At 34.9% G+C, this 72,089-nt stretch overlaps 3 protein-coding genes across 3 annotated transcripts; 2 read left to right on the plus strand and 1 right to left on the minus strand.

Moving 5' to 3' along the window:
• Nucleotides 1–2,305: 2,305 nt before the first annotated feature.
• Nucleotides 2,306–4,318, plus strand: LOC139890855 (pentatricopeptide repeat-containing protein At5g48910). The gene has a single exon (XM_071873784.1). The coding sequence runs from the start codon at nucleotides 2,321–2,323 to the stop codon at nucleotides 4,205–4,207; it is 1,887 nt and encodes a 628-aa protein (XP_071729885.1). The 5' UTR covers nucleotides 2,306–2,320; the 3' UTR covers nucleotides 4,208–4,318.
• Nucleotides 4,319–8,627: 4,309 nt separating this feature from the next.
• LOC139890856 (phosphatidylserine decarboxylase proenzyme 2-like) lies at nucleotides 8,628–14,357 on the plus strand. The gene is made up of 21 exons (XM_071873785.1): nucleotides 8,628–8,945; nucleotides 9,028–9,107; nucleotides 10,107–10,131; nucleotides 10,227–10,286; nucleotides 10,393–10,461; nucleotides 10,545–10,637; nucleotides 10,725–10,775; nucleotides 10,881–10,964; nucleotides 11,050–11,141; nucleotides 11,266–11,421; nucleotides 11,535–11,619; nucleotides 11,748–11,859; nucleotides 12,177–12,277; nucleotides 12,367–12,414; nucleotides 12,499–12,645; nucleotides 12,729–12,824; nucleotides 13,333–13,407; nucleotides 13,491–13,583; nucleotides 13,686–13,772; nucleotides 13,865–13,915; nucleotides 13,999–14,357. The coding sequence occupies exons 1-21, from the start codon at nucleotides 8,736–8,738 to the stop codon at nucleotides 14,143–14,145; spliced, it is 1,962 nt and encodes a 653-aa protein (XP_071729886.1). The 5' UTR covers nucleotides 8,628–8,735; the 3' UTR covers nucleotides 14,146–14,357.
• A 735-nt stretch (nucleotides 14,358–15,092) lies between these two features.
• Nucleotides 15,093–18,714, minus strand: LOC139890857 (uncharacterized). The gene is made up of 6 exons (XM_071873786.1): nucleotides 18,398–18,714; nucleotides 17,897–18,108; nucleotides 16,782–17,099; nucleotides 16,035–16,109; nucleotides 15,877–15,951; nucleotides 15,093–15,798 (listed from the first exon to the last, which is right to left on the minus strand). Exons 1-6 carry the CDS (start codon nucleotides 18,621–18,623, stop codon nucleotides 15,250–15,252), a joined length of 1,455 nt encoding a protein of 484 aa, XP_071729887.1. The 5' UTR covers nucleotides 18,624–18,714; the 3' UTR covers nucleotides 15,093–15,249.
• Nucleotides 18,715–72,089: the final 53,375 nt, after the last annotated feature.

Here is a 72,089-nt window from a genome sequence, read left to right on the forward strand (position 1 = left end):
AACCGGATTAAATCAATATTAGTAACTTACATATAATATATATTTATTGTTTATTCAATATCAATTAAATGATAAATAAAGAATTAAATAATAGTAAAATAAATAATAAATATATGGTAAACCAAAAATGAACAATAAATATACGAACCTTTCATCTTCTTACTAAATTAACTTATTTTTTACTAGCCTATAAATATATATGTCATCTTCACTTTTTAATAGGAATCATACAATGGGAAGATCACATCATATTATTACTAAAAGATAGATATTCAAGATATGTATAATGAGGTAAATATATGTAATATATATTCAAATATGTATATGTATATATATACGTAGATAAATGTACATATATAACATTGATTTAATCATGAAGTATATATTTTCAGAATATATATATATATATATATATATATATATATATATATATATATATATATATATATGCTGTAATTTGTTTTGTATCCTACATCTCCACTTTTCAGTAGCAATCATACAATGAGAAGATCACGCCATATTACTAAAAAATGAATATTCAAGTTATGTATCATGAGGTAAATATGTGTAATCTATATTTTCTTTTATGATTTAAAATATTATTTAATATTTATATATATATATATATATATATATATATATATGTGTGTGTGTGTGTGTGTGTATTCGAATATGTATATGTGTGTGTGTGTGTGTGTATATATATATATATATATATATATATATATATATATATATATTCAATTCAATAATATATTATATCATAAATAATATATATATATATATATATATATATATATATATATATATATATATATATATATATATATTAATTATAACTTTTGAGTTTCTCATTAAATTGTTATCATTCATCACTTATATCATTTTATATGTTTATATGAATAAAACATCACTTTATATTTAAATATACGGATCATCAAAAGTCTCTCATTGATTATTTTAATAATATATGTAGTATGTAAATTATTTACGATTTAAAATATTATTTTAATATATATATATATATGTGTGTGTGTGTGTGTGTGTGTGTGTATAATATTGATATATAATTATATATACATATATATATAATTAAATATAATGCGTATTTGTTTGTTTTTGTAGCTACTGAAGAAACACTGAATTAAAAAAAATGTCAAATGTAGACTTGCCAAGAAGACACGTGGTTGGCTCTATGTTGGATGAATTCGTTCGAAGATTCTTTTTTTTAATGTTTATAATGTGATTATTATATTGTATAATTGTATTTATATATTTAAGTTAATTTAAATTTCTTATATAAATTTTCTTACAATTCTATCCTTTTAATTATTAAATAGTATAGTATAAAAATATATATGTTAAAAAAGTTCAAATCAATTACCAGGATCCTTAACCCAATACCCTAAACAAATCTATGTATTCATTCGCTTTTTGGAGATTCGTAGAAGATTAGCATACATTTTGTCTACGTCGGCACTTAGTTACCTATTTTGATGTTCGTGGAAGTTTTTGCTTATTTATTACGATTATTATGGACTTTTTTTTTAAAGCATTATTATGGACTGTTAAGAACTCTTTGTTTCATATGGTCGTTATTATATATGTCCTCCCAATAAGAACTATTACGTACGAGACAACCACATACTTTACTTTAAAATAAAAAATGCAAAGCATAAAAATATCCGTGCAACGCACGGGCAATGCTTCTAGTATACATAAATATGCTACAGTAATAGATAACATAAATATGGATTTATTGTTCAAGCCCGATTTTTTTTTTTTTTTTTTGAAAGGGAAGTAAGTTTTATTAAAATAAAAAGAACACGAAACAAACTAGCAAGGAGCTAGACAAGACACGAGGCTACAAGCGACCGCACCAAAAAAAACGCACAAACAACCAACAAACACAAAGCTATAGGAAACACAATCACGAGGATATTAAAAGAACACGACACAACAGCTAATTAGACTATGATTCCGAATCTAAAGACGCGCAGGAAGAGCAGCCTGAGCAGCAATCGATATCCTCTTCCGAGTCTTTCATCACGTTCTCGATAAGATATCTATCTTGCCATCGAAATTTATCCCGAAGCCGATTGCGTTTCATATTTCTCCTACCCCACACATATTTAATGAAATGACTTTTAATCAAAGGATGAGCTTTTTTCCCCTTAACACGAAAACGAGCTACCGTGGTATATGTTAAACAAGGAGACACGTCATGTAAATCATCAAAATCTCTTCCGATTGGGCTAGGATCACCCGCATGGTATATGTCAAGCCCGATTTTTAATGTTTCCAACCTAATTCGTTAGCCATGAATTCAACTGTTCTGCAATCAACCAGTCAGTCAACACACCCATCAACTTTCTTTCCAGAATTCAAACAATGCAAGACCAAACGGGATGTCATTCAAATACACGCCAAACTCATAAAGACGGGACGTATCCGGGACCCACTTGCTTCTGCCGAGCTTATCCGCTTCTACGCCCTTTCTGACCCACAAAACAGAGATATCCGATATGCACGTCAAGTGTTCGACGAAATGCCCCAACCAAACTGCTTCTCTTGGAACACACTCATCAGAGCCTTTTGTGATACCGACGATACATTAGAATCTTTACATCTGTTTAAACAAATGGTTGAGTTTGTACAACCCAATAAGTTTACGTTTCCGTCTGTGCTTAAAGCGTGTGCGAAAACGGGTAGGATTGAAGAAGGGAAGCAAATGCATTGTGTATTGTTGAAACTTGGGTTAGATAATGATGAGTTTGTGTTAAGTAATTTGGTTAGAATGTATGCCATGTGTGGTGCTATGGACGATGCTTATATGTTATTTGATATGAACAATGAGATGGAATCGGATACAAGTCAAGTTGTTTTATGGAATGTGATGGTGGATGGGTATTTGAGGCTTGGTGAAGTTGAAAATGCGCGGACACTGTTTGATGAAATGCCTCAACGAAGCGTAGTGTCATGGAATTCCATGATTTCTGGGTACGCACAGAACGGATGTTTTGTCGAAGCATTGGAATTGTTTAGGGAAATGCAAATGGAAGATGATGATGGTGTAACACCAAATTACATTACTTTGGTTAGTGTATTACTGGCGGTTTCAAGCCTTGGTGCACTTGAAATAGGGAGATGGGTGCATTTTTATGCGGTTAAGAACAGCATAAAAATTGATCCGGTGCTCGGTTCTGCGTTAATTGATATGTATTCAAAATGTGGTAGCATCAATGAGGCACTACAGCTCTTTAATTCTCTATCACAAAAGAACGTAATCACTTGGAATTCGATAATCACTGGGCTCGCAATCCATGGTCGAGCTAACGATGCTCTTGAGCTTTTCACAAAAATGCAACAAAGTGGGATCTTACCAAATGATGTAACATATATTAGCGTTTTGACCGCTTGCAGCCATTCCGGTTTAGTTGACAAAGGGGTTTCAATTTTTAACCAAATGGTTTGCACCGAAGGGCTAGTACCGAGGCTCGAACACTACGGATGTATGGTTGATTCACTTGGTCGAGCTGGTCGCCTACAAGATGCGGAAAAACTCATACTCGAAATGGATGAACCAGATGATGTGGCACTAAAGGCCTTACTTGGTGCTTGTAAGAAGCATGGAAACATAGAGATAGGGGAACGAGTGGGGAAGCGTCTTCTGGAAATAAATCCAGAAGACGGGGCCCCATACGTTGCTCTGTCCAACATGTACGCCTCTATGGCGAACTGGGACAGGGTTGCGGAAACAAGGCTAAAAATGAAGCAACACGACGTTCAAAAAGATCCCGGATGTAGTTGGATCGAGGTTGATGGTGTGATTCACGAGTTTGTTGTTGCGGATGAATCACATACGAAAACTAGCAAAATTTATATGATGTTGGAAGAAATGAGTGAGAAGTTGAGTCTGTGCGGTTACAAGCCGGACACAACTCAAGTTCACTTAAGGATGGATGATGAGACGGATAAAGAGTCGGTTTTACGGTATCATAGTGAGAAGATTGCGGTTGCTTTTGGGTTGATTAGCACGAGCCGTAAAACGACTGTTAAGGTGGTAAAGAATCTTCGAATATGTGACGATTGTCACTCGACGATTAAACATGTTTCGAGGATATATGGACGGAGGATTGTTGTAAGAGATCGAAAACGTTTTCATCATTTTGAAAATGGATCATGTTCTTGTATGGATTATTGGTGATAAATGGTGGAGTGTATGAATTACAAATTATACTTGTTGTTGTTGATAAAAATCGTAAATGAAGTAGTCTATTACGATTTACGAGTAGTAATAATTTATCATATACCATATACAGGGATTAACTCCACTTGTTAAAAGATTGATTCAAATCGAGCTTAAGCATATTTTTATATTTAAAACTTTTTTTTATCAAGTTAGAACAAAATGATAAGTGTGAATGAGTGTAAATGAGTCTTTCAATTATATACATTAATTATTAATTATTACATCATTCTTGTTATTGTTATTATTTATACGTATAAATTATTATAAATAATATATAATATAATTATATATTATATAACTATTATAATATAATTATAATAATATAATATAATATAATATAATGTATAATATAGTGAATAATATATACAACCATATACTCCGTAACATATTAAATATTCATATAAAATACAAATACAAAATAATAAAGTGATGATTATAAATTTAAACTCGTCGTCATGTAGGTAGGTAATCGAATCTAATATCTTGAGCTCGAGCTTGACTCCTTCGATATTATACAAGTTCGAGCTTGACTTATTATAAAGCTCTAAATCCGCTTTGTTGGTATTTATTTGAGGATAGCGAGGCACTTGTGTTTGCAAGTTATCATAAGGGTTACCAAACGAGTTTGGTGTAATTGGAAGATTCCGTGTGTTTGGTGTAAACAGGTTTCAATTTTGCTATTGAGTTTGGATCATTTGATTTTTTCGATTAATTGACATTGCAGAGAGAAATATATAAGATGCAGAGAGAAAAGATAGAATTTTTTTGCAAATAATTTGAAGATAGAAGAAAAGAAGTTATAACGTTGGAAACAAATATATTCATTTGGCACGGGATCTCAAGCGTCAAAAACAATCAAATTAAGCGTCGTTTGAGTGGCGTTGGTTATAAAAGGATTGTGATATTTCTGTTAACAAATTTGATACATCCACTACAAATATGTATTAGATATTTATACAGTATATACGATTTGATATATATATATATAGGTTAAACCTATAACTCACCAACATTTTTGTTGACGTTTAAAGCATGTTTATTCTCAGGTGAATATTAAGAGCTTCCGATGTTGCATACTAAAATAAGGACAAGATTTGGAGTCCATGTTTGTATGATATTATGTAAAAATATATGTTTTCTAAATTGTCAGTTCTTAATGACGGAATCGTTAATTTTCCACGTTTTGAGAAATCGATGCGAGAAAAATGTCCTAACCCCGATATCTTATAAATCAATAATCTGTAACTAAGGATGACAATGGGCAAAAAAGACCCGTGAACCGCAGATACCCGTGCCTGTGATGGGCGGGTATGTTATAAAAAATTGTATTGGCGGGCACCGGCCGGGAAATGTTGTACCCGTTGGCGGGTCGCAGGTATTTCATACCCGTCACGGGTATAACCCGACCCGTCAATCCGTGATGCCCATTTGAGCTACCCGCGGGTTTACCTCCATCGAGTAGCGTGTACAGGCAGAAAAATTTACCCGTTAGCAGGTAAACGGGTACTCGCGAGTAAAAAAGTTTTAACGCACGATTTTCGAATATTAAGGATTCATGCGTGTCCCCGACGAGTGATTACCTAATCGTAGCCTCCCAAATATGAATGTTACGGCAATTTGGTAAAAAGAATAACAATAACGATAACAATACGGGTTAAGGCTACTCAAGGGTCATATATATTTTTATTGTCCCAATGTAGGCCATATACCCAAAAAATACTATTATAGGCCATAAACTTTAAAAAAATGTGTTAATGTAAACCAACTTAACTTGTTGACCTGATAAATAAGGTTGTTCGTTTGACTTTTTTTCCCGAAACTTTGACTTCGAAATTCGGATTCATTTCTTCGATTTAACAGCTGTAAATTTACAGATAGTTTCACGAAGAGATTTCGATCACATCTGTATTTTGACATTTCGCTATAGCCTCTCAGATTGATCTGGTGCTCAAATCGGGCACGATTTTTGGTGAAGGATGAACTAGAGATCAAACTCAGTGAATTTGTTGTTGATTATCAGTTATGATGATGTGCGAAACTACGTTTGATGTTATGATTCACTAATCTGAAGTCAATTTGTTAAGAGAATCATCATTGATCGATTTTGTAGATTGAGCTTCAAAAAAAGTATACTTTTTTTTGTTCAAATATAAGCTATATACCCAAACAAATACTAATGTAGGTCATATACTTTCAAAAAGTGTATCGATGTAAACAAAAATTGACCTGTTTAGCTGGTAACATGTCACATTTGTTTACATCGATATACTTTTTGAAAGTATGTGACTTACATTGGTATTTTTTTTTAATATATGGCCTACATCATGACAAAAAAAGTATATGATCTTTGACTAAACTTAATAGCAATAACATAACAATAATAATAATAATCTTAATGCTTATATGAATTTTGGTCTATTTTTCTACAAACATATAGGCCTTTATTTATAGTGAAAATCAAAGCCTTACGTTTGCTCCCACTTCCGATGTGGGACAAATGCCAAACCTTCTAGATTTCGCATCAAACAAGCTACTTTGAGATTAAATATCTCATTCACCTTTAATCCGCTTTGGACACACTTTAGTTTATTGTAAATCTCTTGTCAAGGACTACAAAACCCACTAAATGTTTATTAATACATATCAATTTATCATATATTAATTAGTGTCCAAAGTTGGTGAAGTGACACTTGTTTTTGACCAATTTTTCCAACAATCCCCCACATGAATGGAGATCGATCTCAGAAACAACAATATTCCGATTAAGTTTCATCGATTGAATCTTGCATACGATAAGTAGGTGTTACCCTTTGAACTTTCGCTTGTGAAAACGCACTCAGTCTACTGGCTCTGAGTAGACGGCGATGTCTTTGAACTCGTCTGCCGTTTGTGTAGGCGACAATACATTTCACACAATACTCTCCCTGGCAACTTCAAGTCCTCATAGTTATGTTCGTTATGGTCATGAACATTAGCCTGGTTCTGCGAGAGCTTATCAAGTATTGTGCCCCAACAATACCCTTCGAAGCGACCCCACTTCTCTCTCACATAGGTGATACACCACCGAATGGCTACTGATTAATCACACATGGTTATTTCAGTTGAATCATTAAAAGCCATAGGCTTATCCTCTTACATGTCACTTTTAGGAATGGACTAGGAAGTCTACTCTTAATTAGTAAACTCCCTTTAAAAGTTTAGGGGTTGCTAGTTTAGTAATTAACTCCCCTACAGTGACCGTCGCCAGTTCATACAAGTAGGTTGTCCTATTGAACTCAGATCTTGGGATCTCCAGTCAACTGAGTTAGGTTTTCCTTCATATAAACTTAACCTTTCAAGGGCTTCAGTCTCATTCCCACGCACGACTCATACACTAACTCTCTGCTTAAGCCTTTTGTCAGCGGATCCGCAACATTATCCTTTGACTTCACATAGTCAACAGTAATAATTCCACTAGAGATTAGTTGTCGTATTTTATTATGTCTACGTCTCAGATGTTTATTCATACCATTACACATTGTAATATGAGCTCTACCAATCACCGATTGGCTATTACAATGTATACATATGGCCGACACCGACTTAAGCCATCTTGGTATATTTTCAACGAATTGACGTAGCCATTCTCCCTCTTCACCAGCTTTATCTAAAGCGATGAATTCTGATTCCATCGTGGATCTAGCAATAACCGTTTAGAAAAAGCTAACGAATGACCTAAGGGCACATGATAAACCCAATTAATGAATTAAAATTTTCCAAAATTAATATAAATTATAATTAATATTTCTGTATAAATGGAAATCATGAGTTTAATAAATAAAATTTAAGTTATAAATGGAAATTTTAAATGCATTTATTCTTCATTATCTTATGCTCTTAGGGTACTAGTTAGCCAAAACCTAAGACCATCTTTATCCCTGAAGGGGATGATGAGCGTGTTACTGGGTGAGGTGGGGTGCTTGATGAGCGTGCTGACATACCGGTGTGTAATGGGGTGGAGTGTTAAGTGGCGTGTTGGGTGATGTGTTAAAATCTGATTGAAAATTGGGTGAAAAAGGGCATAAAAACTAATTAAAAAGTGGGGAAAATACCCAACACGCCTAAAACTTTTACGTGCTCACTTGATGCACTTGACCAACACACACCAACACGCCTTGTTATGGGGTGCTAGTTGGCGTGTTGGCCCACACATACACACCAACACGCCCATTAAAGGTGGTCTAATAATAATTGTCTTTCTTGACTTCTTTGGTGGACCCCGTCATATAGTGGTCTAGGTGGTCGTACGAATCAATACCAAGTCAAAATCAATATCATATCAACTGCCACCGATATCCGACAAAAATAACTTAAAGCTTCCATAATCAACCTCTCCTTTAAATATTTTTGCAGATTCTAAATTCCTTCTTTAACAAATTCTTTCAATTTAACTCCAAATTCAATTCAATTCAATTCAATACAATCGCAAACAAATCAACAAAACATGGGACACGGAAGCTCAAAATCAACCTCATCTGACGACTCAAATTCGAAATCAAACACATCACGCCGTGAAAGAATTAAAAACAAATTTCACCTTCATCGTCGACATCATCGTAGTGATCATTGCAGCAAACGCGGTTCACGTTCGCAGCATTCGAAACTGACTAGTTTTGATGATTTTGCTGGCATAGCTTTAGTTACGCTTATTGGTGTATGACTTTCATCCTCTTAATGCATGTGTTTAATTTTGCTGTTTGTATTGAAACTTTGATTTTAATTTGTGTTTTTTGTAGGCTGAGATGAAATTTAGGGATAAATGGCTTGCTTGTATTTCAATTGGAGAACAGACGTTTAGAACCGATATCTCTGATCAGTTGAGCTCTTGTGACACTTATAATTTTCAATATACTTATATATGTATAAGTATATGTATAGTGTTTTAATTAAGTATATCTCTAAATATTTTTTATTTTTTAAAACAAAAAACTTTGATGAATGTTATTATTTTAGTCATAAAACGCTCAAAAAATAACATTCATCACTAAATATCCTTTTTACATGTTCATATTTTCATATGATATTGACCTTCATAACTAAGGTGATTTGTTTTGCACTTAATTGACTTAATACAATGGAACTTAATATGGAAAGTTATTAAGAGGCGTTTGTTTTTGACTTAACAAATACGATGCTTCTTAATTTTAAAAAATCAAAAAATTGTGGTTTTCCATTTAAGTCCTCAGTTTTTAATAACTGCTATTTTAACTGCCTTACATATAAGGTTAATTTAGTAAATGTAATTATTCTGACAGTTATTCAGTTCAAAAAACAAACAATAATTATTTATACGTTGCTTAATTTTTTCAAACATCATATATATACATACATATATATATATATATATACACATATATATATATATATATATACATATATATATATATATATATATATATATATATATATATAAATTCAGACAAAAGGACTTAATAAGAAAAAAAAAAAAACAAACGGGGCTTAACTTTAAAAAAAATAAAATTACTTCCCTCTTCCCTAATAAAATTTACTTCCCTCTTGATTAACTCCTATATGTATTATGTATTATGTATATATGTATATAAGTGACCACTAATCAGTTGGTATGTTGCATTTTCATATTAACATGTGTTACTTGTGGAACACTAATAAAATTGATGATCAAACCATTATTCATAAAGATAAATAATATTTATTTTATTAATGGATAACCAAGAAAATAATCTTCAATTTTACCAACTCCATACCGAGTCATTATGGATGTGCAAAAGTTTGAAATTGATCATCGTTCGTTGGTTCATGTTTTTCATTGAATTTTCTTATTATCACTTTGCAGAACCAGCAAGCCTACATGGAACTCAGTGAGTGAATTTTTATTATAGATGTGCTTGAGTCTGTGTATAAGGTCTTTTAATTACTGTATGACGTTTGTAATTTGTATTTGGTGATATTACAGGAGAAAAAGTTTCTTTTGGAACGGAATGGGCCTCATGTTGCTAAAATAACCGTTTTTGAGGTTTGTTGAAAAACTAATAGTTTACTTACTGTGTAGTTTTTATGCTTATCGTGCAATTACAATCTACATAAACTGCTTAACTTCTTCAATTTTGGTTGTGCTGAAGACTAATAGATTATCAAAGAACAATCTCGTTGGGTATTGCGAGGTGGATCTTTTTAATTATCTTAGTCGAGTAAGTTCTTTCTTCAAGAAACGTATTCTGAAGTTATTTATGTTGACCAACTATAAATCATTAATTTTTTTTTTATTATGCAGGATTCAGATTCTGACATTGAAGTGTTTGACTTGTTGGATCCATCATCTTCCAATGTTGTAGTTGGCAACATATCTCTTTCATGTTCTATCGAGGTATGCCACAGTCACATATGTTTGCTCTGTATAAAGTTGATTTTATGCAGTGTAATTCGTGTAACTTTTAGTTTTTATGTTGTTCAGGACCCAATCGAAACAGAGAAGAGTTTTGCAAGACGTATTTTGTCGATTGTTGTACGTCTAATATATCATTTTCTAATTTTTTGCTAATTTTTTTTTTAATTGATGTATGCGTACATAGTAATGTCTTCTTGTTAACGCACACTTTTGGTTATGCAGGATTATAACGGTGATGGACAATTGTCATTTTCTGAGTTTTCAAAATTAATAGATGCATTTGGCAATCAACAGGCGGCAAAAAAGGTTTGAATCATAAATCTGTGTGTATGTGCATATAATTTGAAAAAAATATAATATATCGAATCTGCATGAATAAATACTTGACCAGAAAGAGGAGCTGTTTAAGGCAGCTGATGAAAATGGAGATGGTGTTGTTAGCATGGATGAACTGGCTACACTTTTAGCCGTACAACAAGAAAAGTACGTCATATGATATTATGAAATCGTATTGTTTATATTAGGCCTCTACTGTTTTCACTGTGTTTTACTCTTACGAACTTGAACGTAGCTTATGGTTTGCTTATTTTTTGTTGCTTGCTTGCAGGGAGCCGCTGATAAATTGCTGTCCTGTTTGTGGGGAATGTTTAGATGTTTCCGATAAGCTGAACTCGATGATTCATATGTCACTATGTTTTGATGAAGGAACGGGAAACCAGGTTATGACTGGAGGCTTCTTAACTGATGAACAGGCTTCCTATGGGTGAGAATATAGTAAAATTTAATTTATTTTTGGAGTAACAAATTATCAAATTTTTAATTCGAAGATTGTTTTGAAGAGTCGGTCTCACGTAAATAATTGTTGTTTCTTTCTAGTTGGATGTTTAAACTTTCTGAATGGGCTCATGTCTCATCCTATGATGCCGGCCTAAATTCTGGTTCCAATGCTTCACATATTCTGGTACTCTTATCTCTTCATATATGTATGTCTAAATGCTGTGTGTGTATATCGCCGTTCATAAAAAAAACAAAATGCTGTGTGTATGTGTTATGAAACTATGATATCTTAGCAACTGAATTGACGCACAGGTTTTTGACCGAAATAAAAAGAGGCTCGTAGAGGAAATAATTGATGGAAAGATTGTGTTATCTTTGAGAGCCATTTATCAGTCTAAAGTTGGGCTTCAGATTATGGACAAAGGTAATATGCACAGAGTCAAATGGGTAAACTTTATAATCATCGATAAATTAAACGCTTTGAACGGGTTAAACCTATTAGGAGCGTTAGTTATTATTATTATTATATATATATATTATATATTATTATAACTTATAATAAGAAGTGACATAAATGCTCCCGGGTCAGCCCGAACCAATATATTGTGACATGTAAACACAACTTGTTCTGACCCGTTACTCAATCTGCGTGGTTTTCCACCTCTAGTGTGGATATTATTATAAATCCAGTTCATAATGTATTTAAACGTACTACTTGTCTGGTGGACCAATGGGGTGCAGGTGCGAAAGAATTGTTGCAGAGTTTATCAGAAAAACAGGGCAAGAAAATGAATACAGTTGAATCTGCAAAGGATATACCAACATTTCTCAAATTCTTTAAGGCATGAATTTAACGTTTTGTCTGTTACATTAAATTCACCATGTTAAAGATATTTTCTTCTCTAATTACATTGCTGTATTTATATACTAGGATCAAATCAATATGGCTGAAGTTAAATACCCTTTGAATCACTTTAAGGCAAGTCAAGTTCATAATTACCTTTGTTACTAGACGTCATAATTATATTACCGGAACTTTCAGTAACAAATTATATTTATGCAGACATTTAATGAATTTTTTATAAGAGAATTGAAACCTGAAGCAAGACCGATCGCCTATCGTGGACGTGATGATATTGCTGTTTGTGCTGCTGATTGTCGTTTAATGGCATTTAATACAGTTGAAGAAAGTCTCAGATTTTGGATTAAGGTATCATTCACCACTTTTAAGTAAAATGTGATTATTGATTTGCAATATCTAATGTGATTTGGTTGTGTTTTATAAACGTGTAGGGTAAAAAGTTTTCTATTCGAGGTCTTTTGGGTAATTTACCATGTTCCAGCTCTTTCATTGGTGGAACCCTGGTGATATTTCGATTGGCACCACAGGTACGTAATATCTGATTTATTTGTGCCCATTCCAAGTAGAGGTGTCTATTTTGGCCCAATTATATATGAACTGTTTAATCTGACTTATTCTTCCTTAAGGGGTCATATGGGTTGATTTAATTGGGCTAATGTAGAACAGCTTAAATGGTTTGAATGTGTCAAATGGGTTGAAAGCAGATAAAAAATATTTGTTTATAATGTTTACAAGTCAATACCTCTTGAATCATTCTATTTAGAAAAAATCTATTATCTATTATATTTGTTACAGAAATAGTTTTAATCAACATATTTTAAGACAAAAAAATATATGAAAAACGCGGGAAAGAAATTCTTTTTGGTCGTCAACTAATCCCAACCTACCCGTTTAGATATATTGACCCGTACTGGAAACAACCCATTTCATCTCGACTCCATTTTGACCCATAATTCAGCCTGTCCAGCACCCCTTTAACAACAGGTTGTTCTCCTTTTTTATGACTCTAAAATTGAAGTTTTTACAAAATTTCAGGATTATCATCGTTTTCATTTCCCAGTTTCTGGGAAGATTGAGCAGATTGTTGACATACCTGGAAGCTTATATACGGTATGTTCAGGGTTACATGATAACAAATGCACTTGAATTTTTTGTTATCATTTCTAATTTTTTTAATATAAATTATTCTTTAGGTTAACCCCATTGCTGTAAATAGCAAGTATTGCAATGTGTTTACCGAGAACAAACGTGCTGTGTCTATTATATCAACTGCAGATTTCGGCAAGGTTTGTCACGTTCACTCCTTTGTGGCAAATATAATGTTTTATTGTAGTTTCATAGAAAGATGAAGATATAAATAAAGATTAATTAAGATATAAAAAATTTAGGTAACGTTTGTGGCAATTGGAGCAACGATGGTTGGCAGCATCACATTCACTAAAAAGAAGGGAGACTACGTCCAGAAAGGAGACGAGGTTCTAAATTACGTCATTATGCTAATTACTTTTTAATTATTTTCATCATCCCGTTTTTAATTCTCATTCGCGTATCAAATTTTATTTCACAGTTCGGGTATTTCTCGTTCGGTGGAAGTACAGTTATTTGTGTCTTTGAAAAGGTTAGTTACTTTGCATGTTTACAATCTATATCAACTTTGTAAGCATGCATAAACATAATAATTTTATCACTAAACTTTTGCAGGACTCGATTGCATTAGACGAGGACCTTTTGGCTTACAGTGCAAGATCAATTGAGACCCTAGTTTCGATGGGAATGCAATTGGGCGTCTCTATTAGAAAACGAGCTGAACTCCCGTTGCCAGAGATTAGAAACATTACTATCTTTTAGCTTTTAAAAATATGCTTAATAAACTCACAATTGTTCGGTTTTTATCCGGAAAATATCCGGTTTTTATGGGAATGCAATTGTCCGGTTTTTTATTAACAGAAATTGGCATAATGAGCAGGTCAAACAGGTTGAGTAGCCAATCAAAAAGTTTTGAGTCAAACATATAGTATAGTAACCTTGTAATACGGTTCAGATGAGTTCATGTTGGTGGAAGTCACAAACACGTTTTAGTTTGCTTTTCAAAATTAATAACATTCATATAATTGATTAAAGTATTTGAGAAATTTATAAACACTACATAGTGAATGAACAAATTCGAAGTTAAAACAGAGGTTGCAAAGATTGCTAATCGGGGAGTACTCACTCGGGACTTTTAGGGAGTACTCGGCAAGTCAGAGAGTACTCAGATGTTGACTAAGTTTGACTTTGACCGATTTTAACCCGGTTTGGCCAATTTTGATTGATTTCCAAGTTTGACTGAGTTTGACCGAATACTTGCCGAGTAATTCTGAGTTATGAACACTAGTTAGAACAAAGCAGATTTAAAGGTTTAAGCATTTGGGAAGCTTCGTGTGGTTTTTCACCCTATTGACCCTAGTCTAAATGGGAATGCAATTGTCCGGTTTTTACCCGGAAAATATCCGGTTTTTTTCAGTATCTGTGTCCGTTTGGATCCGGATCGGATCCTAGATCCGGAACCGGATTTTCTTATCCGGTTTTTATATGATCCGGTTTTGGATCGGACAGGTCGGATCGTGTTCAGTTTTTTTGTGCACCTCTAGGTACACCCATAATCATTTTTTTTAAATGATTTAAAAGAACTAATAATGCAGATAAATACATTTGAGATGACTTCAACCGTTTACCACAAACAAATTGAAGTGTAAATAACTTCATTAAATAATACTTACTGTAATACTGTAATAGCATTATATTATAGTAAAACATCTAAAAAGTATACATGTCTGGACCACTTGATTAATCAATTTCAGTTAGCCTAATGGCCTAATCAACACATAATCATACTTCAGTCTCTAACATACAGCAAACGAAAACAGCAAAGTCTCCATTAATGTGTGCTTAATTGAAACAATTGCCCAAAATCTAAACATATTTTCCCCTATATTTTTTCTTAGGATCCTTACTTTTTGTATCCTGATCATCAATCAAAGGAAACTCAGGACTAAAAACTGCAGCATGAAGATTACCTTCCTCCAACCACTTAACATGATTCTCCTTAAATTCCAAATGTTGTAACCTAGCCGCCTCTGCTATTTCATCCGTATACGATGAAATCTTCACCATTGTCAATAATACCCTGCTATAACGATAGCTTAACATCTGTTCACAGCTGGCAATTAGCTTGAAACAGGGGTGTTCTGGGAAATTAACATCGAGTGTGTCATTATCTCTTAGCACCGGATAAAAGTAAACTAAACGACCACCCATAACAAGCATTTTAGCTGCCATATCAAGTAGATCGTGTACACATTCTGCTAAGCTGTACGCAGCTGTCGATGGTATGTGGCCAGTTCTTTTGTCATCGGGAACTGTGTACGGGCCCACAACCCCTTTTAGTAACTTTCGGCCACCGGACTTTCGACCTCCCGCACGAACACCATATGGAGGGTCACATATTATTGCATCAAACACCTAAGGGAAGAAGTCAATGTAACTAATTGCTGACTTTCTAAAACATGGCAAACTGTAACATATAAGATTTAATTTTACCTCTTTTAAGCCAGGCCGCCAAGGAGGAAGGTTATTATCTGCTCGTAACAGAGAAACGGGCATTTGCAATCCATACTGTTATAGAAAAATCAACAAGAAGTTTGATCGTTTTAGTTTTCTCAAATTAGATTTTCAAAAGATGTTAAATTCAAAGTTACCTGTTTAAAGTTACTCCAGACATTGCAATCTGGTCCACGACCATCACGCACCACCCGGATATCAATATCTGCTCCCTGAAAGATTTAAATTAGTGAAAGATAAACATAAATGGATGGTCAGATAAACATAAATGTTCATAATGAGCAGGTCAAACAGGTTGAGTAACCAATCAAAAAGCTTTGAGTCAAACATATAGTAAAGTAACTTTGTAATACGGTTCCGTTGAGTCATGTTGGTAAAAGCCACAAACACATTTTAGTTTTCTTTTCAAAATTAATAACATACATAATTGATTAAAGTATTTGACAAATTTATAAACACTACATAACTAATTCGAAGTTAAAACCAAGGAAGTACTCGGCAATTCGGAGAGTACTCGGATGTTGACTAAGTTTGACTTTGACCGGATTTGACCAATTTTAATTGATTTTTCGAGTATTCCCGAGTTTTGACTGAGTTTGACCGAATACTTGCCGAGTACTCCCCGAGCTGCAAAACCGAGTACTCGCCGAGTAATTCCGAGTTCTGAACACTTGTTAGAACAAAGCACATTTAAAAGTTAAAAGCATTTGGGACACTTCGTGTGGTTTTTCACCCTATTGACCACTCAACCCATTTGACCCGTTTCCTTTCTAACTAAGCAACTACAAAACCCATTATTTTCTTAATGGTCATAATTGCCACCGAAGAGTCTAGTCATCATGAAATTGTTATATATTATGCCAAATAGGAATATAGTTACAAACCATTGTCATAGCTCCAAAATGAGCTGCAGCAACCAAAATGCTCCCTGTGCCAACAAACGGGTCATAGACAAGTTTCCCAGGCATGGTTTGTGCTTGGTTAGCCATCAGGAAAGCCACTTCTGCATCCATTGCAGTTGGTCCCAGATACGTACGACTCTTCAACTCGTATGTAGGAATCAGCTTCCTATCAGCAGCACCAACCTCTCGCCCAAAAAATATTCTCTTGTCAACAACAGGTGGAAGCCCATTGTTACATCCATAATCATCTGTCTCAATTAGCCAAAACTTGTGTTCTGGATTCTTCAAGTCAACTCGTCCCTGAAATCATTTATCATCATCCATCACATCACATCAAATATGAAAATCGTTAAAAAAAAAACTTTTACTTAATAGCATGTGAATCACGGAAATCAATTTATCTTGAGAAATATAGCAGTATAAGTTGTTGAGTAAATTTAGTGGACACAAGTAACCGGTATCAAAACATGTGTAGTTTCATATAGATGGGGTGTAAATGGTAAGTTACCAGTTAAACCAGGTCAGTTTTAGTACGAGTCACAGTAGGGATGTATAAATTTTCTTGAGCTTTATAAACGATAAATGTTTTTAAAAAACTAATGCGCTAGATATGAGTAGAAAACAATAGGTAGTTCTATTAGATGTAAAACACACTTCAGGTGACTTCCAAGCCCATATATTAAACGGGGAAAACTGCCCCTTCTATCTAGACTATGGGCTTTTACTTTTTTTATGAATTTAGCTCGGATTCCATTTGCCTCTTAATGTGAAGGGGTGTCAGATTCTACGTCTCCTATAAACAGACCAATTTTCAGATTAAGTGACAGAGAAACAAAATTTTACTTACTGCATTAAGAGCTGTACGGAAATAGATCATTAAGTGGAAAGTAAACAGACCTTATGTGTCACAATCAAACAAATAATATTAACGCAACAAATATTTTTGGAAGACATGCTATTACACGAATACATGCTAGTATAGATTTGTAGTGTGGTAACATGTCTTCTTTTAAAGCTTTAGAGCAAATTTATAAGATAACCAGTAAAACTCGACAATACAATGTAAGATGGTACGAGTATATATTTAAGCAATATACCTGAAATGGGATGTAAGCCATCCCCTTAATACGAGCTGTTTGGTCCTTGAAACTCATAGCCTTACCGAAAGTATCAATTATAATCCTGAAAGTGCTATCTGAGGTTAAATACGGCAACTTCCGATCATCCGGATACTTATTTATTGCTTCTTTTAATTCCTCATCTGAACTTCCCTCTCCCCATATCTCATAAATCCCCTTCACAAGAATACCTATAGATTCAAAAAGGATATATTTAAAGCAAATTAACGCTGTACACGTACATCAAAATTAGTTACCTATAATGATTATTTGCAATAACCTAAAATGAGATCATAATCACCCATATATAATGATAAATTAATAATTACAATAGTTCAGCTCATACACAACACTTGAGGTTCTTATAATACAGAAACTAACTTTAACAATCTAATCAATTATCATTAATTGACATTCACATACAATCTAATGAAAAAATATTAAAAAAAAAAAAAAAAAAAAAAAAAAAAAAAAACATACTTCGATTGGCAATATTGCGAGCGATATCTTCAGAAGGAAGATTAACGAAATGGAAAGGGGAATCAGGGTGATGATGTTGAGGAAGTTTCCATTCAAGTGAAGTGTTGTTTGAATCATTATCATTAAGAATATGATGATCGAATGCGCCGAAAAGTTGAGCTAATGATTCGAATTCAGGTTTCCTGTAATCTAACAATCTGTGGTAGAATACGCACAAATACCACATTTTTTATATTTTTGTGATTTGGTGCGTGAATTTGACAGAAACCCTAAATTGGAAGAGTGGTGGGAGGCGGAAACAAAGGGTTTATGTTCTGTTAAACCTCTATCAATGGATTTATTTATTTATTTTTTATTTTTTATTTTGTTTGATGATAAACGAGTGACAAACGAGGAGTTAAAAATAGGAAAAATCTATCAGAGCAAAAGTGCACTTTTTAGCCTAAAAAGTGTAAGGTGACCATGTCAAAATTTGACCTCCAATAATTTAAAATATTAAGTGAAGTGTGTCAAATATAAGTAGTGTCCATCAATTTATTTATTTTATTCATTTTATTTATTTTATTCATTTTATCATATTACATTTAAACATAATATTAATAAAACTAATTTATTTTATTCATAAAAAAACGTTTTATTAAAAAAAGAACACACCGAAAAAAAAACATAAAAATAAAAAGACAAGTACTTAAATAAAACTAGTCTTCGTCGGTTTGATCTTCGTCTGAGTCTTGATTTTGTGGTTGCGGTGGGTTGTCGAACAAAGGCTTAAAATTATCTAGGTACATTCGCTTAAGCCTTGTGAGGAAGTCTCGTTGTTCCGGGTCGGTGATATTTTCGGTTTTCACCGATATGTGACAACCCGGAAATTTCCGAACAAATTTAAACTTGATCTTTATATGTTTCCGACATGATAAGCAAAGTCTGTAATGTTGAAATCTCAAAAACTTTGAACTGTGTTCATATATTCATTTACCCTTCGACTGCTCTCGACGATTCACGAACAATTATGTGTAAATAGATATGTATGAATATATACATATGTGTGATTATTAAATTGAGAAATATTAATGAAACATTAAATGTTTGATTAATATGAAAATAAGTTACGAAGGTTATTATATGACTTGAGAACGTTAACAAAGTATTAGATGAATAATACTTTACATGAACGTAATTATTTCAAGATATTTATCAACGGAATTAGAAGATAATATCAAATGATTGAATTATCATATACATTGTGATATGATTACGGGTCTCTGTTGAGAGGTCCAACTTGATTTAGGAAACCTTTACTTTTTAACGGTATTCAGAATAAATGGTAAAGTGATCTTCGAGTAAGGACAAAGTGTCAAGTAGCGAGAGCTAGACAGATTGGTGGAAATTCCTGTTGAATTCCAATACATGCCTAACATTAATTGCCTCGTGACTTTTGATAAGATAAACTATTTTAACCTTCATATTATTTAATGTAAAAGTAAAATTGGAGAATATAGATAACTTAGAAAATAAATATCGATAAGTTAAGTAAACGATTGTAACACTTGTTTATTGATTCGATTGATTTATAGATATGTTAATTAGAACGTTTGAAAAGTTAAATTAAAAATTGGCGCATAAATGAATCATATCAAATTATGTACTAGAGCGTAAAACGTAAGGTGATATAATAATATCTAATCGATTGAAATATAATTAGTTTTTGAAAAACTAAATATTATATTAGTAAGCAACTATTTCTAAAATATATAAGTTTATATTTTTAAATAATAATATCATTATTTTACAAAGTGATAAAATATAATATTAAATTAGTCGTAAAACGTTTTAGATTTAAAATAGTATTATTATAATATATATTGATAAATAACGAGACGTCAATTTATAGAAGCAAATGACCAAAACACTCAAATGAATAAGTTATACTTTGAGTGGGATAATTTTTCATTGATTTGAGTATTGTTATTGATAAAGGTACATTACATGAAACGTAAAGTACCAGTTTTTTAAGCGTACGAAAATGCGTTCGAAAAACCGAAACCAGTACGTAAGTCTAGCGTCAACGTACAATTCATCGGTGTAAAAATTATAAATCAACTATGCACGAGAATATAATATAATATTTAATTAATTCTAAAAATTAAATAATATATATAAGTATTCACATTACATAAATATTAAATATAATATTTAATTAATTCTAAAAATTAAATAATATATGTGATATAAGTATTCACATTACATAAATATTAAATAATATATATAAGTATTCACATTACATAAATATTATATATTAAATAATATATATAAGTATTCACATTACATAAATATGGTGTCGGTAAGAGATTTGCAAATCATGTGCTGTAAAGTAAGGCCATGCGATCGCATGGCCATGAGACTCAGACCCCATGCGATCGCACGGTGTGGTAGGTGGTGTCGAGTGCTTATAAATCGAACGTTTTTGCAGTTTGTGATTCATTCATTTCAATCATCTATCTCTCGAACCTTTCTATTTATATATAAATTATAATAATTATTATTATTAATTATTATTATTATTAGTAGTATTATTATTATTAGTATTATACATAAAATACTACGACGAGGTCCTGCTCGCATGCTTTCAAAATGGATTTTTCGAGAGGGATAGAGCTAAGGAAATTATGGGTTATAGCTATGGAGGTTATGGGTATGGTTCGGGGGTATGCTCATGAGGACAATCTAGTGTTTATCATCTCCGTCGCGTCTACGTACTTTCCTACAATATTGAATCACGATATTGATACGTGAGCATTCACATCTTATCTTTTATATATTAATAGTGTATCCATGTCTAGTGCTCGAGTATATATGTTTATGCATGCTTGTATGCTTTAATTTTGTCATTAGATAGTTTATGATGAATCACTAATTTGATACATATGCTACTGATATAAAGTATATGATATGCATGTTTTTGGAAAGCTGGCGAAAAATTATTAACTTTTCATTTAGAAATCGTGTGATTTCGATGAACGGATTAAAAGATATGATCAACTGAATTATGGTTAACGTTAATTGAAATTGTGGTTGAAACTGTAAATTAATATTTAAACAACTTGTCTATGAGATTGATAAATTGGATTTTTAAATATTACTAATCGAGTAAATGAATTTCTATATAAGGCACGTTTTGTTTTGTTGATCAATTGTCAAAATTGACTGTCTTATCATGTTTTAAAGTTTTATAAACACTATAATCTGATTTTACAAGTATTGAAAAACTATGTGAAATAATAAAATATGTTCGATTGCCATGATAATTCAAATATAATATAGCTCATGAAATAAATAATATTTTGAGTTTGATAAACAATAAATTCGTTCAATTATTAAGACTTATATTATGTTAATAAACATGTATAGATTTAAAGATCATATTGGGTCAGGTTGACTTTTGAGATGACTTTTGTTAACTTTTGCATGTCGGTCTCGAGCATTAGGATTGTGATACACTATGACCTGACCTAGCTTGTTAGACCTGTATTGACCAACATATGTTCTCTAGGTTGAGATCTACGGTTATTTTGCATTCCGAGTTTCGGTCACATTTCGGTGAATGAACTTATGTGCTGCTAAGGTGAGTTTCATTTGCTCCCTTTTTAATTGCTTTTGCAATCTATATTTTTGGGCTGAGAATACATGCACTTTATTTTAAACGCAATGGATACAAGTACATACTAAATTCTACACCGAGTTTGAACTGAAAATCCCTTAGCTTTGGTAACTAGTAACTGCCGGTTATAAGAACTGGTGGGCGCGAGTAGTTATATATGGATCCATAGGGCTTGACATCCCCGGCTGTTCCAGGTATAGAAACCCTAGCCTGAACTAGAAAACAGACGTATGCTATTTGAGTTTAGTACATGTTGGATTGCGTGTATTGTACATGTTGGTTGCATGTATGTTAAAACAGGGGTACTTATAATAACGTTAAAGTTTAGTTACCAGGGTGCTCAATTTCGTAGAATATTTTGATAAACGTTTCTGGATGAAACAACTGAAATCTTGTGATCCACATTTATATACAGAATATGTGCAACATTAAAACTATGAACTCACCAACCTTTGTGTTGACACTTTAAAACATGTTTATTCTCAGGTTTCTAGAAATCTTCCACTGTTTGCTTATACGTTATACAAGCTATATGAATGGAGTCATACATGCTTTATTCAAGAAAACTTTGCATTCACAAAATCATCACCATGTATCTTATTTTGACTGCATTGTCAACGGATGTAGTATTGTAAACTATTATATACGGTGATTGTCTATACGTAGAAATCATCAGACGTCGAAAACCTTGAATTTATATATATTCATTTATGGTGTGCCTTTTCAAAAGAATGCAATATTTACAAAACGTATCACATAGAGGTCAAAACCTCACTATGAAATCAATGAATGATGTATTCGTCCAAGTGGATTTGGACGGGTCATCACAGTTGGCATCAGAGCTTGAGGTCATAGGGAACCAGAATTTGCATTAGTGTGTTTAACTGGTAATTGTTAGGATGCATTAGTGAGTCTGGACTATGACCGTATCTGTTTTTGCCGAGTTTTACTTATCATTTCTTGTCAGAAATTATATGCTTATCATTCTTAAGTCTAGACACGTTTCCTGCATTTATTGCATACATAGTGTACAGACGAATTCATATCTTAGCATATCTATTACTGTAAACTTTGTTTGACATCTTTCGAAAATTCCTCCGTGATTTATGGAATTTTGGTATTATATATACATATGTAAATTATGTATTAAAGAGTACCAATCTAAATTCTCTAATCTATTTCATATCAAAAATCATCTCTCTAATTATACAAGATGGATCCCTTATCTAGTTCAAATTCCTTAAACTTCGACAGTTATTCCGATATGGATATTCACCTGAACTCCGAGGACAGTGTAACCGGAATGGATCAACCAATCAGCCATCACCTATTCTAGATGAATTGGGGATGGGTTCGTAGCCTACTTAGTCATTGGAGAAAAGAAGAAGGTGATCCCTTCCATCCACTACATTCGCCTCTTGGCGAAGAACTTGAAGCACTTACCGGCGAACCTGTTCGTAATACCATTTTCTCTCTCATCTCTAGAGTATCTCGTCATGATTATATACTATCTCAAATTCTGGATCTTATTCATCCGCTCGTCCGAACCGCCAATCATCCCGGTATAGTAGAAGAAGTCAACGAGCTTCGCACTCGGGTAGTGGCTTTGGAGAATATGGTGCAAAGATTACAAGCACCAGCAGCATCACCGGCATCAACAGTACCACCATCATCAATACCAACAGTATCATTACCACCACCAACAACAACATCCGCATCCCACACCTCAACATCACAATCTGTACCTCGAACATCAACGTCATACGCACCATAGATATTAAGGAATACCAACAACAACAAACGATGAAGTATTGATTCATAACTTCAACGAAGAAATATTCTGCAGAGAATATGTAGTTTCTAAAAGTTTTAGAGATTACTTATTCTAGTTCTAATTGTAAACCAGATGAGTGAGCGAATAGAAATGATAAATTAAAACCCTGATCGGAATGGTGCACGATTTACAAGCTAGATCTGTTTTATCAACAGCATCAACAGTACCGTCAGCATCACCAGCACTGTCAGTACCGTCAGCATCGTCAGCATCGTCAGCATCAGCAGCATCTACAACATCACAAGCTCTGCCAGATCCATAATCACCGAAAACATCATCACTAATCAACAACGCGTATATCGTATCAACGAGTTATGAAGTATTAACTCATTCCCTATGAAGAAATTATATGTATATTTTATATATATATAAATTTTGAAATCAAAATAAATCTTTTAGTACTAAGCTATTACGTGTGAATCTTAACTACTCGGTTAGTTCATGTTATTAATGTGCTATGATGTACATCCTTCGTTAATGACTTAACAATCGTTAACTATAATCTCTGCTTCGACTTAATAGATTCCATTCCATAATAAACCAAGTGTATTATTCAAATACATGTTTAATTGTAAACTTTCATTTTCGATGTACTCGAAACTTTCTGGAAAACATCATTCGTACCTTGTAAAATTCACAAGAATTCCACGAGCACCAGCATCCTTCACCAAGGAATATCAATATCAATAAATAATGAAGTATTGATTATATTCGTGAAATACTCCATGAAAATTATGTAATCTCTAATGGTTTAGAGATTACTCATTTCTAATTTCAGCCAAAAATCAAATAAGCTTAATATGATATTAACTCATTAAATCTGTATTACATCTGAAGAAAATATACATACATATACTTTCATAAAGACTGTAATAAAAATTTCTGGTACGAAATATTACTTGTGAAACTTTCAATGGGTAGGTAATACCCGAAAGATATATAAATTCACAATTAATATGTTACATTCTTCGATTATGATTCAACAAATCATCAACTATACTCACTACTTTCACAACGAGATATATTCTTTCATAGAAATCAAAACAACCATACTCATTCAAATTCAATTACATATTCTGATTTTAACATATAAGAATCCAAGTCAAGATATAACCGATATCATCACTCTCAGATCCCTACACCTTTCAAAGCTATACTTTGACTTCTAAATGTGCTAGAACATTACTTCTATTCATAAAACTCAGAAAAATATTCGTATCATTCAAGACTATAAAACATCATATGTATACATATAACATTCATCTCTCAGAATTATGAGTTTTCATTCTGAAATTCTGAAAAGCAACCAGTCTACGAATCAATACTCTGAATGTTAAAAAAGCTGATGAAGCAGCAAAAACTGTAAACGACTTTAAAAGTTGAAAGTTTGATGATAAAGAATAGTGTGTTGGCAAAGCTCAGAAAAGTTGGAACTGAAAAACGGATTGAGCAAACCATGAAGGAGGCTGTTGACAAATCACAAAGACTAAACCTGCCTTCAAAGAATCCAAATGATTCAGTATCTGCTGAAGTCATTAACGAATACCTTGCTCCTGACTCTAAACTTTTACGGACAAAATCTTTTTCATCATCTTTCGATATTAGAAATTCTAAGTTATCATCGTATCTTTCATTATAAATATCCTCGATATTTCTGAAGATATTTTCATAATTATTCTTATCTGAAATTATTATTCCCCACGCGTTATCTGTATCAAATCATAAAGGAAACTGTTTTAGTTTCTAAACATCTTAAACCTCTGAGTCTAAAGTATGAATGTTTTTGAAGTAATGTTGGGAACTGAAGCATGAGTTAGTATAATATAATGACATTTGATCAACGTGATTAGATTACAGTAAGTCATGCTGAGTCTCTAAATGGAACGTGATGATTCACATTTCATAACGTCATCATGTGCTATGTTACACGACTCTTGTATTCTACTTAACCTCTAAAAATATCAAGAAAATATTTCTTGATGATTCGATCTTTTCCAGGATATTCTGGTAATTTGACAAATCAAGATCTTACCATTACAATTTCCTTCTTAGAACACTAACTATGTTCATTCTGAAATTCATATCTACGAATTCTGGACCATTATGTACGATGTTTGATCGCAAGAAGAGGAAATGAAAGAATGAAGCTCTGAAATAGAAATGGAAGTATAAATCGCAGCAAATATAAGGGAGCATTAACTGTGGATGACAATAATTATAGAAGACAGAAGCAGGGACTTCGAAATATAAAAGAAGATATAAAACCTAACAACAACCCAGAAATTACAAACCATATATATCGATGCATATAGCAATATAAAGACATGGGAGAACTAAAAACACTATAAAACCCAGAGTATATTAGAAGTGAATAGTTCCGACGGCAGATGAAAAAGAAGAATGACAGATATAAAAGTTAAGAGTATATCAAGAATCAGAACTGGATGAAGCATATTGAAGAATGTTTTAAAAAGTATGAATTGGGAAAGAAAACATAGAAGGTGGGAATGTGGAAATAAGGAAACCAAGGGAGTGGATTTATAGCGAAAGATCTGACAGAGCAATCAAGACAGATGATCACCTTTAAAGCGGATCCTAATTTCCTTGATTACCGAAGAATCAAATATTATTACAAAGATTTTCTCCAAATCCCTTGAACTCTAGAAATCAATCCTATCTACGTCAAAAGATATGACGAATCCACACTTACTCATTTCACTCTTTTGTGATAACTTCATTCGTACGCTTCACTTAAGCAAATTGTTTTATCCATATTACTCGCTGATGATAAAACTCTATTTTACAGCTCGTATGTGTCATGAAAACATACTTATTGTCAGCCATGACCATCCCAATCAAATTTCTGGACGAAATTTCTTTAACGGGTAGGTACTGTGACAACCCAAAAATTTCCGAACAAATTTAAACTTGATCTTTTTATGTTTCCGACATGATAAGCAAAGTCTGTAATGTTGAAATCTCAAAAACTTTGAACTGTGTTCAAATATTCATTTACCCTTCGACTACTCTCGACGATTCACGAACAATTATGTGTAAATAGATATGTATGAATATATACATATGTGTGATTATTAAATTGAGAAATATTAATGAAACATTAAACGTTTGATTAATATGAAAATAAGTTATGAAGTTTATTATATGACTTGAGAACGTTAACAAAGTATTAGATGAATAATACTTTACATGAACGTAATTATTTCAAGATATTTATCAACGGAATTAGAAGATAATATCAAATGATTGAATTATCAGATACATTGTGATATGATTACGGGTCTCTGTTGAGAGGTCCAACTTGATTTAGGAAACCTTTCCTTTTTAACGGTATTCAGAATAAATGGTAAAGTGATCTTCGAGTAAGCACAAAGTGTCAAGTAGCGAGAGCTAGACAGATTGGTGGAAATTCCTGTTGAATTCCAATACATGCCTTACATTAATTGTCTCGTGACTTTTGATAAGATAAACTATTTAACCTTCATATTATTTAATGTAAAAGTAAAATTGGAGAATATAGATAACTTAGAAAATAAATATCGATAAGTTAAGTAAACGATTGTAACACTTGTTTATTGATTCGATTGATTTATAGATATGTTAATTAGAACGTTTGAGAAGTTAAATTAAAAATTAGGGCATAAATGAATCATATCAAATTATGTACTAGAGCGTAAAACGTAAGGTGATATAATAATATCTAATCGATTGAAATATAATTAGTTTTTGAAAAACTAAATATTATATTAGTAAGTAACTATTTCTAAAATATATAAGTTTATATTTTTAAATAATAATATCATTATTTTACAAAGTGATAAAATATAATATTAAATTAGTCGTAAAACATTTTGGATTTAAAATAGTATTATTATAATATATATTGGTAAATAACGAGACGTCGATTTATAGAAGCAAATGACCAAAACACTCAAATGAATAAGTTATAGTTTGAGTGGGATAATTTTTCATTGATTTGAGTCTTGTTATTGATAAAGGTACATTACATGAAACGTAAAGTACCAGTTTTCTAAGCGTACTAAAATGCGTTCGAAAAACCGGAACCAGTACGTAAGTTGAGCGTCAACGTACAATTCATCGGTGTAAAAATTACAAATCAACTATGCACGAGAATATAATATAATATTTAATTAATTCTAAAGATTAAATATATTATATATTAAATAATATATATAAGTATTCACATTACATAAATATGGTATAGGTAAGAGATTTGCAAATCATGTGCTGTAAAGTAAGGCCATGCGATCGCATGGCCATGAGACTCAGACCACATGCGATCGCATGGTGTGGTAGGTGGTGTCAAGTGCTTATAAATCGAATGTTTTTACAGTTTGTGATTCATTCATTTCAATCATCTATCTCTCGAACCTTTCTATTTATATATAAATTATAATTATTATTAATATTATTATTATTAATTATTATTATTAGTAGTATTATTATTATTATTATTATTAGTATTATACATAAAATACTGCGACGAGGTCCTGCTCGCATGCTTTCAAAATGGATTTTTCGAGAGGGATAGAGCTAAGGAAATTATGGGTTATAGCTATGGAGGTTATGGGTATGGTTCGGGGGTATGCTCGTGAGGACAATCTAGTGTTTATCATCTCCGTCGCATCTACGTACTTTCCTACAATATTGAATCACAATATTGATACGTGAGCATTCACATCTTATCTTTTATATATTAATAGTGTATCCATGTCTAGTGCTCGAGTATATATGTTTATGCATGCTTGTATGCTTTAATTTTGTTGTTAGATAGTTTATGATGAATCACGAATTTGATACATATGCTACTGATATAAAGTATATGATATGCATGTTTTTGGAAAGCTGGCGAAAAATTATTAACTTTTCATTTAGAAATCGTGTGATTTCGATGAACGGATTAAAAGATATGATCAACTGAATTATGGTTAACGTTAATTGAAATTGTGGTTGAAACTGTAAAGTAATATTTAAAAAACTTGTCTATGAGATTGATAAATTTGATTTTTAAATATTACTAATCGAGTAAATGAATTTCTATATAAGGCACGTTTTGTTTTGTTGATCAATTGTCAAAGTTGACTGTCTTATCATGTTTTAAAGCTTTATAAACACTATAATCTGATTTTACAAGTATTGAAAAACTATGTGAAATAATAAAATATGTTCGATTGCCATGATAATTCAAATATAATATAGCTCCTGAAATAAATAATATTTTGAGTTTGATAAACAATACATTCGTTCAATTATCAAGACTTATATTATGTTAATAAACATGTATAGATTTAAAGATCATATTGGGTCAGGTTGACTTTTGAGATGACTTTTGTTAACTTTTGCATGTCGGTCTCGAGCATTAGGATTGTGATACACTATGACCTGACCTAGCATGTTAGACCTGTATTGACCAACATATGTTCTCTAGGTTGAGATCTACGGTTATTTTGCATTCCGAGTTTCGGTCACATTTCGGTGAATGAACTTATGTGCTGCTAAGGTGAGTTTCATTTGCTCCCTTTTTAATTGCTTTTGCAACCTATATTTTTGGGCTGAGAATACATGCACTTTATTTTAAACGCAATGGATACAAGTACATACTAAATTCTACACCGAGTTTGAACCAAAAATCCCTTAGCTTTGGTAACTAGTAACTGCCGGTTATAAGAACTGGTGGGCGCGAGTAGTTATATATGGATCCATAGGGCTTGACATCCCCGGCTGTTCCAGGTAGAGAAACCCTAGCCTGAACTAGAAAACAGACGTATGCTATTTGAGTTTAGTACATGTTAAATTGCGTATATTGTACATGTTGGTTGCATGTATGTTAAAACAGGGGTACTTATAATAACGTTAAAGTTTAGTTACCAGGGTGCTCAATTTCGTAGAATATTTTGATAAACGTTTCTGGATGAAACAACTGAAATCTTGTGATCCACCTTTATATACAGAATATGTGCAACATTAAAACTATGAACTCACCAACCTTTGTGTTGACACTTTAAAACATGTTTATTCTCAGGTTTCTAGAAGTCTTCCACTGTTTGCTTATACGTTATACAAGCTATGTGCATGGAGTCATAGATGCTTTATTCAAGAAAACTTTGCATTCACAAAATCATCACCATGTATCTTATTTTGACTGCGTTGTCAACGGATGTAGTATTGTAAACTATTATATACGGTGATTGTCTATACGTAGAAATCATCAGACGTCGAAAACCTTGGATTTATATATATTCATTTATGGTGTGCCTTTTCAAAAGAATGCAATGTTTACAAAACGTATCACATAGAGGTCAAAACCTCACTATGAAATCAATGAATGATGTATTCGTCCAAGTGGATTTGGACGGGTCATCACACGATAAAACACTTGCACCCGTTAAAGCAGTTCGGAGGAGCTCTTGTTGATCTAAAAGTTTAATAATTTTAGTTTGTGCCTTTTTATGCTTCGAAATAGCGTTCAAAGCATCCTCCGCTTTTGACGAACGAGACGATTGACTACAATCAGAGTCATGTGATTTTTTGGCCTTCTTTATAGCCTTGTCACATCCCATTGGCCTCCGAACAAAATCATCATCAAAAAGATCGTTTTGAGACAACGAAGGTTCAAAACTCTCCTCATCTGCACCAAGATCAACTCGACCACCCGTGCCCGGAACATGCCACTTTGATTTATCTTTTAACACATACCAAGCGGCTAGATTGTTAAACTTTTTCCCTTTTGTATTTAGCACGTAGATTTGGTGGGCTCGTGTCAAGACATCGACATCATTTGATCCACTTTTCCAATTGCGTTCCGCCTCATTGAACGCCGCGGCAAACTCACTACAAGCCTTGTTGATGTTTTGCCATTTTGATGACAATTGGTCGTTACCTCGTACCTACCCGTTGTTATTGTTTTTGAACTTGGTGTAAATTGTACCCCACAAATGAAAGGACCCATTCATATCAATTATAAATGTGACGATCGCTCCATATCCATATGGACGAACACGTCATTCATCGATTTCATTACGAGGTATTTGACCTCTATATGATACATTTTGTAAATATTGCATTCTTTTGAAAAGGCACACCATAAATGAATATTTAAATCAAAGGTTTTCGACATCTGATGATTTCTACATATAGACAATCACCGTAAATAATAGTTTACAATAATACTTCTGTTGACAATGCAGTCAAAATAAGATACATGGTGATGATTTGGTGAATGCAACGTTTCCTTGAAAAATATGTCATGTAAGACTCCATTCACATAGCTTGTCTAACATATAAGCAAACAGCGGAAGACTTCTAGGAACCTGAGAATAAACATGCTAACAAGTGTCAACACAAAGGTTGGTGAGTTCATAGTTTTAATGTTTTGCATAATCTGTACATAAAGGTGGATCACAAGATTTCAGTTGTTTCATCCAGAAATGTTTATCAAAATATTCTACTAAATTGAGCACCCTGATAACTAAACTTAACGTATATATAATTTATACCCTTTGTATAATCATCTTAATAATACACGCAAATCAACGTGTACGCTTCTTAAATAACATACGTCCGTTAAAAGGCTAGTGCTCTAGCTCAGACGGGGATATCAAGCCCTATGGATCCATATACTACTCGCGCCCACCAGTTCTTATAACTGGCAGTTACTAGTTACCAAAGCTAAGAGATTTCCGGTTCAAACTCAGTGTAGAATTAAGTATGTACTTGTATACATTGTGTTTAAAATAAAGTGCATGTATTCTCAGCCCAAAAATGTAAATTTCAAAGCAATTAAAAATGGAGCAAATGAAACTCACATTAGCAGCACATAAAGTCGTTCACCGAAATGTGACCGAAATTTGAAATACCAAATAACCGTAGATCTCAACCTAGAGAACATATGTTGGTCAATAATTGTCTATCAAGCTTGGTCAGGTCATAGTGTATCATAATCCTAATGCTCGAGATCGACATACAAAAGTTATCCAAAGTCGTTTCAAAAAGTCAATTTTGACAATAGTTCAATAAAACTAGACGTACCTTATATAAGGATTCATTTACTCGGTTGGTAATATTCAAAAATCCAATTTATTAATCTTACAAAGTTGTTTAAATATTAATTGCAGATTCAAAAGCAATTCCAGTTAACGTCAATCATAATTCAGTTTACCATATCTTTTGATTCGTTCATCGAAATTATGCGATTTCTAAATGAAAAGTTATTGATTTTTCGTCAGTTTTCCAAAAACATGTATATCATATACCTTTTACCAGTAATATATGTATTAAATTCGTGATTCATCATAAACTGTTTAACGACGAAATTTAGCATACAATCATGCATAAACATATATACTAGAGGACTAGACATGGATACACTATTAATATATAAAAGATAAGATATGAATGCTCACGTATCAATATTGTGATTCAATATTGCAGGAAAGTACGTAGGCAACAGAGATGATAAACACTAGGTTTGACTTGCGAACAATACCCATGAACTCCATAGCTATAACCCATATTTTCCTTAGCTCTATCCCGCTTGAAAACCCATTTTGAAAGTGACACTCTCATGACTTCGTCGTAGTATTTTATGTATAATACTAATAATAAAAATAATAAGATTAATAATAATAATATTAATCTTAATAATTATAATATTAATAATAATAATAATAATAATAATAATAATAATAATAATAATAATAATAATAATAATAATAATAATAATAATAATAATATAAATATAAATATATATATACGAGTGTAATATGTATGTGTGCAAACAAAATGGAACGAATTCGACTGAATTTATAGATCCTGACATGTTCCAGCCCTCCATGCGATCGCATGGTTTATGGGCATCATGGCCATGCGATCGCATGGCCCTATGATCCAGCTCACAATTGTTTGTCGACATAATATTTAATTATATTTATAATATAATTAATTTATATAATTATTTATATATTATATTAAATTCACGTGCATAGTTGACTTGTAATTTTTGGTCCGATGACTCGTACGTTGTCACTCGACTTATGTCCCAGTTCCGGTTTCTCGAATGCATTCTCGTACGCTTAGAAAACTAGTACTTTTCGTTACGCGACGTGTACCTTTATCAAAAATTAAACTTAATCATTGATAAACTATGTCACTCGAAGTGTAGCTTTAATCAATTAAGTTTTTTGGTTATTTGCTTCTATAAATCATCGTCTCGTAGTATATACATATACATATATACATTTTCATTTTGAAATAGTATTTTACTGTAGCAAAGTTTTTTTTACTGTAGTAAATAGTGATTTTCGAAAACACTGTAGCTTTTCGGGTATTGTAGCAATTCGAAAATACTGTAACAAATTAGTGTTTTACTGGTTCATCTTAAATGTTTTAGTTAACTTATCTAAATATCAATCGAATCAATAATTAAATGTTACTATCATTTACTAAATAACTTGAAATCATACATACATACATACATATATATATATATATATATATATGCACATTAAGTTATATATATATTGTTCGTGAATCTTCGAGAACAGTTAAAGAATAATTGATTACATGAATATAGTTCCAAAACTTTGAGACTCAACATTACAGACTTTGCTTATCGTGTCGAAAACATTAAATCATTTAAAGATAAAGTTTAAATTTGGTCAGAAATTTTCGGGTCGTCACAATAAACGATTCACAATAGTTGATTACATCGCAAGGTATTTGACCTCTATATGATACATTTTACAAACATTGCATTCGTTTTTAAAAGACAACATTTCATTACATCGAAAGTTGACAGACATGCATACCATTTCATAATATCCAAACTATAAATGACCTAATTTGTCATTTACATAATAATAATCTTTATTGAACTCAACGACTTGAATGCAGCGTCTTTTGAAATATGCCAAGAATGACTCCAAGTAATATCTTTAAAATGAGCAAATGCACAGCGGAAGATTTCTTTCATACCTGAGAATAAACATGCTTTAAAGTGTCAACCAAAAGGTTGGTGAGTTCATAGGTTTATCATAAAACAATAAAATTCATCATTTTGATAGACCACAAGATTTAAATCCTGCATGGTACAAATGGGCCCGAATCCTATACCCACCTGTAATGTACATGCGGTATCTTTTAAATACAGTACACCTTTCTCGTGTACGAAATCATCTTTCATAAATCTTAGTAACCGTACACATATCTTGTGCACAAAAATAAAATACACATAACCTGTGTATAAAATCATTCTCTCGATACATAACATTCACTTTTCATTGCTTTCATAGCTTGGCTTGGTAATCGACCTTAACATATAATGCGCATAATAATATCCCCAAAATAGAACATCTCGTCTGTATAATAATCATATAAACTTCGAAGTACTAAACACCACGCCCACTAGCCCTTCCGTCTAGTGAACATTCTGGGTGGAGGTGTTAAACCCGGTAGCTACCTTTAGGATTCGCGTCAATTAGGCGTGCACTAATTCTCAAAATTAGTGATGTTCCCTAATTCTTAGGTTACCAAGCAATAATAATCAGTGGAAAAATATTCATATCAATTGTGGCAATTATCACGTCCACATAATTCATTCGAGGAATGTTTTTCTTGTGTCTATCTCGTCAAACATTTATAAAAGCATTTCATGTATCCGCAGTTCAAAATGTATTTCAAAAACATTTAATAAAGCAGTTGTAAAAGTAGCGCATATATTCGCAGTCCCAAAAATGTATAGAGTAAAAGGGAATCAAATGAACTCACCTAATGTATTTTGTAGTAAAAATACATATGACTATATTGAACAATGCAGGGTTGGCCTTGGATTCACGAACCTATATCATTTGTATATTTATTAATATACATAATTTTAATTGAGCACACACATACACACACACACACACACTCACACACACACACATACACACACACACACACACACACACACACACACACACACACACACACATATATATATATATATATATATATATATATATATATATATATATATATATATATATATATATATATATATATATATATATATATATATATATATATATATAAATTTATTAGTTGTAGCGACCCCGACAAATCGTCAAATGACGGCGTCATCTACGTATGGTCCCATTACATGGTCGTAAGTCTTTATAACAAAGTTTGACCGAAAAATATGTCGCATTCATTTCATAAATAAGGATGTTTCAAAGTTTACAAAAGTAGTTTCCATAACAAGTACATAACAATGTTTAAAGTTTGTATGAAACACGTGCGACACAATTAAAAGTAGTCAAAAAGACGCTCCACGTATGCAAGTATACTCGACATCCAATGCAAGTATCAAAAAGTATGAGCGGAAGCATGTATCACCTAAGTTCAAGGACCTGAGAAAAACATAGAGAATCTGTCAACGAAAACGTTGGTGAAATCATAGGTTTAAATAAGTAAGTGAGTAAAAGTAAGTTGAACCACAAGATTTGCAACATCGATAAAGTCATAGTACATTCTAAAAGTTAATATTCACGAGCACTCAATTATCAAAGCTTAACATTCCGTCCGTTGAACCCCGTAATAATAGTGTTAGAACATACACTGTTTCCCGAAAATATATTTCACCCGTAGACGGTAGCGAACCGTCCGAAGTGAGGGTTTGTCAAACCCATATGGCCATATAACATAAGTTCTCGCTTACACCATCTGATGTAACTAATGATAATCGAATTGAGGATTTGTGTTCAAACTCGTATGTAGAATGTTTGTTTTCCCTGTACTTGTGTTCACGTAGTTTAAAAGAACGTTTATGTTTTCTCATCCCAAAAGTAAGTTCAAAAAGAGTAAAAGTGGGACTATGATCTCACCTTGAGTGCACGTATGAAAAGTACTTCACAAAGTAACGTGTGCGAAGGATAGTGCTAGTCTTGACCTAAACCAATAGGTCGTATCAATAACGGTAAATACGATAGGTCAAAGATGTTTAATTAGTCCTATGGCTCGTTACGACTCGATTATGTAGCATGTGAATCAAATTGTCAAGTTTCATGCAAGATACAAGTACAGAACAAGTTAGGAAGGTTGCATAATCATTTGGTTAAGTTTGACAAAAAGTCAAACTTTGGTCGGTCAAAGTCAACGAAAGTCAACACGTTCGGGTCGGGTCCCGAACTATTTTTCTGAGGTTTTTATTCATATATAAGCATGTTAGAACAAGTCTCATGTGAATCGGAGGTCTAGAACGGGCCAAACATTTTTCACATTTGGGACAAGGAGGTCAGAAACTGGCCCCCTTATATGTCGCGCCGCGACAGGAAGGGGCCGCGCCGCGGCAAAGGCCGGGTGCTGGTGCCTGACCAGTCCCAAATGTTTAAGTCTCAATCCAAAACCTTTTTGTGCATAAAACACAAACCGCTAACACTTAGGACTCGCACCTTATATCGTTGGAAAGCTCTTTTGACGTAGAATGCAACTAAACACAATTCATCAATCAATCTACCTATTATAACAACCAAAACCGCATCTAATGCTCAACATTAATCGCATACAAGTTCATAAATGCAATTCAATGATTCGGCAACCAATTTACATGAATGATATGCCGTTTCGAAGGTAATCAAGCATACAATCCAACTAAACACTTACCAACAATAATCCATGGCATTCAATGCATCAAAAGTCCATTTCAAGTTCATCAAACCCTAAACCAAATTCACCAAAATCATAAATCAAGTTCATGAACTTTTCTAAAGCAACCTACACATCAAATTGAAGCTAGTGATACTAGGAACACAATTAGAACATGAACTTTTAACATCTAACAACATATGATCATCCAAAATTCAAGAACAACACACCAAAATTCAAGTTCATGCTAGTTACACTAAAACAACGAGATCGAGCATATAAATCATATAATCATGTTAGACTTGAGCCATAGACACTAATTAACACTTTTATAAGTTAAAAACATAAAGAACACAAAATCTAGTGATTTTAGGAAGTTACCCAAATGTAATGAAATCGGTATAGAATCGAAGAGGAAGATGCAAGGATCACGAATTTGTAATTTGTTTTGTTGCTAGCTTCCTAATCCGAATTTAGATGATGAATTCTTGTTGGTGTTCTTGAGAGAAAAAGGGAGTAGAAGAAAGATGGAGGTGTTGAAATGAGAGGAGGAGGTTGAAGGTTTGACTAGTTGACCTAGTCAAATCTTTGGCCTCTTGGCAAGTTTAGTCCATCTAATTTGAATCGGGTGCGTGAATTACCTAAACGAGATAATTTAAAACGCGTATCAACGGGAGATGTTATAAACATATAACGGAGTTTAAATTAGTATAACGGAAAAGTAAATGGAAAAAGGCGGGATGTTACATTACCTACTCCTTAAAAGAAATTTCGTCCCGAAATTTAAGTAGGCGTAGTAGTCGTTGTTTCTTCCTCGAGATCTTGCGTTTCCGAATTCACGAATAGATGAGGATACTTCCTTTGCATTTGATCTTGTCTTTCCCAAGTAAACTCGGGTCCCCTTTTGGCGTTCCAACGGACTTTAACAATCGGGATTCGGCTTTGTTTCAATGTCTTGACGGAGGTGTCCACAATTTCAACCGGCTCCTCCACAAAATGAAGTTTGTCATCAATAGTAAGTTCCTCGAGAGGGATGACGATATCGGGTTCGGCAAGACACTTTTTCAAGTTAGATACATGGAAGGTAGGATGAACGGAACTCAGTTGAGGCGGAAGATCTAAACGATAAGCAACGGTTCCAACACGCTCCAAAATTTCGAAAGGACCAATATTCCGCGGATTTAGCTTCCCGCGTTTCCCAAAACGGATTACACCTTTCCAAGGTGCGACTTTTAACATTACCCGGTCACCGATTTGAAATTCGAGGTCGTTGCGTCGTTTGTCGGTATAACTCTTTTGACGACTCCGGGCCGTCCTAAGCCTATCTCGGATTTGAACGATCTTCTCGGTTGTTTCATGAATAAGTTCGGGACCGGTGATTTGTTTGTCGCCTACTTCGGCCCAACAAAGAGGAGAACGACATTTTCGGCCATATAATGCTTCGAATGGTGCGGCGTTAATACTCGCGTGATAACTATTGTTGTAGGAGAATTCGGCGAGGGGCAAGTGCTTATCCCAAGCTTTTCCAAAGTCGACAACGCAAGCTCGTAGCATGTCTTCCAAGGTTTGAATTGTGCGTTCGCTTTGTCCGTCGGTTTGTGGATGATATGCGGTGCTCATGTCTAAACGTGTTCCCAATGCTTCTTGCAAAGTACGCCAAAATCTAGAAACAAAACGGCCATCTCGGTCGGAGATAATCGATAAAGGTACACCGTGTCGGGCTACGATCTCCTTAATGTAAAGTTGTGCAAGTTTCTCCATTTTGTCCGTTTCTTTCATGGCAAGGAAGTGTGCGGATTTGGTGAGACGGTCAACAATAACCCAAATGGTATCATAACCGCCCGTCGTTTTTGGTAGCTTGGTGATAAAATCCATCGTTATCCTTTCCCACTTCCATTGCGGAATCTCGGGTTGTTGAAGTAGTCCGGACGGTCTTTGGTGTTCGTCTTTGACTTTGGAACATGTCAAACACTTGGAAACATAAGTAGCTACGTCCCTTTTGATGTTCGGCCACCAATATAGTTGTTTAAGGTCGTGGTACATCTTATTGGCACCGGGGTGAATCGAGTATCGTGACTTATGGGCTTCATCTAAAATAAGGCTTCGTAGGTCCCCATAACTAGGCACCCAAATCCTTCCGGCGTAATATCGGAGTCCGGTCTCCCTAATTTCGAATCGAGAGACGAGAATGTTCAAGAGCTCGCGTGAAAGGTTTTCATCCTTGAGAGCCTCATCTTGGGCTACCCGAATTTGGCTATTAAGGTTTGTGTGGATGGTGATGTTTAAGGCTCGGACACGAAGAGGCACCGCTCTTTCTTTTCGACTTAAGGCATCGGCTACTACGTTTGCCTTCCCGGGATGGTAACGAAGCTCGCAATCATAATCGTTCAAAGTTTCAATCCACCGTCGTTGTCTCATGTTTAGTTGCTTTTGATCGAAAATGTGTTGGAGACTTTTGTGGTCGGTAAAGATAGTACTCTTGGTTCCATAAAGATAGTGTCTCCACATTTTAAGTGCAAAGACAACGGCTCCGAGTTCAAGATCATGCGTCGTGTAGTTTCGTTCATGAATTTTGAGTTGTCGGGAGGCATAAGCAATGACTTTCTTTCGTTGCATCAATACACACCCAAAACCATGTTTCGAGGCATCGCAATATACAACAAAATCATCATTGCCTTCGGGAAGTGACAAGATAGGAGCGGTGGTTAGCTTTGTCTTCAAGATTTGGAACGCGGATTCTTGCTCGGTCGCCCAAATGAATTTCTTTTCCTTGTGAGTTAATGCGGTTAGAGGACGTGCAACCAAAGAGAAGTTTTCGATGAATCTACGATAGTACCCTGCGAGACCCAAGAATTGACGAATGTGAGTAGGAGTAGTAGGAGTCTCTCATTTACTAATGGCTTCGATTTTTGATGGATCGACTTTAATACCTTGATCACTTACAACATGACCAAGAAATTGAACTTCCTTCAACCAAAATTCACACTTGGAGAATTTGGCATAAAGTCGTTCTTGTCTCAAGAGTTCAAGCACAAGTCGGAGATGTTGTTCGTGCTCCTCTTCATTTTTAGAATAGATCAATATGTCATCGATGAACACAATAACGAATTTATCGAGATACGGTTTGCACACGCGGTTCATAAGATCCATGAACACCGCCGGTGCGTTAGTAAGACCAAATGGCATGACAAGGAATTCATAACTACCATAACGAGTCCGGAAAGCGGTTTTGGAGACATCTTCCCCCTTAACCCTTAGTTGATGATAACCCGAACGGAGATCGATTTTTGAATATACACGAGAACCTTGTAGTTGATCAAAGAGATCATCGATGCGAGGAAGGGGATATCGGTTCTTAACCGTCAATTTGTTTAGTTCACGATAATCAATGCACATTCGTAGGGATCCGTCTTTCTTCTTGACGAACAAAATCGGAGCGCCCCATGGTGAATGGCTAGGTTGAATGAAACCACGGTCAAGTAGCTCTTGGATTTGACTTTGCAATTCTTGTAATTCGGATGGAGCGAGTCTATACGGTGCACGCGCTACGGGTGCGGCTCCTGGAATAAGATCGATTTGAAATTCAACCGGTCGATGAGGTGGAAGACCCGGTAATTCGTCGGGAAATACATCAGAAAAGTCACTAACAATTGGCACATCTTCGATGCGCTTTTCGTCGGCCTCGACTTTCTTAACGTGAGCAAGAATCGCGAAACAACCCTTGCGAAGTAGCTTTCGAACTTTAAGGCACGAAACGAGATTGAGTCCGGTGCAATTTTTGTCGCCATAGACAATCAATGGTTCACCATTCTCGATAGGAATTCGGATTGCGTGAAGATCGCAAAGAATGTGAGATTTATTTTTGACCATCCAATTCATACCGATTATTACATCAAAACTCCCTAATTCCATGGGTATCAAGTCAATTTCAAATTCCTTACCCAAAATGTTCAAAGTACACCCCCGGTAATATGTGTCGGCACTTAAGAGTTTTCCGTCGGCCACTTCGATGGAATAAGTAGTATCTAAAGGGTGTGGTGGAGTGCAAAGGGTAGGAGCCAAAGTCTTAGACACAAAACATTTATCGGCACCCGAATCGAATAAGCAAGTAACATAAGAGTTGTTGAGAAGAAACGTACCCGTGACTAGTTCATTGTCATCTCGGGCTTCCTCGGTGTTGATGTTAAAGGCTCGGCCTCGGTAGTTGGGGTTGGCTTTCTTTTTCGGGCATTCGTTCTTATAATGGCCCGTTTGGCCACATTCGTAACAAGTGACCGTTTTTGGAGGATTGGGCCCCTTTCGAGCAACGGGGGCGGCGCTTGTGCAATTGTTGGCCCTATGACCAACACCTTGGCAACGGTGACAAACTAGCTTGTTACATTCGCCGTGATGATGCTTGTGGCATTTGTTGCAAAAAGGTAAGTTTCCGACATAACCCTTCTTGCCGTCGTTGTTGAAAGGCTTTTTGGTGAAGGTGTTGTTGTAGTTGGTTGATGGAGTGGCTTCCCATTTCCTTTTGTTGCCACCCGACTTGTCCTCGGCCTTAGGAGCCGGCACTACGATTTCGTCAACCGTTTCGATTAATTGGCGGGCCATGTTCATAGCGGCTTGATGAGTAGCGGGTTTGGATGACATCACCCCTTGTTTGATGCTTTTTGGAAGACCGAGCATGTAGAGCTCAATCCTTTGAGATTCGGGGTTAACAAGATTAGGACACATCAAGGATAGTTCGGCGAAGCGTTGATTATAAGCTTTAAGATCGTTTCCGACCGCTTTCAAAGCTCTTAGTTCTTCCTCAAGCTTTCGGGTTTCTTCGCGCGGAAAATATTCAACAATCATCTTTTCCCTTAGATCGGCCCAAGAGAGGGAATGAGCTTCATCGGTACCAACCGATTGAACATAGGTGTTCCACCATGTTAGAGCAATTCCGGAGAAAGTGTGGGTGGAGTATTTGACCTTGTCTTGATCCCGACAACCGCTTATGCTAAATACGGCCTCGGTTTGTTCAAACCAACGAGTAAGCACAACCGGTCCCCCGGTTCCATCATAAGTGTGAGGTTTGCACCCCATGAAAGCTTTGTAGGAGCACCCTTCGCTAGAGTTACCGGCTCCTTGGTTATTGTTGTTGTGGTTGTTGTTATTGTTGTTGTTAGACGAGTGACCGGCCATGGCCGCATCCACGGCGGTGGCTATCATGCGTTGTAAGGCTTGTTCGGGAGTTTCATTGCGTCGTACACGGCGAGGAGGCATTGTTCCTTCAAAACAAAAGAATACCATTGGTTAGTATTCTAAATAATACTAACCGTGATATGGGATAAAGATAGAGAGAAAATTATCCTTGACCCGCCTTAAATTCTTTATGTCATAATGTCGGAATGTTCATATGTGTCACCGTAATATAATCCCGGAAATTATATTACCCTAACTCATATGTGCATGCGACATTACTTCATATAGTCAAGGTGGCGTGCCAATTTAATTATACAACGCGAGATTAAGATAGAATAAGAGTAGATATGAGTAAGAGAGTTCGAGTATAAATGCACAAGTAGTCAAGTAATTCCTATGTCAAGTCTATATGCCGGTTGTAGTCTAGACTCACCAATGTACCCTATGACTCAGGGTTGACACCAATGAACTCTAAATCCCTACAACCAAAGCTCTGATACCACTTGTAGCGACCCTGCAAGTAGCTACAGATGGGGTAGAAACCCACCCAGTGCCTTTCCAGCTAACCGCTTGGTGACCACTGAGTGTACCTCAAACACTGATTTTACGGCAGACATTTCTGCTAAACTGCCAACCCTCCTACAAAGGGATCGCAAGGGGTAAGAGCCAATGCTTCGTCACAGGTAACACTGTGAGAACCCCCTCTACGATTAACCCGCCAAAAAGCATAGTCCGTATGGGTGCCCGGCCTAACAGCCGGCGCGCGTGACTACCTTTACGGCTAAGGTTAAACCAGCTCTGATACCACTTGTAGCGACCCCGACAAATCGACGGCGTCATCTATGTATGGTCCCATTACATGGTCGTAAGTCTTTATAACAAAGTTTGACCGAAAAATATGTCGCATTCATTTCATAAATAAGGATGTTTCAAAGTTTACAAAAGTAGTTTCCATAACAAGTACATAACAATGTTTAAAGTTTGTATGAAACACGTGCGACACAATTAAAAGTAGTCAAAAAGACGCTCCACGTATGCAAGTATACTCGACATCCAATGCAAGTATCAAAAAGTATGAGCGGAAGCATGTATCACCTAAGTTCAAGGACCTGAGAAAAACATAGAGAATCTGTCAACGAAAACGTTGGTGAAATCATAGGTTTAAATAAGTAAGTGAGTAAAAGTAAGTTGAACCACAAGATTTGCAACATCGATAAAGTCATAGTACATTCTAAAAGTTAATATTCACGAGCACTCAATTATCAAAGCTTAACATTCCGTCCGTTGAACCCCGTAATAATAGTGTTAGAACATACACTGTTTCCCGAAAATATATTTCACCCGTAGACGGTAGCGAACCGTCCGAAGTGAGGGTTTGTCAAACCCATATGGCCATATAACATAAGTTCTCGCTTACACCATCTGATGTAACTAATGATAATCGAATTGAGGATTTGTGTTCAAACTCGTATGTAGAATGTTTGTTTTCCCTGTACTTGTGTTCACGTAGTTTAAAAGAACGTTTATGTTTTCTCATCCCAAAAGTAAGTTCAAAAAGAGTAAAAGTGGGACTATGATCTCACCTTGAGTGCACGTATGAAAAGTACTTCACAAAGTAACGTGTGCGAAGGATAGTGCTAGTCTTGATCTAAACCAATAGGTCGTATCAATAACGGTAAATACGATAGGTCAAAGATGTTTAATTAGTCCTATGGCTCGTTACGACTCGATTATGTAGCATGTGAATCAAATTGTCAAGTTTCATGCAAGATACAAGTACAGAACAAGTTAGGAAGGTTGCATAATCATTTGGTTAAGTTTGACAAAAAGTCAAACTTTGGTCGGTCAAAGTCAACGAAAGTCAACACGTTCGGGTCGGGTCCCGAACTATTTTTCTGAGGTTTTTATTCATATATAAGCATGTTAGAACAAGTCTCATGTTGTAACGACCCGCACTTTTTCGATCGTTCTATACTTATAAGATTGATATTTACATAAATTAAACCTTGCCAACATGATAAGCAATCCAAATTGTCGAGACTGATATTTCCGAAAAGAGTTTTACACAACGTTTGACCGTCTAGTTTGACCGATGATATCACGAACCATACAATATATGATAATTATACGTTTGTGTATATATATGTATATATACATATTTAACATGATTAAGGAATGTTTTAATACCTCATTTTATATTAATAACAACAAGTTATATGTGTATTTTGAAACTACTAACTTAAGTTTTCAAAACGATAACTATACGTAACGTTATTTGACATAAATACTTAAGACATATAATGTTTATACATATATTGTATAAGTAATGTATTTAATCACTTTTAAGAACTTAAATACATAAAATCATATAAGTGTATTCACAAAAGATAGCTATATTTGAATCCTCATTCCATTTTTCACAAAATTTCTATACGTATACCTAGAGTATTTGTACTCGTATTATACCAAGCTTCTATACGTATTTACTATTGGTATATACACATCAAATCACCACCTAACCAGCCCTTATTCATGCCTTATGTATAAGGTAATTACTTTTGAATCATTGCAAGACTAATTACAAAAATACAAACTAGAATTTTGTCATGTTATCCTTAAAGATCACATTTTTAGGAGTATATATGTATCATCATTTTTGATTCATTTTTACTTCAATCTCTTAACTAAAAACACACACTCTTTATTACTCTCTAAACTCCATAACAATCCAGCAAAGTTCCATAAAGATCTAGCTTCAAAAACCATACTAAAACACCATAAGAAAATCATACAAAAACACTTCAAGAAAACCTTCCAAGAACACCAACTTACTTCCAATCTTTCATCCACTTCCATCACCCTTTTGATTCTAGCTTCTTACTTCTCTTTTACAGCAAACTTATCCAAGGAACTTGAGGTAGAATCTATGTTCATAACCTTATTCGATTCATATATATATAGCTATCTTATTTTGTGGTACAAAAGTTTAACAACAAGAACATAGTTTGAATGTTTTCAAACTTGTTTGCAAACTAAATAGATCCTTCTAACTTAACTTTTAAAATACTTCAAGACCTGTAATATAACTTATGTATATGCTAATTTAACAAGGTAAAACTTGGTTTTTCAAAGTATAAGTATTTTTAGAAAAATGGTCATTAAATGATTTTGTTGTAACAAAAATGTTTAACTTCATATGTTTCACTAATGTTTCACTTATGCCGTATGATTTTGAGTACAAACCAAGGTATTTACAGTTCATAGTCTTAAAGAAGAACTCGATCCAAGAAGATGGCAATTTGAATCAACGAAAACGGATTTGTAACGAAGAAACTATGACCAAAACAAAATTGGTTATCCTAGATCATTTCAACTACGGGATCAATTGGAAAAAAATGATATAAATCACATATTTCTAAGATAACATGATATTTTATATATATGTACTTATAATTCAATTTTATATGGTTCAGGATCACCCGTAAACAACACGAGAAGATTAATCATAAGATCCCATGATTGTACGCAACACGTCATTTGACAACACCGGTACTTTATGTACGCAACACGTCATTTGACAACACCGGTACCATGGGTCAAGATTAATCTCGACCAATACATATACGATGGGGTTTTATTTATTTCGTTGGGGGTTTTGTTTATTGCGGGTATATTAAACATCTAAAAATGAACCATTAAAAATTGAATTACTAACATCGGACTGCTAACTACGGACTAAGGAATTATTCAAAGTATTAAGAGCATAACAAGTATATATTTATAACGTTTGTTTAAAAATGAAAACATATTGATATATTATATATGGATAGGTTCGTGATATCAACCGGAAGACCGAGTCAAATTATTTATATCATCAAGACAAGAGTGAGTATATAGTCCCACTTTTAAACTCTAAATATTTCGGGATGAGAATACATGTATTTTATGTTTTACGATATGGACACAAGTAACTGAAAAATATATTCTACGTTGAGTTGTACCACTGGCATACTTCCCTGTAGCTTGGTAACTATTATTTACAGCGGTATTGTAAACGCGAATCCTGTTGATAGATCTATCGGGCCTGACAACCCCAACCGGACTGGACGACCAGTATTCAACGGTTGCACAGTACTTCGTTTTGTGACTACATTTGGTACGGTGTAGTAAGATTTCATATTAAAGGGAATATGCGACGTGAAAATGTTAAGTATGGTTACCAAGTGCTCAACCACTTAGAATATTTTTATTGAAATGTTTATATACGAAATCTTGTGGTCTAAATATATATTGCTGCGTACTAAACCTATATCTCACCAACTTTATGTTGACGTTTTTAAACATGTTTATTCTCAGGTGATAATTAAAGCTTCCGCTGCATTATGTTGAATCTAAGCAGGATCATGCGTACTCATATTTGTGTCAAAAATAAAACTGCATATCCGAGGACGTGTGTTGTAAAATATGCTAGAAATCGTGTTGTTATTATCATTTGTAAAGTTTGTAAGTCGAAGATTATCGCTAAACGATAATCATCTTTTTATTGTCTAAAGCTTGTAACAAAAATAATGGTTTGGTTTGTAATGTATAATATATGCAGTTTTCCTTTTTAAAAATGTCGCATATAGAGGTCAATACCTCGCAATGAAATCATACGTTATCTAACACGTTCTTATGGTTAAGGACGGGTTATGACATGTGGTATCAGAGCGTTGGTCTTAGCGAACCAGGTCTGCATTAGTGTGTCTAACCGAGAAGCCGTTAGGATACATTAGTAAGTCTGGACTTTGACCGGGTCTGATTTAAAAAAAAAAAAAAACCATTGCTTATCACTGTTGGTTAAAATTTATATGTAAATATTATATAAGTACTAATGGGTTAGTTGTTGTGTGATAGATGTCGAGCTCAAAAATTGTTATCACAATCAACGACTCCGAATCGGAATCTTCAGATGGCGTTCCAGTCATTAACCTGTCCGACGACGAAAATGATATCCTTGGGGAAGACTCACAAATCCCGGATGAACCGACTATAGAGAACTCGGAAAGTGAACCCGAGGAGGAAAGTGAACCCGAGGAGGAAAGTGAACCCGAGGAGGAAAGTGAACCCGAGGAGGAAAGTGAACCCGAGGAAGAAATACAGGAAATTACAAAAGACGAGTTCGAACTAGGAAAGAAACGAAAGGCTAATGAATTAGAAAATCCAAATCCCGAGTTTAATGAGAATGAAGTGGCACCAATTCCACTCAACACTACCACCCCTATCCCCGCTATTCCTATTCGTTCTGTCCCGGCATCCAGTTCTTCAGTCCCACAGCCAAAATATAGGCAGACAGTTAGGATAAGCGTTAAGCAAATCTTTGTGTCTAAACGTCCTAGAAAATAGATCAAACGATGCGCTGCTGTGCCAAACCATGGAACCGAATAATGTTTTGTATAATATTAATAGTGTGGTTTGCTTAATGTTCGATGTAAGATAAGCATATGTAAAATATTGAAGTATGAAATGCAATAATTTTCCATGGTTAAGTATTATTTAGATTGTAGTAATTGATTCTGTACTAAGCTATTAAGTATGAACATTAACGGGTAGGTACTACCCAAGATATAATTATAAAACGCTAATAAGAAGAAAAGGCTTTTATAATAATACCTAGTTCATATTATTAATAAGCTATAATGTACTATAAATACACACTACATCTATAATATTCCATGTGAATAATTATTTTCTTTCATTAGGAAATGGCGCGATTGAATCGAATGACGGAACAAGAACTCGAGGAACTCATCAACCAGCGAGTGAACGACAGAATGTTATGGGTTGAGGCTGCAAGAGCTGCTGCAGTTAATCCAAATCCTCGTGTAGGATGCTCCTACAAGACGTTTCAAGCTTGCAAGCCATCATCATTCAGTGGAACGGAAGGACCTATCGGTTTAACCCGATGGATAGAAAAGATGGAGACGGTGTTTAAAATCAGTGGTTGTGATGAAAAAGACATGACCAAGTTTGCATCGTGCACTTTACAAGATAGTGCACTCACATGGTGGAAGAATTATGTGAAGGCGGTAGGAGGAGATGTAGCTTATGATACTCCATGGGAAGAATTCAAAGCAATGATAATCACCGAGTATTGTCCAAGGAATGAGGTTATTAAGTTAGAAGATGAGTTACGAAGTTTGAAGGTGGTTGGTACTGAAATCACCAACTACAACCAGCGATTCATGGAATTAGTTTTGCTATGTCCTGAATTGGTTCCAACCGAAGAACGGAAGATTGAAATGTACAAAGCTGGTTTGCCCAAAAAGGTCAAGGCAAATGTTACAGCATCGAAACCTAAGACAATTCATGAAGCTATAACCATGGCAAACGAGCTAATGGATCAGGTCATCATGGATAAGAAAGTATCCAATACTGATGTGAAGGTATCAGGTAACAAAAGAAAGTGGAATGGAAATTATGATCGAGGTAACCAACAACAATCTTTTAAGAAACAAGAAAACACGCAAGGTGCGGGTAGTGGTTTAAGCTTTGGTTATAAAGGACAAAATCCTTTATGCAACCGTTGCCACAAACATCACTTTGGTTACTGTAGTGTGTTATGCACCAAGTGTAATCGACAGGGACATCTTGCTGAAGATTGTAAGGCTCTCGTTACAAATGCAAATGGTAACAAGACTCCTGCCACCAACGCAAATAGAACTGCTTTGGCTAACATTACTTGTTTTGGGTGTGGAAAACAAGGTCATTATAAGAGCCAGTGCCCGAATCAGAATGGCGGACCTGCACGTGGAAGAGCGTTTGTTATTAATGCTAGAGAGGCACGAGAAGACCCGGAGCTTGTTACGGGTACGTTTACCATTAATAACTTATCAGCATCTATTTTATTTGATACTGGCGCCGATAGAAGTTACGTGTGTATAAATTTTTACACTAAATTGAATTGTTCATCATTACCTCTAGATACTAAGTACTTGATTGAGTTAGCTAATGGTAAACTAATTAAAGCCGATAAAATTTGTCGTGATTGTAAGATAAATTTAGCCGGAGAAACGTTTAAAATCGACTTAATACCCGTAGAATTGGGAGGTTTTGATGTAATAGTCGGCATGGACTGGATGTCCAAAGTAGGAGCGGAAGTTGTTTGTGCCAAGAAGGCAATTCGTATTCCTGGTAAGGATAAAATGCCGGTGATGATTTACGGAGAGAAGGGTGATTCAAAGCTAAAACTCATTAGCTGTTTGAAAGCCAAGAAGTGTTTAGAAAAGGGATGTTACGCTATTTTAGCACATGTTAATAAGGTCGAAAAGAAAGAAAAGTGTATCAACGACGTGCCTGTGGCAAGAGATTTTCCTGAAGTTTTTCCGGAAGAATTGCCGGGATTACCTCCATTTAGATCGGTAGAATTTCAAATAGATTTAGTACCAGGAGCTGCACCAGTGGCTCGTGCTCCATATAGACTTGCACCGTCTGAGTTAAAAGAACTTCAAAGTCAGTTAAAAGAATTACTGGACCGTGGATTCATACGACCGAGTACTTCACCGTGGGGAGCTCCAATTTTGTTTGTTAAGAAGAAAGATGGATCTTTTAGGATGTGTATAGACTATCGTGAATTAAATAAGTTAACTATCAAGAATCGGTATCCACTACCGAGAATTGATGACTTATTTGATCAATTGCAAGGATCATGTGTTTATTCGAAAATCGACTTAAGATCGGGCTATCATCAACTACGCGTCAAAGAAGAGGACATTCCGAAAACTGCTTTTCAGACACGTTATGGTCATTATGAATTTTTGGTTATGCCGTTTGGATTGACGAATGCGCCAGCTGTATTCATGGACCTCATGAATCGAGTTTGTAGTCCGTATTTAGATAAGTTTGTTATCGTTTTCATTGATGATATTCTTATCTATTCCAAGAGTGAGCAAGAGCATGAAGAGCATTTAAGGTTGATACTGGAGTTGTTGAGAAAAGAACAACTTTATGCTAAATTTTCTAAGTGTGCTTTCTGGTTGAAAGAAGTACAATTTCTTGGCCATGTTGTTAATAGCGAAGGAATTCAGGTTGATCCAGCAAAAATTGAAGCCATTGAAAAATGGGAGACTCCTAAGACACCAATGCAGATACGCCAATTTTTGGGTTTAGCCGGTTATTATAGAAGGTTTATTCAAGATTTTTCTCGAATAGCTAAGCCGTTGACAGCATTAACGCAAAAAGGGAAGAAATACGAATGGACCTCGGAGCAGGAGAACGCATTTCAATTATTGAAGAAGAAGTTAACTACGGCGCCTATTTTATCGTTACCTGAAGGGAACGATGATTTTGAAATATATTGTGACGCTTCGCGACAAGGTTTTGGTTGTGTTCTTATGCAACGGAAGAAAGTTATTGCATTCGCATCCCGACAATTGAAGATTCACGAGCGAAATTATACGACGCATGATCTAGAATTGGGAGCAGTCGTGTTTGCATTGAAGATGTGGAGACACTACTTGTATGGGGTTAAATTCACTGTGTTTACTGATCATAAAAGCCTTCAACATATTTTTGATCAGAAACAATTGAACATGAGGCAACGTAGGTGGGTCGAGTTAATAAATGACTATGATTGTGAAATTCGTTATCATCCCGGGAAAGCGAACGTGGTGGCCGACGCTCTAAGCAGAAAGGAACGAGAACCAATTCGAGTACGAGCGATGAACATAAAAATTCGCATGAATCTCAACTCACAAATCAAAGAAGTTCAACGAGAAGCACTTACTAAAGAAAATATAGGAAATGAAATAATGAAAAAGTATGAGAAGCAACTCGTTATACGGGAAGATGGAATTCGATATTTTGCAAATCGTATTTGGGTACCGAAGTTGGGTGGATTAAGGAAGTTGATATTGAACGAGGCACATAAGACAAGATATTCGATACATCCTGGAGTTGGAAAGATGTACCAAGATCTTAAGACACATTATTGGTGGCCTAATTTAAAAACAGACGTTGCAACATATGTTGGGGAGTGTTTAACTTGTTCCAAGGTTAAAGCAGAACACCAGAAGCCGTCAGGGTTACTTCAACAACCAGAAATCCCAGAATGGAAATGGGATGGTATTACCATGGATTTCATCACGAAATTACCAAAGACTGCCTGGGGATACGACACCATTTGGGTGATTGTTGATCGTCTCACCAAGTCTGCACATTTCTTGCCTATAAAGGAAACAGATAGAATGGAGAAACTATTACGATTGTATATAAAGGAAGTTGTTTCAAGGCATGGAATACCTATTTCCATTATATCCGATCGTGATAGTAGATTTACCTCAAAGTTTTGGCAATCACTACAGGAGGCACTAGGAACTCGGTTGGATATGAGTACCGCATATCATCCACAAACCGATGGACAGAGTGAGAGAACGATTCAGACTCTCGAAGACATGCTCAGGGCATGTGTGATCGATTCTGGAAACGGATGGGATAAATATCTACCGTTAGCAGAATTCTCGTATAATAATAGTTATCATGCGAGCATTGGAGCTGCACCATTCGAAGCATTGTATGGAAGGAAGTGTAGATCTCCTATCTGTTGGAATGAAGTAGGAGATCGACAATTAACTGGTCCCGAGATCATACACGAAACAACTGAGAAGATAGTACAAATCAAGGAGAGATTGAAAACAGCACGTAGTCGCCAAAAGAGCTACGCCGATGTTCGAAGGAAACCATTAGAGTTTCAAATCGGTGACATGGTTATTTTAAAGGTGTCACCATGGAAAGGTGTAATACGTTTTGGAAAAAGGGGTAAACTAAACCCAAGATATGTAGGCCCGTTCAAGATTATCGAACGCATTGGACCGGTAGCTTATCGACTCGAGTTACCGCAACAACTCGCCGGAGTACATAATACTTTTCACGTCTCGAACCTTAAGAAGTGTCTTGCAAAGGAAGACCTTACCATTCCTCTTGAAGAAATCCATGTCGACGAGAAACTACAATTCGTCGAAGAACCAATTGAAATCATGGACCGTGAAGTTAAACAGCTCAAGCAGAGTAATATACCGATTGTTAAGGTTCGTTGGAATGCTAGAAGAGGTCCCGAGTTTACTTGGGAACGAGAGGATCAGATGAAACGAAAGTATCCGCACTTGTTTCTCGATAACGCAAAATAGGTACAATTTTAAAATTTCGGGTCGAAATTTATTTAACGGGGAGGTAATGTAACGACCCGCACTTTTTCGATCGTTCTATACTTATAAGATTGATATTTACATAAATTAAACCTTGCCAACATGATAAGCAATCCAAATTGTCGAGACTGATATTTCCGAAAAGAGTTTTACACAACGTTTGACCGTCTAGTTTGACCGATGATATCACGAACCATACAATATATGATAATTATACGTTTGTGTATATATATGTATATATACATATTTAACATGATTAAGGAATGTTTTAATACCTCATTTTATATTAATAACAACAAGTTATATGTGTATTTTGAAACTACTAACTTAAGTTTTCAAAACGATAACTATACGTAACGTTATTTGACATAAATACTTAAGACATATAATGTTTATACATATATTGTATAAGTAATGTATTTAATCACTTTTAAGAACTTAAATACATAAAATCATATAAGTGTATTCACAAAAGATAGCTATATTTGAATCCTCATTCCATTTTTCACAAAATTTCTATACGTATACCTAGAGTATTTGTACTCGTATTATACCAAGCTTCTATACGTATTTACTATTGGTATATACACATCAAATCACCACCTAACCAGCCCTTATTCATGCCTTATGTATAAGGTAATTACTTTTGAATCATTGCAAGACTAATTACAAAAATACAAACTAGAATTTTGTCATGTTATCCTTAAAGATCACATTTTTAGGAGTATATATGTATCATCATTTTTGATTCATTTTTACTTCAATCTCTTAACTAAAAACACACACTCTTTATTACTCTCTAAACTCCATAACAATCCAGCAAAGTTCCATAAAGATCTAGCTTCAAAAACCATACTAAAACACCATAAGAAAATCATACAAAAACACTTCAAGAAAACCTTCCAAGAACACCAACTTACTTCCAATCTTTCATCCACTTCCATCACCCTTTTGATTCTAGCTTCTTACTTCTCTTTTACAGCAAACTTATCCAAGGAACTTGAGGTAGAATCTATGTTCATAACCTTATTCGATTCATATATATATAGCTATCTTATTTTGTGGTACAAAAGTTTAACAACAAGAACATAGTTTGAATGTTTTCAAACTTGTTTGCAAACTAAATAGATCCTTCTAACTTAACTTTTAAAATACTTCAAGACCTGTAATATAACTTATGTATATGCTAATTTAACAAGGTAAAACTTGGTTTTTCAAAGTATAAGTATTTTTAGAAAAATGGTCATTAAATGATTTTGTTGTAACAAAAATGTTTAACTTCATATGTTTCACTAATGTTTCACTTATGCCGTATGATTTTGAGTACAAACCAAGGTATTTACAGTTCATAGTCTTAAAGAAGAACTCGATCCAAGAAGATGGCAATTTGAATCAACGAAAACGGATTTGTAACGAAGAAACTATGACCAAAACAAAATTGGTTATCCTAGATCATTTCAACTACGGGATCAATTGGAAAAAAATGATATAAATCACATATTTCTAAGATAACATGATATTTTATATATATGTACTTATAATTCAATTTTATATGGTTCAGGATCACCCGTAAACAACACGAGAAGATTAATCATAAGATCCCATGATTGTACGCAACACGTCATTTGACAACACCGGTACTTTATGTACGCAACACGTCATTTGACAACACCGGTACCATGGGTCAAGATTAATCTCGACCAATACATATACGATGGGGTTTTATTTATTTCGTTGGGGGTTTTGTTTATTGCGGGTATATTAAACATCTAAAAATGAACCATTAAAAATTGAATTACTAACATCGGACTGCTAACTACGGACTAAGGAATTATTCAAAGTATTAAGAGTATAACAAGTATATATTTATAACGTTTGTTTAAAAATGAAAACATATTGATATATTATATATGGATAGGTTCGTGATATCAACCGGAAGACCGAGTCAAATTATTTATATCATCAAGACAAGAGTGAGTATATAGTCCCACTTTTAAACTCTAAATATTTCGGGATGAGAATACATGTATTTTATGTTTTACGATATGGACACAAGTAACTGAAAAATATATTCTACGTTGAGTTGTACCACTGGCATACTTCCCTGTAGCTTGGTAACTATTATTTACAGCGGTATTGTAAACGCGAATCCTGTTGATAGATCTATCGGGCCTGACAACCCCAACCGGACTGGACGACCAGTATTCAACGGTTGCACAGTACTTCGTTTTGTGACTACATTTGGTACGGTGTAGTAAGATTTCATATTAAAGGGAATATGCGACGTGAAAATGTTAAGTATGGTTACCAAGTGCTCAACCACTTAGAATATTTTTATTGAAATGTTTATATACGAAATCTTGTGGTCTAAATATATATTGCTGCGCACTAAACCTATATCTCACCAACTTTATGTTGACGTTTTTAAACATGTTTATTCTCAGGTGATAATTAAAGCTTCCGCTGCATTATGTTGAATCTAAGCAGGATCATGCGTACTCATATTTGTGTCAAAAATAAAACTGCATATCCGAGGACGTGTGTTGTAAAATATGCTAGAAATCGTGTTGTTATTATCATTTGTAAAGTTTGTAAGTCGAAGATTATCGCTAAACGATAATCATCTTTTTATTGTCTAAAGCTTGTAACAAAAATAATGGTTTGGTTTGTAATGTATAATATATGCAGTTTTCCTTTTTAAAAATGTCGCATATAGAGGTCAATACCTCGCAATGAAATCATACGTTATCTAACACGTTCTTATGGTTAAGGACGGGTTATGACACATGTGAATCGGAGGTCTAGAACGGGCCAAACATTTTTCACATTTGGGACAAGGAGGTCAGAAACTGGCCCCCTTATATGTCGCGCCGCGACAGGAAGGGGCCGCGCCGCGGCAAAGGCCGGGTGCTGGTGCCTGGCCAGTCCCAAATGTTCAAGTCTCAATCCAAAACCTTTTTGTGCATAAAACACAAACCGCTAACACTTAGGACTCGCACCTTATATCGTTGGAAAGCTCTTTTGACGTAGAATGCAACTAAACATAATTCATCAATCAATCTACCTATTATAACAACCAAAACCGCATCTAATGCTCAACATTAATCGCATACAAGTTCATAAATGCAATTCAATGATTCGGGCAACCAATTTACATGAATGATATACCGTTTCGAAGGTAATCAAGCATACAATCCAACTAAACACTTACCAACAATAATCCATGGCATTCAATGCATCAAAAGTCCATTTCAAGTTCATCAAACCCTAACCCAAATTCACCAAAATCATAAATCAAGTTCATGAACTTTTCTAAAGCAACCTACACATCAAATTGAAGCTAGTGATACTAGGAACACAATTAGAACATGAACTTTTAACATCTAACAACATATGATCATCCAAAATTCAAGAACAACACACCAAAATTCAAGTTCATGCTAGTTACACTAAAACAACGAGATCGAGCATATAAATCATATAATCATGTTAGACTTGAGCCATAGACACTAATTAACACTTTTATAAGTTAAAAACATAAAGAACACAAAATCTAGTGATTTTAGGAAGTTACCCAAATGTAATGAAATCGGTATGGAATCGAAGAGGAAGATGCAAGGATCACGAATTTGTAATTTGTTTTGTTGCTAGCTTCCTAATCCGAATTTAGATGATGAATTCTTGTTGGTGTTCTTGAGAGAAAAAGGGAGTAGAAGAAAGATGGAGGTGTTGAAATGAGAGGAGGAGGTTGAAGGTTTGACTAGTTGACCTAGTCAAATCTTTGGCCTCTTGGCAAGTTTAGTCCCTCTAATTTGAATCGGGTGCGTGAATTACCTAAACGAGATAATTTAAAACGCGTATCAACGGGAGATGTTATAAACATATAACGGAGTTTAAATTAGTATAACAGAAAAGTAAATGGAAAAAGGCGGGATGTTACATTAGTTATATCCTTTTTATATATATTTGTAGTTATTTGGGATTTATATTAAATTCCATTTAAAAACATATACTTATTTATATCTTAAATTATATGTTATATATAATTATTTTGTATATATATATAAATAATTAATATTTATTCATTTAGTCATATTAATATATATATCCATATGTATATGTATGTATCTATACATATTTATTATTATTATTTGAGAATCAATAGTTTGTTACATGTAATGATTTATCTAGCTAATGTTAATATATAGTTATATGTAATATTAATATAGTTATTGTATATGTACTGAGTACATTTTATATACAAAATTATTTATTTGTAAAAAAAAATGATAGTTTTGATTTTTAGTGAGTTACTAATAATAATAACTTTTTTAATAATAATAATAATAATACTAATAATAGTTATAATCGTGATAATAATAATTTTACTTATTGTGGTGATAATAATATTCATAATACAATATCAATCATGATAATAGTAATAATGTTAATAATTAAAATACTTTGATTAAAAGTTCATAACTATAATTATTTTTATATCATAACCATATTCATGTTCTAAATCTTAAACATTTTATAACTTGACACATAGTCTTAATTATATTCGTAACCAATTCATAATGCTTATAATCTTATATTAACACAATCTCGTTCATAATATTACATTTATACTTAATCAATTCCTAATGGGGATATTATCATTTTTTCATAACAATAATAATTGTAGTAATAATAATAATAAAAATAATGATAATTAATAATACTTATATTACTAGTCCTAATACTAATAATAATACTAATATCAATAATACTTATATAAGAATAATAATAATAATAATAATAATAATAATAATAATAATAATAATAATAATAATAATAATAATAATAACAATAATGAAAATGATAATAATAATAATAATAATAATAATAATAATAATAATAATAATAATAATTAAAATAAAGATTTTTGACATTATAAACTACCTCATACGGCTTTAAAAAAAATCAGTTGCTGCCCGCCGGGCTCGAACCCGAGACCTCCCGTTTATTACACACTCCTTTAACCATTGGGCTGTTGCCCTTTTTTCTGAAAAAATATCCCATCTTATATCTATATACCGTATATCTATCTATTTCTAACTCCTTCTTCTTCACTTCCATTTTAAAGTCGACCAGAGGTATAACAATCATCAAAACAGAAATTCAATTTCTTCAAAATAATAACAAATTAATATCAAATGTTTATATTACATGAAAACAACAAAAAAAATTAAAAAAATTTGCAACCAAAATAGATGCTGCTGTCGCAGCTTAATTAAAAAATAATAATTTTTTCAATTTTTTTGAACGTTTGGGATGATGGTTATGTTAGTACGATTTTTCGTATAGCGGCTGTAAGGTACTAGTACAGAAAGATTAGCTGCTCAGCGTGTGGCGTATACTGTTGATTATTGTTTGCCCTTGAGAAATAATCTCTGCAGACCCGAAACACAGATGTAAGATCTGTGGGGTGGCCTCAATCAATCTGTGGATCAATCTGTAATGATCCATCTAGCGCACTGCTACTAAGCGGCTAATGTTGTTTTAGAGTGAGAAAGAACTGTGTGAGAGAGAAAGTGTACTTCTCTCTAACTGAAGTTCAGATTAGAATACCCTCAAATGTGGTGACCCAGGGGGTCTATTTATAGGCGTAGAATGTCCGAAATTCACGGGATACACGTGTCAATCACTGAATGGTTCTGTTACGTGAAGTATCCTGAATGTCGGTGGCGTGTGCTGACGTGGCTGCATGCCATTCACGCGCTGAGTTAAAGGGCTTATGCATAGAAGCTGCCTGCAGGGCTTACGCTTGATGCTGGGTGGCCTGATGGACGCTGGGCGGCAAACTCTGAAAATAGCCAAATTTCATTATGTCGTGTGCTCTTTGATCGAGCTTTTTGTATGAAAATGATGTTTTTATGCGTGTATATCCTAGGATACACCATTAAGTCCCCCTAGTTTGATGTCTTTATTTTTGTAAAAAATAAAGTCATTAAACTAAAAATAAAAGATGTCTTTTTCCTCGAAGACATAAAATTGCTTTAGCCGTCTGATTTTCCTGCTCTGACGTCATTTTATCAATTATGAATTTGCCCCCAAAATCTTTCTGATTTATTTTCGAAATTTAAATTGTTTTGTTCATTTAATCTGATCCATACACGTGTCTCAATCTCATCCCTTTGTCATCTATCAGTTGAATTATAAATAAAGCCGCTCCTCTTTTCTGTTTTCGCTTCCGAAAACCCTTCGTCTGCTTTGAAGATAACTGCAATTAATCATTTTAGCGAAGCTATTAAGTACAAGGTTAGTGCAATTATTCATTACTCGTCTTCTTCTCCTTTTTATTTGTTCACTACCATGGTCGAATCCAGCAGCACCTCATCTCAAAGAGATAACCGAGATGTGAGCACTATTCTGTCGAGTATCACTGAAGCCGAAATAGATAGACTATGTATAGATCATAGGAACCTTAGTTTGTTGAACCCCATGGTTCCTTCTCCTAATGATAGGGCAAACAAACCTCCGAAAAAGATGATTACACTCTATAAGCTTCAACTTACAATAGGTAACCTTCGTATTCCTCCCACCACTTTCTTGCAAGAACTTCTATCTCATTATGGGATTGGCCTTAGTCAAATTCACCCATTTGGTTTGCAAAAAATTGTGCTTTTTGAATTGTACTGTAATGCTGTTGGGAAAATTCCAAGTATAAATGTTTTTCACGAGTTGTTTAGAACTCGATTGGTGAGTAAATGTTGGTACACTTTTGACTGTAAATGTTGGTACACTTTTCACGAGTTGTTTAGAACTCCATTCTTTTTTGTTAACGAAAGAGTTATACAGGACAATTGGGCAAAAATTCAAAAGTGGAGGAAAACTAAAATAGGAATAAGCAAATCAATTATTTTATCTGATGATGAGAGAACAATTGTTGAAGAGTGGAAATCATTGGAACTACCACAATGTTCATATGCTGATAATGAAGCCATTTTAGCACGTTGTGGGATGAGTGATAATTGGCGTGCTGGATTTATACCAGTGCTGCACTGGAAAGGCTGTGGTAGGCAATTTAAAAATATGCCTTATTTGCATTATGTCATTGTAGAATGCATTCTTATTGTTATGCATTAAATGTATCTGGTTTTTACAGAGGAAGAGATGCAGGTCTTTAAAGTATTTAAGAAGGCCAATCTGGATTCTCTTACCGTTACTGAAAGGCCAAAGACTGCTACTGAACTTGAGGCCGATAAGGCAAAAGACACTATTTTTGAAGAGCAACTGAATAGCCCTGAACGGCCTACGCAAGGCGGTAATAATGATACTGCACAGTCCTCTTCATCTGATGTGGAAATTACTGAGACTGATCCAAATCCGCCTACCGCCAAGAAAACTGGGAGACGCACAAAGCATCTATGGAAGCGTGCAACTGGCAATGCTTCTCAACAAGCAAAGAAAAGGAGTATGTTTTCAATATTGTCTTCTGCCTTGACATAATATGTATAATATGTGTTAATGCTTATTCTGAAAAGTTGGTTATCTTGAATGCAGAACCAAATTTGTCAACAGGTGGTGATGAAACCATTGCTAGTAGTGATAAGAGTGGTAAAGCTGTTAATGCTGAAGATGATAATGATGAAGAAGGAGAGGATGAAGGAACCGATGAGGATAACATTGTCAAAACTCCTCCCTTCACCAATCCAATAACTTCCACAAAAATAGGTACAACACAGTCTTCCTCATCTTCTCAACCGCCTTCCGTTGTCCCTCTAGCCGGCTTAAGAAGCTTTGTGGAAAAGTCTGTTAACAAATCTGACAGCTTTGTTAATTTTCTGAAGGTACATTTCACCAGTTGACTCATGAAAAATCCATTTGTATTGACTATTTTGTTTGTGATTTCTGAATATGTAGTTTATTTTTGTAGGGAAATATGATTACTGATCTTTCGACATCCTTATCTGCAATGACCCTTAAACAAAGTTGCCAATCAACTGCTGCATCACTGGTGCTTCTGAATCAGCATGTTCTTCATAGCCTGAAAATGCAAGAGGCTCAATCAAGTCTTGTTGATAATGCTCTCCAGAATGCTAGCAAATTGAAAAGGATGGAAGTTGAGCTAAAAGATGTTAATCTGAAGTGGAAAACAGCAGTGGACTTAGTGCAAAAGAAGGAAGAGGCACTTCAATCAATTGAGAAAAAATGTGTTGCTGAAAGGACTGAAAAAGAGAAAGTGATAGAGGAGAAGGATGAATTATTGAAGGAAGTTGAAAAGTTGAAAAAGTTGGTTGAACAAGAAAAGTGTCGTACTGATGAGAAAACTATTGTTGCTGCTACTTCAAAGAAGAATTTTATTGATTTAAAGAATGGAATTCCTGCTCTTGTGCAGAGGGTGTTGAGCTCTCCTCTTGTTGGTCAGACTTTTCATAGATATCTGGAGGCATCAACAGAGAGTGACCTCTCAGATACTATGGTGGAAATTTTGAATGCTCTTCCCATAAGACCTGACCCTTTACCAACTGCAATCTCAAAACATGTCAAACCTGATGCTAATGCCAAGCTGCAAGTGGCTATCAATGAAGTTACCTCTCTGAAGATTAACTCTTTAGAAGTAGTATGTGCTAGGGAAGATGTGTCTGTTAAGGACATCTTGGATGTGCCTATTTGAAAAGATAACTAATCTGTAATAACAATGTGCAGCATCTTTACGCTGATATTATGTATATATCCAACTTTTTTGGTTAATGTTGATATTTTTGCTGCTTTCCATGATTGACGCATCACTGCTATATGATTTAACCATTAAAAGCTTGTTAAAAAGCTTAGATTTTCATATATTATATGAAATGATTTTTTTTCTTAAACTGATTTTTGAATTTGTACATGAATTGAACTGTCATCCGTCATCCGCTATCCGTAATGCATAATTCCTCTTTATGAATCAGAGGTGTACTGCTACATAAATGGTATTATGTATATAAGGTATTAAAATTGTACATCTGTTTTGTATTTCCATTTAGTCAAAACAAGTTGTGTAGAACGTTGTTATTGCTGTAATCAATATATTGAACAATTTATCCATTCTCCATTCTGTATCAGAGCATATGTTTTGTAAAGGTTTTTGAGAATTCTCATATTTCTTTGTGAAATAGGATATGAATGAATCATAATATTGTTATGCAATAAAAATTGATAAATTTGTTAGAGAAATTTCTGTTTACGGAATTAACAGTGTTCCGTTTAGCGTGTTGCGCTCAGGTGTTGTGAGGCTTACAAAATTCCCTTGTATTTCAATTTTTTCTATTTTCAAAATATAAATGGATTTATGCCGTTGTGATAAACCATTCTGTATGTCATGACATTATGAGATCTTTAGTTTTGCCTCGGTGCCCTCTAGCGAAGTAAACACTTTACGCTGGCCGATCCTTTGTGTCTATAATGTTGACACAAGAGCCTCTACCATTGGGGGCATAAAAATGTCTTGCCTTATGTGGGTAGGAATGAATGACATGCTTTACATTCGTGACGCGTAATGCTGTGCGTAAGAAAAATTTAAAATTTTTATTGATAATACTGTCACACATACAACATTTTTGTGTAACATCTTCGTATGGGGTGATCAAGTCCCAATCATTTAACGCCTTGAAACGATATAATTTAATTTTTTAAGTGACTGCCCAGGCCAAGTTATTTGCCGCGGCGCGGATTCCTTTGTCGCGACGCGACATATAAAGGATTTTTTGACACTTTTTAACAGCCGTTCTGTTACCAAAACATGACCAATGCCGCGGCGCGACACAAGTTGTCGCGGCGCGACATTATACGAGAGCTGAGAATTTTCTGCAACTTATTAACAAAACCATATTTCCAACAATTCATCAACTCAAAACCCATTATAACAACATAATACATAACCAAACTTTGTTAAATCAGTTTCTTACATCGTTAAACATTACGAAGATCTTTTAAATCACAAAAACGTGTTTACACATTTGAAATTCATCATTTGGTCCCAAAGCTTAACGACAATACAAATATCAAATACAAAAGACTTGGCGTTGATAAGCGGTACCAAAAGAGCTTGATTTAAAATAGAGACTTGCATTACCACTTACGCTAATGCCAATGCTCCGCTACCCTCAAATGGGTTCTTTACCTTCTCGAAGACCTTTCGTTCCTAAAAACATAAAACAACACGGGGGTAAGCTTTTACACTTAGTGAGTTATAGGCGAATAATATAGCATAATACATTGGGCAAAATCATCACATTACTTGTCTTTCAACCTAACGGTTGCTTACTTACTTTCGGATCTGACTCTCACTTACCATAGACATAACTTACTAGGCCGACCCTAGTAATCATGTCTAAGCTAACCATAGGCATACTCTTATGCCTAAGCTACTTAATCACATTTCAATCATACATATGCACATAGACACCCAAAGTGTCTAAGCTAAACCATACCATAGACAAGATTACTATCAATGTAATAATCTTGCCTAAGCTAAACATCAACCATAGATACAATTATTAGGAGAACCTAATAATTCTATCTATGCTACTCAACTAGTGCACTTAGTCATTACTCTCTTGCACGGATGCAATCCGAGAACACTAAGCCACTCTTGACCCGCCCATTTTACCCCCTATAAACTCACCTTGATTAAACGCAATTCCATGGTTACTTGAAGCTCCTTGGCCTTGATTAGCACCTATACATGAGCTAATCTCATCAATATCATAATTCAACAAAATTACAACTTTCACAAGCTTTCTACACATTCATATACTTACACATTGACTTAACCCCCTAATTACTCCAAATTTCATTACTTATAACAATAACAACAATTCATGTATAAACTTTCTTCTTTGAAATTCTTAACTAAATCACAAAAACATTTCATTGTGGCATTTCATCAAACACCTAGTGTGCATGACTTGATTCTAAGCTAGAACATCACCAAATTCACTATATTCATGCGATAGACTCCAAATGCAAGTTCATACATGAATTTACTTCCAAAATCACTAACAAATTCGTTTTAAATCATTCAAGTGTGCACAATTTCAACAAACAACAACCTTTAAGCTAGAGATTCATCACAAACACTCAATATTAGCAATACTTAGACATAAACATTCATACCTTGTCTCTAGGGATTCAAGAACCCTAATTGTGCACAAAGAATAAGAATTTGAAGATTTAAAGCTTGCTAGAATGATTAGAGCACAGTAGATTACACAATTTTTCAATTGCATGAACAAAATCCTTTCAATTGATGAATCCTCCTTCTTCTTCTTGCTTGTATCGACATACACACAAACACACACTAAATCACTGTATTTTTATTTGCAACTAAATAAAATTCTGCATTTTGTTTCTTTTATTAAATCAACTTTGCTCAAATTGCACTTTCTACCCTCCCTACCAAAACTATAATGAGGGAGGTCCTTAATTCTAACTTTTCATCTATAGCCCCCTTCCAACTTAACTAACAAACATTAACTATTATCCATTTAATTAAAATAAATCATACCATCCAATTACTTAATAATTAAATTATATAAAATAATACCTTAATTAATTGGGATGTTACAACTCTCCCCCTTTTGGATTGTTCGCGTCCTCGCGAACCATTCTTGATGCAACAATGGGTAATACTTCATAAGCCATTCTTCGGGTTCCCACGTACATTCGGAACCCTTTCTAAATTGCCATAACACTTTCAATAACATCACTGACTTATTTCTTAATTGCTTAACCTTTTGATCCAAAATCTTTATTGGATTTTCCGCATATCTTAAATTATCATCGACCTCAATCTCACTCAAAGGAACATAAGTTGATTCATCCGCCAAACACTTCCTCAATTGAGACACATGAAACGTGTCGTGAATATTACTCAATTCATCGGGTAAAGCTAAACGATAGGCTACCTTCCCGACTTTTGTCACTATCTCAAATGGTCCCACAAACCTTGGACCCAATTTTCCCCTTTTTCTAAAAAGAATAATACCCTTCCATGGGGAAACTTTTAGCATTACCTTATCACCCACTTGAAATTCTATCGGCTTCCTCCTTTTATCCACATAAGACTTTTGTCGATCTTGTGCCGCCTTCATTCTTTCACGAATTTGATCTATCATTTCGGTTGTTTGTTGTACTATTTCCGTGCTTCCTAATTCCCTTTGACCCACTTCACCCCAACATATTGGGGTTCTACATCTCCTTCCATACAACATCTCATAAGGCACCATTCCGATCGTAGAATGATAACTATTATTATACGAAAATTCAACTAAAGGTAGGTGAGCATCCCAACTACCACCAAAATCAATGACACACGCCCTTAACATATCCTCAAGAGTTTGGATAGTTCGCTCACTTTGACCATCCGTTTGTGGGTGAAACGCGGTACTCACATGCAACTTAGTACCCATCTCTTCTTGAAACTTTCTCCAATATCGTGAAGTAAATCGAGTGTCGCGGTCCGAAATAATGGAAACCGGTACTCCATGTCTTGCTACAACCTCTTTCATATACAATTTGGACATTGCTTCCGACGATGAAGCTTCCCTTATTGCCAAAAATAACGCACTCTTAGTTAATCTATCAACAATAACCCAAATTGCGTCGTGTTGTCGAGGGGTCTTAGGCAACTTAGTCACTAAATCCATTGTAACGTGTTCCCATTTCCAAACCAGTACTTCTAATGGTTGCAACTTACCATAAGGCATTTGATGATCGGCTTTCACTTGAAGACAAGTAAGACATTTATGAACATATTTTACTATATCCCTCTTCATTCCCGGCCACCAATAGTATTTCCTTAGATCCCTATACATTTTCATAGCACCGGGGTGAATTGAATACTTAGATTTGTGAGCTAAGTCAAGGAGCTCACTTCTAACAGCACTTTGTATAGGTACCCAAATTCTCCCATATCTAAGCCTTGGACCACGAGAATCTACCACAAAATCACCAACTTGCCCCTTGATCCTTTCTTTTCTCACATTTTCGGGTTTTAACGCTTCGTCTTGTGCTACTCGGATACTATTGAATATTTGGGGTGATATTACCATAGCCAAACTCGTTATCTTAATCGGTTGGTGACTCGACTTCCTACTAAGAGCATCCGCCACCACATTAGCCTTCCCGGGGTGATACAAAATTTCACAATCATAATCTTTCACCAAGTCGAGCCCTCTCCTTTGCCTGTCATTTAAATCTCTTTGATCGAATAAATACTTTAAGTTCTTATGATCGTATAAATAGAGAACTTAACACCATAAAGATAATGACGCCAAATTTTCAAAGCAAAAACCACGGCCGTTAATTCTAAATCATGGGTGGGATAACGTTTTTCATGTTCCTTCAATTGTCGGGACGTATAAGCTATGATTTTCCCATTTTGCATTAACACACACCCTAAACCTTTCTTATAAGCATCGCAATAAACCGTCATATTCTCATTCCCTTCCGGTAAAACTAGTATAGGAGCTTGAACAAGTTTCTCCTTAAGGAGTTGAAACGCTTGTTCTTGCTTTTCTTCCCATTTCCATGGCATATTCTTACGGGTCAACTTTGTGAGTGGGGTGGCTATCCTAGAAAAATCTTGTATAAACCGTCGATAATACCCCGCTAAACCTAGAAAACTCCTAACTTCGGTGGGATTCGTAGGTGGTTCTCATCTCATTATCGCCTCAATCTTTGTCGGATCAACACAAATACCCTTCTTGTTAATGGCATGTCCCAAAAATTGAACTTCGCGAAGCCAAAACTCGCATTTAGAGAACTTAGTAAACAACCTTTCTCTTCTTAAAGTTTCTAACACTTGTCGTAGATGCACTGCATGCTCCTCTTCCCCTTTAGAATACACCAAAATATCATCAATGAATACAATCACAAACCTATCGAGCATCGGTCGACAAACCCTATTCATCAAATCCATGAACGCGGCCGGAGCATTAGTTAACCCAAAAGGCATAACTACAAATTCATAATGACCATACCTCGTGCGAAAAGCCGTTTTAGGGATATCTTCTTCCCTCACCTTTAATTGATGATAACCTGACCTTAGATCTATCTTAGAAAAGAAGCATGCACCTTGTAATTGATCAAACAAATCATCTATCCTTGGCAATGGATATTTATTCTTAATAGTGACCTTATTTAATTCACGATAATCTATACACATTCTCATTGTTCCATCCTTCTTTTTCACAAACAACACCGGAGCTCCCCATGGTGAACTACTAGGACGTATAAAACCTTTATCTATCAAATCTTGTAGTTGAGTCATCATTTCTCTCATTTTCGATGGAGCTAATCGATAAGGTGCTTTGGCAATTGGCGTGGCTCCGGGAATCAAATCTATTCTAAACTCTACCTCTCGTTCGGGAGGTACACCGGGCAATTCATTCGGAAACACATCCGGAAACTCGTTAACTATCGGTACATCACTTAATTCCACAACCTTCTTCGAATCATCTACAACATGTGCTAAAAATGCACAACACCCATGAGACAAAAATCTTTTAGCTCTAGCATACGTGCATATAGGAATAGCACGTCTAGCGCGTTCCCCATAAATCCAAATAACTTTCCCACTTGGTGATTGAACTAACACAATTTTCTTACGACACAAAATTATCCCTTCATTGTCATCTAGCCAATCCATACCCACAATTACTTGAAATTCTCCCATATACATGGGTATTAAATCTATAACAAACTTTTCATCATCCAAAATAATTTCGCATCCCTTAATGATACTATACACCATGACGGTTTTATTATCCGCTATCTCAACCTCTAAAGGATGCTCTAACATACTTGGGGTCATGTCAAAATGTTTACAAAAAGAATGAGAAACAAATGACCGCGTAGCACCGGAATTAAACAAAACATGCGCAGGTAAAGAGTTTACAATAAAGGTACCTGACACCACATTTTGGGACTCCTTCACTTCAAGTGCGGTAATCTGATGAGCTCGGGCTCTTGGTCGGCTATCACTAGTCTCCGGTTCCGTCTTAACCTCCTTCTTAACACTACCACTAGCTAAATCCTTCTTATACTCTGGACATTCGGCTTGAAAGTGACCCTTTTCAAAACAATAATAACACTGTTTACCCTTCTTAGGACATTCGGCGGCCCTATGACCCGGCTTCCCACGTGAATAACAATCGGTAGTTCCCGCTTTACACTCACCCGCATGACTCTTACCACACCTATTACACGACTTCACTTCTTTACCACCATTCTTCCTCGACATAAAACCCCCTTTCGACTTGTGCGGGGACTCGGAATTAAACTTACCTTTCTTCGTGCTCATACTTTGTGTTGACTTTGAATCTTGCTCTAACCTTCGTTTAAACGCCGCTTTCTTCATAAGTTCATGTTCCCTCACAAGAGCCCTATTCATCATTTCGGCTAAAGTCTTATAAGTGCTCTTATCAATAAACTCACTTATTTCGGGGTTTAACTTCTCATGATAGTGATCCATCATCAATTTGGGACTTGAAACAAAGTCCGGACAAAACCGGGACTTATCATTAAACTCGGCATTAAACTCGGTCACCGATTTACTTCCATGTTCGATATTCATGAATTCGGATTTCAACCTACTAACTTCGGTGGGTGGAGCAAATTGAGTTATAAACATTACACGAAACTTGTCAAACGAAAAACTTGTAGCTACGTCTCGCCCATGAGACTTAACTATGAAATTCCACCATTCATAACCACTTCCTTTCATTTGATGAGCCGCGTAAATTACCTTTAAGTGCGCGGGGCATTCACATAACATAAAAGTTTCTTCTATCTCATCAATCCACCTTTGACTAACAATCGGATCAACTTTACCATGAAACTCTGATGGATGACAATTTGCAAAGTTTTTGTACTCAAAACGATCATCTTTTCTTCTCGGGGCTTCTACTTCTTCCTGTCTTACCCCACTTCCCCCTTCTCTTCTTAAGGTTGGATTATTGGTCATGAGAGTTTTTAACTTTTCATCCAATTGATCATTTATCAACGTCTTTATCTTTTCTAAGAGGGTTGGGGTGTATCGTATCAAAGCTTGTCCTATTTATCCCGAGATATCATTTGGCATAGTAACCTCATCGGATTCATTTTGTGAGCCTTCTATAGACTCCATTGACGGGGTGTGGACGTACTCATCGTCCTCATCATTACCTCTATTTGGGGATACGATAGCCATTCTGAAACAAGACATCCAACTCATTAGTTCAAATACCTGCATCATTACTTACCATAACGAAGGAAACCGAAAGAATTCGTAACTCATTTCACCATGACCATAGTAGACGTTCATGCGTACTAAAATGAAGTAATGGCAATGGCCGGTTGTCATTACACCATCTTATTAAGCACTTAATCCATTATGACCCATGGTTAACGAGTATTAAACTCCTTATGTAAGTCAACCACGATCTTAACATTACACTACAAGTCTTGTCATCAACTTTATCCTATGGAGCATGGCACAATCATTCTACCTTAACTATCATGCAAGTCCTAAACCGCTTATCCTTTAACAACAATGGTTTAAGCCTAGATAATCCCTATCGTGGGTTATCCAAGTCCCTTAAACCATAGCTCTGATACCAACTTTTAACGCCTTGAAACGATAGAATTTTTTTTTTTAAGTGACTGCCCAGGCCAAGTTATTTGCCGCGGCGCGGCTTCCTTTGTCGCGGCGCGACATATAAAGGATTTTCTGACACTTTTTAACAACCGTTCTGTTACCAAAACATGACCAATGCCGCGGCGCGACACAAGTTGTCGCGGCGCGACATTATACGGGAGCTGAGACTTTCCGGCAACTTATTAACAAAACCATATTTCCAACAATTCATCAACTCAAAACCCATTATAACAACATAATACATAACCAAACTTTGTTAAATCAGTTTCTTACATCGTTAAACATTACGAAGATCTTTTAAATCACAAAAACGTGTTTACACATTTGAAATTCATCATTTGGTCCCAAAGCTTAACGACAACACAAATATCAAATACAAAAGACTTGGCGTTGATAAGCGGTACCAAAAGAGCTTGATTTAAAATAGAGACTTGCATTACCACTTACGCTAATGCCAATGCTCCGCTACCCTCAAATGGGTTCTTTACCTTCTCGAAGACCTTTCATTCCTAAAAACATAAAACAACACGGGGGTAAGCTTTTACACTTAGTGAGTTATAGGCGAATAATATAGCATAATACATTGAGCAAAATCATCACATTACTTGTCTTTCAACCTAACGGTTGCTTACTTACTTTCGGATCCGACTCTCACTTATCATAGACATAACTTACTAGGCCGACCCTAGTAATCATGTCTAAGCTAACCATAGGCATACTCTTATGCCTAAGCTACTTAATCACATTTCAATCATACATATGCACATAGACACCCAAAGTGTCTAAGCTAAACCATACCATAGACAAGATTACTATCAATGTAATAATCTTGCCTAAGCTAAACATCAACCATAGATACAATTATTAGGCGAACCTAATAATTCTATCTAAGCTACTCAACTAGTGCACTTAGTCGTTACTCTCTTGCACGGATGCAATCCGAGAACACTAAGCCACTCTTGACCCGCCCATTTTACCCCCTATAAACTCACCTTGATTAAACGCAATTCCTTGGTTACTTGAAGCTCCTTGGCCTTAATTAGCACCTATACATGAGCTAATCTCATCAATATCATAATTCAACAAAATTACAACTTTCACAAGCTTTCTACACATTCATATACTTACACATTGACTTAACCCCCTAATTACTCCAAATTTCATTACTAATAACAATAACAACAATTCATGTATAAACTTTCTTCTTTGAAATTCTTAACTAAATCACAAAAACATTTCATTGAGGCATTTTATCAAACACCTAGTGTGCATGACTTGATTCTAAGCTAGAACATCACCAAATTCACTATATTCATGCCATAGACTCCAAATGCAAGTTCATACATGAATTTACTTCCAAAATCACTAACAAATTCATTTTAAATCATTCAAGTGTGCACAATTTCAACAAACAACAACCTTTAAGCTAGAGATTCATCACAAACACTCAATATTAGCAATACTTAGACATAAACATTCATACCTTGTCTCTAGGGATTCAAGAACCCTAATTGTGCACAAAGAAGAAGAATTTGAAGATTTAAAGCTTGCTAGAATGATTAGAGCACACTAGATTACACAATTTTTCAATTGCATGAAAAAAATCCTTTCAATTGATGAATCCTCCTTCTTCTTCTTGCTTGTATCGACACACACACAAACACACACTAAATCACTGTATTTATTTTTATTTGCAACTAAATAAAATTCTGCATTTTGTTTCTTTTATTAAATCAACTTTGCTCAAATTGCACTTTCTACCCTCCCCACCAAAACTATAATGAGGGAGGTCCTTAATTCTAACTTTTCATCTCTAGCCCCCTTCCAACTTAACTAACAAACATTAACTATTATCCATTTAATTAAAATAAATCATACCATCCAATTACTTAATAATTAAATTATATAAAATAATACCTTAATTAATTGGGATGTTACAAATCAGAAAATTACAAAAAGTGTATTGTGCTGTCGCCTGAACTGAGAAAAAATTAAAAACGTGATAAAAACTGCGCTGCAGGATTCATGTTATTATACTGTATTCCGTTCAGTGGTCTGCATCTTGCTGTTAGTTTGTCCACATTTTGAATGGTTTGAAATACCTGTTCACGTCATTTCTACTGAACAACTGCCTCGATGATCCCCTCCTGACAAAATTCCCTGGAGCTTCATAAACAACTGATCTTTCCCTTGCCGGTCCAACATATTCAGAGTGTATCACTGCTACACCATTTGGCGTTAGGAACCGCAATTCTGCATGCGGTGTAGAAGTACTTGCTCCAAATTTGCGAAAGGTCCGCCTACCGAACAATGCACTAAGCCGTGATCTGCCATCAAGAACTGTAAAGTCCACAATTTCTGTTCGGACAAAAGGGTGTGTTTCCAATGTTACATCCAGTTTCACCTTACCAACTGCCTTCATTGACTCACCCGTGATGCCAGCAATCTTTAAGTTCGTGTAGCGTAGCCTATCCTTCACGCTGAACCGATATTCCTTAAAACAATGCAAATATAAAATATCTGCCTCACTACCTGTATCAGTATAAATTTGAGTGATGTTTCGGTTTGCAATTACAGCTGAAATGACCATAGGCTCTTCTGACAGACGCCAATTTGGAATGGTATGAAATATGATTGGAGCATACATCCAGGTCTCCGTCCTGCGTTCTCCGTCTATTTCATTTTCTTCTGTCTCATTCCATATAACCTTAATGTGCATTTCAGGAGTTGGATCCCTTTCATCATTCCGTTCTTCCCTTCTGTTCCAGTCACGTCGTCCACCATGACGCACTTTTTCCTGCCAAGCAAAATGCTTGTTTGGATCATTTCGTCGATACTTTTTTCCTGGTAAAAGATGATTCAGCTTGCCAGCCTTGATCTTTGCAATGATCTCTCTCATTAATGACTTGAAATTATCTGTATCATGTCCATATGCCTCATGGAAGTCACACCATTTGTCACTCTGTGGTCCCTGCCGCTCTTCCATTGGCGGTGGGGGGTGAAAAGTTTCCTTAACAGGTTCTGTGAACAAAATCTCTTTTGGAGTTTTAGTTAATGCCATGATAAGGGGATGCCTGTCTAATGGCTTTCGATGGTGATAATTGTCGTTTGGATGGTTATTTTCCCTCCAACCGCTCTGCTGTTTCTGGTAATTACTGTCATAACCCCTTTGTCTCTGATAATTGTCATTCCTGTTCCATTCTCCGCCTTGCTGCCTGAAGTTTCTCTGGTAATTATCCACTCTTGGATATCCCATTTCGCCTGCTCGTAAATGATTCTGAGCAATACCCAACGCCTGATGCAATGTTTTTGGAATGTCATAACGCAAATCATGAATTAATCGTGCAAAACGTCGCTGATCAAGACAAAATATAAATCCTGAAACAAGCTGAGGCTCTGGTATGTCTGGTATCTTCTGACACTCAATGGTATAACGTTTCATAAAATCACTCAGTGATTCATTCTGGTGCATTGTTATCTCATGTGCATCAAGATGTGACAATGCGCAGCTTCTCAAGCTT

The sequence above is a fragment of the Rutidosis leptorrhynchoides genome, chromosome 2, assembly GCF_046630445.1.
Source record: "Rutidosis leptorrhynchoides isolate AG116_Rl617_1_P2 chromosome 2, CSIRO_AGI_Rlap_v1, whole genome shotgun sequence".
In the NCBI taxonomy this organism is placed as follows: Eukaryota; Viridiplantae; Streptophyta; class Magnoliopsida; order Asterales; family Asteraceae; genus Rutidosis; species Rutidosis leptorrhynchoides.

Excerpts from the sequence above, each read along its gene's own strand:
- LOC139890855 (XM_071873784.1), top strand. The coding sequence starts at position 2,321 with ATGAATTCAACTGTTCTGCAATCAACCAGTCAGTCAACACACCCATCA.
- LOC139890857 (XM_071873786.1), bottom strand. The coding sequence starts at position 18,623 with ATGTGGTATTTGTGCGTATTCTACCACAGATTGTTAGATTACAGGAAA. Across the intron at positions 17,100-17,896 it reads TGGCTTACATCCCATTTCAG|GGACGAGTTGACTTGAAGAA; the intron begins GTATATTGCTTA and ends AAATGATTTCAG. Across the intron at positions 16,110-16,781 it reads ATTTTGGAGCTATGACAATG|GGAGCAGATATTGATATCCG; the intron begins GTTTGTAACTAT and ends TAAATCTTTCAG.
- LOC139890856 (XM_071873785.1), top strand. The coding sequence starts at position 8,736 with ATGGGACACGGAAGCTCAAAATCAACCTCATCTGACGACTCAAATTCG. Across the intron at positions 9,108-10,106 it reads AGAACCGATATCTCTGATCA|AACCAGCAAGCCTACATGGA; the intron begins GTTGAGCTCTTG and ends ATCACTTTGCAG. Across the intron at positions 12,646-12,728 it reads GTCTCAGATTTTGGATTAAG|GGTAAAAAGTTTTCTATTCG; the intron begins GTATCATTCACC and ends ATAAACGTGTAG.